Source organism: Eschrichtius robustus, chromosome 3 (assembly GCF_028021215.1).
Source record: "Eschrichtius robustus isolate mEscRob2 chromosome 3, mEscRob2.pri, whole genome shotgun sequence".
Classification (NCBI taxonomy): domain Eukaryota; kingdom Metazoa; phylum Chordata; class Mammalia; order Artiodactyla; family Eschrichtiidae; genus Eschrichtius; species Eschrichtius robustus.
In genome coordinates, this window is record NC_090826.1 from 32,907,526 (window position 1) to 32,966,492 (window position 58,967).

At 39.9% G+C, this 58,967-nt stretch overlaps 1 protein-coding gene and 1 non-coding gene across 2 annotated transcripts; both read left to right on the forward strand.

Moving 5' to 3' along the window:
• The first annotated feature begins 6,677 nt into the window (after positions 1–6,677).
• On the forward strand, positions 6,678–56,510 carry ZMPSTE24 (zinc metallopeptidase STE24). Its single transcript, XM_068539607.1, has 10 exons — positions 6,678–6,881; positions 8,869–9,015; positions 16,782–16,868; positions 27,866–27,982; positions 28,378–28,530; positions 29,890–30,031; positions 34,914–35,098; positions 49,016–49,120; positions 50,637–50,780; positions 53,562–56,510. The coding sequence occupies exons 1-10, from the start codon at positions 6,759–6,761 to the stop codon at positions 53,784–53,786; spliced, it is 1,428 nt and encodes a 475-aa protein (XP_068395708.1). The 5' UTR covers positions 6,678–6,758; the 3' UTR covers positions 53,787–56,510.
• Positions 36,893–36,965, forward strand: TRNAW-CCA (transfer RNA tryptophan (anticodon CCA)). The gene has a single exon. It is a non-coding gene; the product is annotated as a tRNA-Trp (tRNA).
• Positions 56,511–58,967: the final 2,457 nt, after the last annotated feature.

The window sequence follows — 58,967 nt, forward strand, 5'->3', positions numbered from 1 at the left end:
AAGAATAAAAACCATATGATCATCTCAATAGATGCAGAAAAAGCTTTTGACAAAATTCAACACCCATTTATGATAAAAACTCTCCAGAAAGTGGGCATAGAGGGAACCTACCTCAACATAATAAAGGCCATATATGACAAACCCACAGCAAACATCATTCTCAATGGTGAGAGACTGAAAGCATTTCCTCTAAGATCAGGAACGAGACAAGGATGTCCACTCTCACCACTATTATTCAACATAGTTTTGGAAGTCCTAGCCACGGCAATCAGAGAAGAAAAAGAAATAAAAGGCATACAAATTGGAAAAGAAGTAAAACTGTCACTGTTTGCAGATGACATGATGCTATACATAGAGAATCCTAAAGATGCCACCAGAAAACTACTAGAGCTAATCAATGAATTTGGTAAAGTTGCAGGATACAAAATTAATGCACAGAAATCTCTTGCATTCCTATACACTAATGATGAAAAATCTGAAAGAGAAATTATGGAAACACTCCCATTTACCATTGCAACAAAAAGAATAAAATACCTAGGAATAAACCTACCTAGGGAGACAAAAGACCTGTATGCAGAAAACTATAAGACACTGATGAAAGAAATTAAAGATGATACCACCATATGGAGAGATATACCATGTTCTTGGATTGGAAGAATGAATTTTGTGAAAATGACTATACTACCCAAAACAATCTACAGATTCAATGCAATCCCTATCAAATTACCAATGGAAATTTTTACGGAACTAGAACAAAAATTCTTAAAATTTGTATGGAGACAAAAAAGACCCCAAATAGCCAAAGCAGTCTTGACGGAAAAAAATGGAGCTGGAGGAATCAGACTCCCTGACTTCAGACTATACTACAAAGCCACAGTAATCAAGACAATATGGTACTGGCACAAAAACAGAAACACAGATCAATGGAACAAGATAGAAAGCCCAGAGATAAACCCACACACCTATGGTCAACTAATCTATGACAAAGGAGGCAAGGATATACAATGGAGAAAAGACAGTCTCTTCAATAAGTCGTGCTGGGAAAACTGGACAGCTACATGTAAACGAATGACATTAGAACATTCCCTAATACCACACACAAAAATAAACTCAAAATGGATTAGAGACCTAAATGTAAGATCAGACACTATAAAACTCTTATAGGAAAACATAGGAAGAACACTCTTTGACATAAATCACAGCAAGATCTTTTTTGATCCACCTCCTTGAGTAATGAAAATAAAAACAAAAATAAACAAATGGGGCCTAATGAAACTTCAAAGCTTTTGCAGAACAAAGGAAACCATAAACAAGATGAAAAGACAACCCTCAGATAGGAGAAAATATTTGCAAATGAATCAACGGACAAAGAATTAATCTCCAAAATATATAAACAGCTCATTCCGCTCAATATTAAAGAAACAAACAACCCAATCCAAAAATGGGCAGAAGACCTAAATACACATTTCTCCAAAGAAGACATACAGATGGCCAAGAAGCACATGAAAAGCTGCTCAACATCACTAATTATTAGAGAAATGCAAATCAAAACTACAATGAGGTATCGCCTCACACCAGTTAGAATGGGCATCATCAGAAAATCTACAGACAACAAATGCTGGAGAGCGTGTGGAGAAAAGGGAACCCTCTTGCACTGTTGGTGGGACTGTAAATTGATACAGCCACTATGGAGAACACTATGGAGGTTCCTTAAAAAACTAAAAATAGAATTACCATATGATCCAGCAAGCCCACTACTGGGCATATACCCAGAGAAAACCATAATTCAAAAAGACACATGCACCCCAATGTTCATTGCAGCACTATTTACAACAGCCAGGTCATGGAAGCAACCTAAATGCCCATCGACAGACGAATTGATAAAGAAGATGTGGTACATATATAAAATGGAATATTACTCAGCCATAAAAAGGAACGAAATTGAGTCATTTGTTGAGACATGGATGGATCTAGAGACTGTCATACAGAGTGAAGTAAGTCAGAAAGAGAAAAACAAATATCGTATATTAACGCATGTATGTGGAACCTAGAAAAATGGTACAGATGAACCAGTTTGCAGGGCAGAAGTTGAAACACAGATGTAGAGAACAAACGTATGGACACCAAAAGGGAAAACCGCGGTGGGGTGGGGATGGTGGTGTGCTGAATTGGGCAATTGGGATTGACATGTATACACTGATGTGTATAAAATTGATGACTGATAAGAACCTGCAGTACAAACAAACAAACAAACAAAAAAACAACTAATACTAAACTTTCCTTGGGTTATTTGTATGGAAATATGTTAATATAAATGTTTCAGACATTACATGAAATTTCTAAAAATCTTATATGTTCTGGTATAATGTTATAAGTCATAATTCTAGTTATTACTTTAAAATGTGTATCTCAGAAATTAAAAAAAAAAAAAAAAAAAGACCGTGGGTTCAAGTCCCAATCTGAGTTACACGGTTTTGGGGTCACCTTGTTCCTGGCCCTCAGTTCCCCAGAAAATATATGTGATTCTCACCACAATCATAAGAGATTGATACCAAGTATTCATTCCTAGTGGGGGGTCATTCTTTTCTTGAGATCAGATCACTTATGTCCAAGGCATCAATTAAGAGATCTTGGATGCTTTGCAAACAGAAAATCAAGGCAAAATAGGGAAAGGGTTTGAGAGCCATTTTATCATTCAGGTTAGATGGGGTAGATGAACTACCTTACACCAGTGGCCACCACTCTAGGGAGGATCATCCTTATCCTCTTCTTTGGCAAAACCCTGACAATAGCCTGTTTTGAGGCTCCCATGTCAGTCTCCACACGGACCAGCCCATCTATTAACACTCTCTTTCTGCAAAGGGGAACAAGTTATTACTCACTTTCCATGATTCCCTTCTCCCTCCACCCCTACCACCCTAATCCAAGCCACCAGCATGTCTCACCTGGATTTATGAATTGGCCTCCTAACTGGACTCCCTGCTTCCATCTGTGTCCCCTTTCAATTTATTCTCTACAGCGTAGCTGAAAAGATCCTATTACTTCTCTGTTCAAAACCTTTCAATGGCTTATTATTTCCCTCTGAGTAAAGGTCAAGTTCTTAACTAAAAGACTATGCATTACGGCATGATCTGCATACCCCTCCTTCTTATTTTTTCCACTCTTTCCCCACTCTCTTACTACTCCTCAAATATGCTAAGCATTGTCACACCTCAGGGCCTTTGCTCTTGCTGTTCACTGTGCATGGCACACTTTTCCCAGACCCACACGCCTTGGCTTCTTCTCTTACTTTCTTTGGGTCTGTACTCAAATGTCAGCTAACCTTGTAAGCAGATAGGGTAGGGGTCCCCAGAGAAAAAGAACCAGGCATGGCTTTCTTGATATAAGAGAAGCCATTTTAGGCCTAAGCCATTTTGTGATCTAAGCCTGGCCACAATGCTTGCCCTTGAACAGGTCTCAGTAATTAATGAGCTTAAGGGAACAAAAGAAGGCAGAAACAAAGGAAAAGCAGTCAAACAATAGTCCAAAATATCGTATATTAACGCATATTTGTGGAATCTAGAAAAATGGTACAGTTGAACTGGTTTGCAAGGCAGAAATAGAGACACAGACGTAGAGAACAAACGTATGGACACCAAGGGGGGAAAAGAGAGGTGGGATGAATTGGGAGACTGGGATTGACATATATACACTAATATGTATAAAACAGATAATTAATGAGAACCTGCTGTATAGCACAGGGAACTCCACTTCGCTGTCCAGTAGAAACTAACACAACATTGTAAAACAACTATACACCAGTAAAAAAAAAAAGAAAGAAAGAAAAGAAACAATAGTTCAGCACTAAAACAGAGTCCTATAGCAATCTGGTACATATCTTTGAGCTGTTCTTCAGGAACTCAAGTCCCCACCCAGGTGAAGGATGGTAACTACATGCAAAGATCCCAAACTGGGTGGAACCTAAAGAATGATGATGTTGACCTTTTCTGACCCTCATGACTTCAGTCAACTAGAGCTTGGGCTCTGGCAACCTTTGCCCCAATTCTATGCTGAATTCTCCTCTGTTCAAGCTCCTTCATGAATATGCTTAAACTTCCCCAATTTTGCTGTTCAGGGAGACACTGCTTTGGGAAAGATCCTTGGTGTTCTCCTTACTTGCTGCAAGTAGTAAATCCTTCCTCCTCCCACTCTTTGGCTAGGTTGTGTCTTTTGTTTTGTTTTTGTTTTTGTTTTTGGCTGTGCCACGCGGCTTGCAATATCTTAGTTCCCTGACTAGGGACTGAACCCAGGCCCTCGGCAGTGAAAGCACGGAGTCCTAACCAACCATTGGACCACCAGGGAATTCCCATTGGTTGTGTTTTTTGGCTCGATACCAACCAAGAGGTGACCCAGTCTTTGAGTAACAACCTGAGAGGTCTTCCTTGACCATCTTACAGTGCCCCTGCCAACACACTGCATCCCTCTTTCCCTTTTTCTTCATAGCACTTATCACCTCCTCTGCTTTTACTGTTACACATATGCTTCTTATCTGTCAACTCCTCATCCACCCCAGCCCACTAAGAATATTAAGTTTCACGAGAGGAAGGGGCTTTGGTTCACTGCTATATCCCCAGCAGTGACAGCACCCTGTCACAGTGAAGTACCCTGTCTGGTACTTAACAGACACACAGTATTTGTTGAATAAATGAGTGAATTCCAGTTTTGACTTTTAGAAAACTCATACCAGCTTCCTGATCCCTTATCTCCTCAGACACATGGTGACAGATCAACTATGGTGCAATTCTCCCACTTATGGTGAGCTAGTAGCTAATCTTTATTGGGCACTTATTCAGAGCCAGACACATGACTAAGAGTTTTATGTGATTTTTCTCATTTGATCCTCACAGTGTGAGGGGGTAAATACTATTATTCTCATTTTACTGATGAGGAAGTGATGCACAGAGGGGTCAAGCTGTTAATATGTGGTGCAGCTGTGACTAGAACGTAAACAATGACTCTAAACCTGTGCCCTTAGCCACACAGTTTGGGTGGCAGGGGCTTTGTGAGGATTTGGACTAACTGCAGCAGGCTGGATGGACCCAGACAGGAGAAGACAAGACTGAAGAGGACATAGCAGTGATAGTCCAAGTGAGCATTCTGAAAAAATGTTTATCCCCTCATATTTTTAAGTTGCTATCTAAAAGTTTTCATCATAAATTGAAATAGTTGCAATGGATGTAAATTCTGGCAAATTGTAAATAATGACAATTTAAGATAAAACTGTTAAATCATTCTTCATAGTGTGTCCAACAGAATCTACATAACAATTGAATAACCATCACCCATTTAAAAGTACATGAATGAGCTCTTTAACATTCGATAATTCTACACTGTTCCTTTATATTTATGTTCCACTTCTCCATAAAATGTTATCCAAATGTAACACTTTTTATGTTTGAAAAACATTTTATTGATTACATCTTTGCAATAAAAATATGTATGTATTAAAGTAAAATTTTTTCCTGTAATTGTATGGCTCTACATATTAGAAAGAATTCTTAACTGAGTAATTTTGCAATTACCTTTAACATGTAGCTGCTCTTTTGACACGATTACAAATTCGATAATACATAAACGTAAAAGGTAAAATTCTACTGGAAATGCATCTCTCAGTGAGATAGATGGGGCTTCTCCACCTATTAATTCATGTATCTGAATGACTATTTCTTACTATTAGATAAGCAGGGTTCACTTTCATTTCTTTTTTGTTTTAGTAGATACGGTGCCGAGAAATACTACTCACATTAATGTATGATAATACTGGTAGCTTTGTTAGAATATTAATCAATTCTTTGGTTTTGTGGACAAAAAAAAAAAATGCTGCCTGCCATTTCAGTAAACAAAAAATGTTGCCCATGGGACTTCCCTGGCGGTCCAGTGGTTAGGACTCTGGGCTTTCACTACCGTGGCCCCGGGTTCAATCCCTGGTGGGGGAACTAAGACCTGCAAGCTGCACGAGGGGTTCAAAACAAAACCAAAACTCATTACCCACTCTCTAATATGCCTGAATTCAGAACAGCCCAAGATAGGCCAAAACACACTTACAATGCCTAGTCCCGCTCTTAACTTTAGTCTTAAGGTATCCCAGGGATGAACACACCACAGTCTGAGTAGCACCAGTTCAGAGGAATGATTTCTAGAGCCTGGGAAGCCGGCTCCTCTGCTGTTCCTCCCAGCTACCTCAGGGCCGGAGCGGCGGCCCACTCTGTCCGTTCCCGCTTAGCCCGAAGACCAGTGGTCCTGACCGCGGAAAGAACGGCGCAGGCTGCAGCCCAGCCAGGGCAAGCCCCGGAACGAAGAGAAGAAACTGCCACTCGGGAGGCTAGAAAGCGGAGAGTCCGCGGCTCTGTCAGGCCCAGGAGGGAAGCCGGACCCTCGGCAGGAACACGCCATGGAGGGGAGGGGAAAGAATGTCGGTGCGACGCAGCTCAGGGTAGCGGGGGCTGGCGGAGGTCGGAACTCGGACTGTGGGCCGGAAGTGAGGAAGGCGGAGCTTATCCTGTTCCTACAGACACTAGGCGGCCCTAGGGAGCGTCAGCCGGGGGAAGAGTGTCTGTGTAACACTGCGGGCTGAGCCGAGGGAGTGGGATGGGACGGGTGTCGGTATAAGGGCTCTCGGGAGGGACGGATATCGCTGTGACACTGCGGGGATGCTCTGAGGGGACGGGTGTCGGTGTGGCACCAGCGCACGCTGAAGGAGCCGGCGGAACGGGGTGGTCATGGGGATGTGGGCGTCGCTGGACGCGATGTGGGAGATGTCGGCCGAGAAGCGTATCTTCGGGGCCGTGTTGCTCTTCTCCTGGACAGTGTATCTTTGGGAGACCTTCCTATCACGGCGGCAGGTGAGCCTAGACAGGGCCCACCTGACCCCGACACCCGGCCAGCTCTAGGCCAGCCTCGGTCTCGACTCCAAGTCCCTGGATGATTGCTGCGGCCCCAGCACCGGCCTCGACCTTATGGGTCCCTACTGAGCCTCCTAACTTGGCCCGATGATGGGGTAGGCCTTGAGGGGATCTGGTGCCTCAGGACGTTTTCTGCAACGTGATCATGGACCCCAGGCCATTTAGGGTCTGGTGAAAGGGAAGGCAGGGCTGCCGCCTTTTCAGGCCTGAGCTCTTGTACCTGCCGCACAGCTTCCTAAGGATTCTCGGGCACAGACTTACTTCCTTTATTTTTGGCAGCAACTCATAAACCTTCAGAAAGAAGGTGCTAAAATTTTAGAATCACAACTTCCCCATGATATTTGTGTCATGCTCAACCACAGCACTGGGAAGCCATTTTCTGAAAATGAAGATTTCTCAGTCCTTCCAAAGACCTGAACTCTTTTCCCTTTAAAAAAGAAAAAAGAAAAAAAAAGCGTATATGTTGTTTTTGCCCAAAGAACATTTTCTTAAAAGCTTCTTTATTGTTTTTATTCAAACAATTAAACAGTAAAGTAGAAAGTGAAAGTTACTTAATAACAGTTCCCTGGAGATAATCACAATTAACAGTTTGATGGATTAGAGATATGAACTTTATTTATTTATTTATTTATTTTTTGGCCGCACCATGTGGCCTGCGGAATCTTAGTTCTCCCACCCTGGCGGGCAGTAGAAGTGCGGGAGTCCTAAACACTGAACCACCAGGGAATTTCTGAGATCTGAACTTTTAAATGAGATAGATTTGAAGTTTAATTGACCACTTTATGGCAGTCTTTCACTGCTGGTTTTCTTCTGTGTTGGCACTGAATCAAGTCAACTGGAATGGTTAGGAAAACCTTTCTTTTTTTAACTGCTGGAACCTTTTCCTTGAGCACTACAACCTTTTTCCTCTGCAAATTTCTCCTCTCAGATTACATTCTGTATGAATCTTTAAATTGAAAATTAAAAAATTTTCTATATCTGTCATTGTCTGGGTTATATCTAGATTTCTTTCTTTAGTCCAGGATATTCAAAGAGGTGTTAAGCTGTATAACACTAGGTTCTCTGATTAGCTCTTAAGATAGCTTCGTTGGTACAGAATGCTGTAGGCCTAGAGAAGATCCTTTGCAGAAAGTAAGCACACAGTATGTACTGTCTAAATTGGAGATGGGGTATTGAACATCTACCTACTTGTCTTACCTTAATAATAAGCCTAGTTACAGAAACTACTTTTCAATAATGTCTTCTTTCTTCAGTTATGCTTTAATGTAATGCCCTTTATCAAGGGTTTGGTAAGATATCCAATAATAAATAGAGAATAGAGATTTATTGTAAAACCATTGTAGGAAATGCTGTCCATTATATTGTTTGGTATCTGTTCTCTGTATTATGTACCATGGGCTGAAATTACTTTCTAGAATTTGGTGTAATGAGAAAGTTTGTCTTTCTTGAAGACCTGATCTGTTTCTGTCATTCCTCAAATTTCCCTTAATTTGGCTTCTAGAATCAAATTTAATGACTAGCCACATTAACTGTTAAAACTCATGATTAGCATATTTACTTCCTTCTGTCCATGAATTTGTTTTCTATATTATAGGATGTATGCTATACCTGGAATGAGTAGTACTCTTTGTAATGTTACAATTTTGGTTTACCTGTGCAAACCAAAGTGTGTGACAGCTTTGATTTTAATTTCACCTAGTCAACTAGTTGCAGGTTTTCTCGTGCTTTTACTTTCCTGCACGAGTTGTTTTAGTGGTCAGTGTACTTCATCAAACGCAGTATTTGTGTATGTATAAAGCAAATTCAACAGGCTTAAGTGACAAGTTAATGTTATAAACCATTCAAAGTTTGATCGTAAATGACTATTGTAATAAGTAATGAGTTGGCTTGACTGTTTCCTTAAGGTGTTTTCTTCAAAATATTTCAGAGACGGATATATAAAACAACAACTCATGTACCACTGGAGTTAGGACAGATCATGGATTCAGAAACATTTGAGAAATCTCGACTGTATCAGCTGGATAAAAGTACTTTCAGCTTCTGGTCAGGACTCTATTCGGAGATTGAAGGCACTGTGAGTAATTTACTTCTTGGGGAGACAGTCTGTCAACTTGTTTAATACTTTGGAATGTTTATTTTCATTTTTGTATTTTTGTGACACAAAAGAGGGTACCACACCTACAAATCCCAGAATGCTTTCTTAACCTTTGTTATTGATGGTAATGAGTGTGGAGCAAAAGAGGCAGAAACATAACTGTTTAGGCAGTTGAAAACTGTAGAATATGGTAACTGTCACCCTGAGGCCAGGTATGAAAAAGAACCTTTTTTTTTTTTTTAATATTTATTTGGCTGCGTTGGGGCACGTGGGATCTTCATTGCTGCGTGCCGGATCTTCCTTGCAACGTGCGAGATCTTTCCGTTGCAGTATGCAAACTCTTAGTTGAGGCGTGTGGGATCTAGTTCCCTGACCAGGGATTGTACCTGGGCTCCCTGCATTGGGAGTGCAGAGTCTTACACATTGGACCACCAGGGAAGTCTCAGAAAAGAACCTTTTGTTGTAAGTTATTCTTGTAGCAATCCCAGCTCCTCTTCCTGCCTCTCAACTCTGTAACCTATCCTCTACATTGTAGCCCAAGGAATCCTGAAACACGATTCTGATCATGTTATTCTCCTACATAAAACCTTTTGCTGGCCCGCTGTTTCCTTCAGGGTAAAGTCCAAATTTCTTGGCACGCTTTATGAGGTCCTTTTGACCTGGCAGTTGCTTACTTGAGCTTCATCTTTTTATTCCTTCCCCCAAATTCTTTCCGCTTCTTTATTGTCCATCTCATACCCAGCTTGGTTTCTTATGACCTTGAGTCTTTTCACATGCTGGTATCTCTGTCTGGGGTGCCCTTTCTCTCCCCCTTCGTCTCCACTCTCTCACTGGGGCCTGATAAATCCCTACTGTTCCATTAGGATCCAGCTGAGACATCATCTCTTCTAAGAAACCGTTTGAAACTTCCCCATCCCTCAAGTCTGGATAAAGTAGCATCCCATCATTATTCCTATCAGAGTACTTAGCATATTGTATTGAATTTGCCTGTTTAGCTGACAGACTGGTTGGTAGTTCCCTAAAGATAGGGTACTTTAAAGTCTTGTTCATCATTTTATACCTAGTACCTGACATATAATAAGCACATAATTCATATGTATTGAATGAAATAATGAGTGACAGATAATTTTTACTTAGTAAAACAGGGCCAGTCTTCCCCCATGCTAAAAGAAGAGAGGCTGTAAAGTACAGAGCCATGTTTCTCAGTCTTCTTTTCATGATCTCCCCTGGCCCCTGACCCTGGTACCTTTTTAGCCAATTTTCCTAGTTGCCCCTCCATGAAATTTTAATACCAGAGATATACTGTATGTCTGTTTCTGTACTGTATGTATATATATATGCTTTACACATAAAATGAGTAAGATTCCCCCTGCCACCGCAGATCAGTTCTTGGTTTTCTACCCCTAAGAACAATTGAAAGTGCATGGCGTTGAGGTTGAGAGCTGACTCTGAACTCAGGTGGCTTGAGTTTGAGTCTCAGCTGTACCATACCAGCTATGAGACCTCAAGCAAGTCACTCAACATTTCTGTGCCTCGGTTTTCTGTTAAAATCGTATGGTAATAATAGTTCCTCATTCATAGTGTTGGTGAGAGGATTGAAAATTAGTTAATATATGTAGGATGCTTAGAATAGTGCTGGATCTGCTGTAAGTGCTCCAGAAGCATTGGCTTTTGTGTTTTTTATCATCATAAGCATGATTATCATCACTATTCCTCCAGAACTCTTTTACTTATTTATTTACTTTAAGTTTTGGGGTGGTTTACTAACAGCAATAAATAACTGGAACATGTAATAAACATTTAAAGACAGATCTAATACTCTTTATTCATTTATAAAACAGTTTAAAATTCAGCACCATTCTGTCATTCTGAAATGTAACTAATTCTACATATCTATCATATATTTAACTGAGCCAAACCACCATACTCTACTTATTTCATTAGGCAAAAAAAATAAGTTGTTATATTTTGTTGAATTTTTTTTTAAATTAATTAATTAATTAATTTATTTTTGGCTGCATTGGGTCTTCGTTGCTGCGCAGGCTTTCTCTAGTTGGGGCGAACGGGGGCTACTCTTCGTTGAGCTGCTCGGGCCTCTCATTGCAGTGGCTCCTCTTGCTGCGGAGCACAGGCTCTAGGCGCGCAGGCCTTCAGTAGTTGTGGTGCACGGGTTTAGTTGCTCCTTGGCACGTGGGATCTTCCTGGACCAGGGCTCGAACCCGTGTCCCCTGCATTGGCAGGTGGACTCCCAAAAACTGTGCCACCAGGGAAATCCCTTGTTGAAATTTTTAAGGGCTACAAAATAGTGCAGTATAAAGTGATATAAACATGAATAGAATCCAGAAGTTTATATTAATGAAAAATGGGTATATATTCTTTTTGAAAAATAAACTATTTTTTAGAGCAGTTTTAGGTTGACAGCAAATTTGAGCAGAAAGTACAGCGCGTTCCCATACACCCCATGCCCCCACATATGCGCAGAACTCTCCCACTGTCAGTGTCCCAAGTCACAGTGGTACATTTGTTAGAATGGATGAACCTACACTGACACATCATTATAACTCAAAATCCATAGTTTACATTACCATTGCCTTTGGCGTTTTCCATTCTATAGGTTTGGACAAAAATATAACGACTTGTATTCATCATTACAGTGCCGTACAGAATAGCTTCACTGTCCTAAAAATCCTCTGTGCTCTGCCTATTCATCTCTGCCTCCCCGCTAATCCTCGGCAACAACTCATCTTTTTATCATTCCCATAGTTTTGCCGTTTCCAAAATGTTATATAGTTGGAATCATATAGTTTATAGCCTTTTCAAATTGGCTTCTTTCACTTAGTAATATGCACTTAAGAGTCTCCCATGTCTTTGCATGGCTTGATTTTATATTCTTTTTGAAAAAATGCTCTGTCATAATTCCTCCAGAACTCTTTTAGTTCCCTCAGTACCACCAAGAGAAAGATTCCTAAATTGAAAATAAGGTTGTAGGTACTTTCACCGTAAGCATCTTTGCTATAGACAGCTTTGCTGCAAGCATTTTCACCACATAACCGATTGACTGTAAGGCAATTTTGCAGTAAAAGATAAAATAATGAAAAATAAAAGAGGGACATTAAAAAGGACATAAACACGTAAAATGAATAACAAAATTAAAAAGACTTTATTGCAAAATACAAAACATTTGAATACATTTAAAATGTGTGTGGGGCTTCCCTGGTGACGCAGTGGTTAAGAATCCGCCTGCCAATGCAAGGGACACAGGCTCGTACCCCGGTCCGGGAAGATCCCACATGCCGCGGAGCAACTAAGCCCGTGCACCACAGCTACTGAGCCTGCGCTCTAGAGCCTGTGCTCCGCAACGGGAGAGGCCGCAGCAGTGAGAGGCCCGCGCACCGCGATGAAGAGTGGCCCCCGCTCGCCGCAACTAGAGAAAGCCCTCGCACAGAAACGAAGACCCAACACAGCCAAAAATAAATAAATAAATAAATTTTAAAAAAAAATGTGTGTTGATTCATGACAGTGCTGCACAAATAACTGATTTTATTTTGTGAACTGTACCTAAGCACTTGTCTTCCAAGTCTTCTGTTCATAGTATTTTATACAATTTTTTTCTTGTTGATTTGTCTCATCGTTCAGCATTGCACTTTTTCTTTTTTGCTAAAACTTCTTCCTTTGTTAAGAGAAGTATCAGTTTTCAAATACTAGGAGGCATATTTGTAACTGAGCTCTGTATTGCATTGTGAAAGCCTCTATACCATAGTTCGTTCTTGGTATGTAGTCATATGTCCACTGATAGACGTTCCGAAGCTCTATGGGAAATGTGGGTTCAACTCTGCACCTTCGAGACCTCTTTCTCCTCCAAAGTAGTGTGTTTCAAAGTAAGAAACCAACTCTTGGGGCAAATCATCTGTCAGCTCAATAAAGCCATCAATAACATTGCTAACTGGAGGATATGCTAACCAGTTGAAACCAAACTGTCAACCGCGAAACTGTCAACCAGTTATTTTATCTTTCACAGCAGAATTTCCTTACAGCCATTTGATTATGCAGCGAAAATGTTTGCAGCAAGGTATTTAAGGCAAAGAAGCTTATGGCGAAGATACAGACATGTAAAAATAATTGAGATTGGCTACCATAATTGTTTCCTCACTTAAAGAGAAGAAACTGGCTGTTTGTAGCTTTGTTAAATGATTACAAAATTGTCTAGTTAGTCACAAAATTTGCATTGACAAATATTGAATACTAAGACTAGTGTGGTTAAAGCAAAGACTCTGAGAAATTAAATGGCTTGCCCATATAATGGCCAGGTGACACTCACTGCTAAATGGGAGAACTGAATTTCAAACTCTGCTCTTCTGAGTCTTTAAAATTACACAGAAGAAACCATTCTTGAAACTCTAGGGACTGCAACATGAATGTGCTAAATTTATCCTTGGGGAATTAGTAAACTACATTTGCCATTAGATAGGAAGTATTTTGTGTTACTTTGAAATCCTGTTCTGTTTGAAAACAAGTTCATTAATTCCTATTTTGTGTTGATTAAAATTAATTGGTTTGTAAGCTTTGGTCACAAAGAACAAGTGCAAAGATTAATTTAGACTTTTTTTTTTGCCATGGTACTTTCTACCTGAGGGAACATAAGAGGCCCTTGTGACGAATTACAGATGCCACTGTTCACACAAATGTGACAGAGCACCCAGAGATAAAATGTCCCCCCTTTCTGAGACAAACTTTCCTGATATCTCATAGGTGTCAATAAAGAGCCCTCTCAAGAAGTGGAATGGCTGGGGAGTAGAGTAGGGCAGACTAGAAAAGTTCAAATTGTAGCTTCTCCAATTTCTGCTTGTTTCTGACTCAGCAGTTTAGCCTCTTTGAGTCTCATTTTTTCTCCTCTTTAAGATGAGAAGAAGATAGATATTAAACCATATTTCATATGTTTTGTGGCAGGGACTGAGTAAGATAATGTAATGAAGCAATTAGTATAGTACTCAACACATAGCAATTACTTAGTCACTGGGTTTCTCTGGGCAAGTTACTTTAACATTTCTGAGTTTCAGTTGCCTTATCTGTAAAATCAAGATGACTATGCTCCCTGCCCTGCCTGCTTCTCAAGACTTTAGTGAAATAATATATGTGGAAGCACAGGACTTGTTTTTGTAGGCATCATTAGTTCTTTTTACAGGACATCCTGTCAATACAGAGAAACTTTACTGTTCACCGTGTTTTGTTTTTCATTCCCCAAAGCATGCTAAGCAAGCTTGCAATAGCAGTTTCCAAATGCATTCATAAATGCATTCAAAGTTCATATTAAAGGTACCCTTGATACTTACTTAAAAGCTGGACTTTTGGGACTTCCCTGGTGGCGCAGTGGTTAAGAATCCACCTGCCAATGCAGGGGACATGGGTTCAAGCCCTGGTCCAGGAAGATCCCACATGCTGCAGAGCAGCTAAGCCCGTGCATTACAACTACTGAGCCTGCACTCTAGAGCCCGCGAGCCACAACTACTGAAGCCCGAGTGCCTAGAGCCCGTGCTCTGCAACAAGAGAAGCCACCGCAATGAGAAGCCCGCGCACCACAACGAAGAGTAGCCCCCACTCGCTGCAACTAGAGAAAGCCAACGGGCAGCAAAGAAGACCCAATGCAGCCAAAAATAAATTTAAAAAAAAAAAAAAAAGCTGGACTTTTAATAGTAGGTGTTCCAGCCTTTCCCCCAAAGCATTATAAACCCTTAATTCTGCATTATTTATTAGTATTGAGAATAGGATGAAGGAAATGCCATCCCAAGTCAATTAGTTCAACAAGTGGAGCATATACCACATACAGTGGTGCCAAAGCATGTCTTCTGGGAAAACAGTTTATATCCAAGATTGAGTTAGTTAAAGTAGAGTGGAAATAGCTGGATGTAGAGTTAAGGGGCCTTTAAAAAGGCAGTCTATTAAAACAGTGATTTTCAAACTTTGGTGTACATCACATTTAACTGGAGACTGACTCTTGGGCCCCACTTCCAGTTTCTGATTCAGTAGTTCTGGGGTGGAGGCTGAGACTTTGCATTTCTAACATATTCCCAGCGATGCTGCTGCTGCTGTCCAGAGACCATATTTGAGACCCATGGTATTGCATCAATCCCCTGCATGCTGGTAAAAGTCTAAGAGATGGATAGCATCAAGTATGAGTGCGATTGTGGGGAAATGGGAATGCTCAAGTATGGCTAATGGGAGTGTAAGTTGATGTAAACACTTTAAAGAACAAGCTGATAATGCCAGATAAAGTTAAAACTCACCATATATTGGTCTAAAAAGATGTAGAGTGTAAAAAGTAAGCTGTAGAATGATAAATACAATATGATGTCATTTATATGTGTGTGTGTATATATATATATATATATATATATTCATTAAAAAATTTTTTTTTAAATAAATAAATTTATTTATTTATTTTTGGCTGCGTTGGGTCTTCGTTGCTGCGCGCGGGCTTTCTCTGGTTGCAGCGAGCAGGGGCTACTCTTCATTGTGGTGCGCAGGCTTCTCATTGCAGTGGCTTCTCTTGTTACGGAGCACGGGCTCTAGGTGCTCGGGCTTCAGTAGTTGTGGCTCGTGGGCTGAGAGCGTAGGCTCAGTAGTTGTGGCGCACGGGCTTAGTTTGCTCCACGGCATGTGGGATCTTCCCGGACCAGGGCTCAAACCCTCGTCCCCTGCATTGGCAGGCTGATTCTTAACCACTGTGCCACCAGGGAAGTCCCTGTGTGTGTGTGTGTGTGTGTGTGTGTGTGTGTGTGTGTATGTATATATTTATTTATATTTATATATTCTTAAAAAGCATATGTAAACCGCTTTATTATTTATGGATACATATATAAAAATGCAAAGTAGATTGGAAGGACACCTAAGAAATATATGATAGTGCCCAAAACCCTCAAAGCCACAAGGAACCATGTCTGAACGGATGGGAATATTGTACTTCTAACCAAGGAGTGTGATCATTGTGTTCCCGGGGCTCCACAGGTGAAGAAGCAGTACGTTGACTCCTCTGGGCAAAATGATTCCACGAACTTGGTATCTGTTGTGAGAAGTCGTGTTTTGTAAGCATGTATTCTTTTCACATTTTAAGAGCTGCTCCCTCATTCATATGTCTTGTTGGTTTGGTGAATATCTGTGTTCGCTTTATCTGCCCAAGACAAAGGGTGGTGCTGAGAAAGGGCCTTACTCCTATGATACCCTGACTCCTACCTCAGGATTTACTTTTTCCTGACCCAGAGAAGGCTCTGATAGCCCATTCTGTCCCCCAACATGGTAGGTGGACATGACTCTCTACTTATACCGATACTAATACTTTGTCCTAACCAAGAGGCTATTTCCTTTCAAGGAAAAGCCAGCTATGGAGCCGTAAAGCCTGGCTCAAATTCCATTTCTTTCACTTGTTAGCTGTGGGATTTTTGATACGTTGCTTAGCCTTTCTAAGCTTAGTTCCTGATTCTTAAGGTCTTTTGTGGTCTTTTGGCCAAAGTTTGTTTTTTTTTTTTTCTCTAAACAGCTTTATTGAGGTAAATTAGCAAATCATACAGTTCATCCATATAAAGTGTACGGGCAAAAACCTTTTAACAGTCTAAACTTAGTATCTCAATTGGTTTGTATCTGCCTAAATGCGTATTTTATCCTAAATAAGATCTCTCTTTTTTTTTAACATACTTTCATATGATAGTTTCTAGTACTGCTTCAATGTGACCAACATGTGCTTTGTTTTATAGCTTATTCTTCTCTTTGGAGGAATCCCTTATCTCTGGAGACTCTCTGGGCGGTTCTGTGGCCATGCTGGCTTTGGACCAGAATATGAGGTATGTCATTCATTAGCATATATTTGTCAGTCTTTCTTTTTCCTTGGCCAGCTTTCTACTAAAGTTAATTTTTTGGCTCCTACCGTTATTAGGCTTCTCTGTCTCTGCAGTCCTTGTTGACCTGTGTTAGCATAATGCAAGTTACTGTAGCAAACCCCAGAATTTCAATGGCTTATTACAATAGTTTATTTCTTAATCACATAATAGCCCAGTGTGAGTATTTTGGGTGTCAGCAGGTGACATCCTTTTATGTGGTAAGTCAGAGACCCAGTCTCTTGTTATATGGCTCTGCCATTCCCTAAGTGCCCCTAAGTTCTCTGCATCCAACAGGCAGATGGAACGAGAGGGTGTTGAAAGTACATCCTCTTCTTAACTCCCTTGGCTCCGAAGTGATACCTGTCCTCTGCATTCACATTTCATTGGTGAGCCAGTCATTTAGTCTCAGATGCAAGGGAGCTGGGTAATGTAGTCTCTGGTAGGCAGCTGCTTCTTGGGAACAACTCTATGAAAGGGGAAGCATGAACTATGTTGAACTCACGCTAAGTAGATACCCTGTGCCACACATGCTTAGCAGATACTTTCAACAGAGACAGAGAGTATACCTCTTAGAATCTCCACTGAGCTACTTGAGTTGACTGCCCACTCTTCCAAGAATACCAGTTATTGGAATCAAAGCCTTCGACCTGAGACTTTCTGCCTATAATGGATGCTGGGACACTGCTTTTGACTTTTTCTTGGGAATTGCCAAGTCTGTTCTCTCCTTCCTGATTGTTTATTTGAAATGATGGGTCTTATCTATACGTGTAGGTACCTTGGGCTTTAATTCAGCTCATCCTGTATCCCTTTTCTGTGTACCGTTTTCTAAAGGAGCCAAACTCTTTAAGACCTCTTCTTCCTGTGATATCTCTGTATCTTCATAGACTCTGTCCTGACCTGCTATATGCGCTGTTATAGTTTAATTGCATGTCCTCTGTATTGTTTCATAAACAATTTAAGGTGGTTTTGTATAAACATGACTGGCTCCTATTTTATTTCCCATCTTCAATGTCACTTTCTCAGAGAGGCCTTCTCTGACCACTCTCATCTAAAATAGCATCCCTCTGTCACTCTTTTTTTTTTTTTTTTCCCCTGGCCGAGCCACCTGGCTTGTGGGATCTTAGTTCCTCAACCAGGGATTGAACCCAGGCCCTTGGCAGTGATAGCACGGAGTCCTAACCACTGGACTGCTGGGGAATTCCCCCTCTGTCACTCTTTAGTGAAGCATATCACCTTATTTTATTTTCTTTATAGAGGCACTTACCACTATTTGCATTTATCTTATTGTTTATTCGTTTACTTTTTATCTGTCACCCTGACAAGACTTTTAAGCTCCAAGGGGACAGAGACCTTACATATTTTCTTCACTGCTATGACTTGTGCCTAGAACAATGCCAGTCACGGTGTAGATATTCCATAAGTATTTGTTGAACAAATAAACCCAATTTATATACATACATATAAAAATATTCCTTACGTTAATGGGACATATTTTATATAATGTTCTGAGACATTATTTTTGTATTTAACAATGCTTTAGAGATCTCTTCCTGTCTGTTTATATAGATCTTTGTTTTCTTTAATGGCTGCATGGTACTGGCAGTCCTCACTCTGCACAGTTCTGATATACACACATTTCACTTACCATGGTTTAGTTAATAACACCAGTCCCTCAGCAGTTTCAAATTTCAGTTACCACAGTATGTTACATGCATAACTGCATAAAGTACAAGTTCCCTGCTAGCTCTTCAGTCCACAAATCACCGTGCAAATAACAGATGCTCATGCAGTGACCAATCATGTCACTCTTTTCAAATTCTGCTGGTGACTGGTCACTGCACATCTGCTATTCAGTGAATCAGAGCGTGCAGTCGTCTTGCCTCCTGGTCTCCCAGCTATAAATCCACATGACATTTTACAAAGATGGATCACTGAAAGAGGGAATTGGCCAACAAAGATGAAAGCGTAGCAAAGAAATGGAAGATGATAACACTGGAATTGAAATTCAAATCTAGGAACTTCCCTGGCAGTCCAGTGGTTAAGACTCCACGCTTCCACTCAGGGGGCATGGGTTCAGTCCCTAGCTGATGTACTAAGATCCTGCATGCTGTGCGGCACGGCCAAAAAAAAGAAAAAGAAATTCAAATCTGATGTACATGGTACAGAGGAAACAGCTGACCAAATTCCCACCTGAAACAGCTTTTTTGGTTTTTGTTTTTTCATAATGTATGAAGCACTAAAATACCCTTTCCCTGGATCCTCACCAGTACTTATTATATACATGATTTTTAACTTTTGCCAGTCAGGGAAAAAATGTTATTGTGCTGTTATTTCATACAACTTATTGAATGGAACTTGTTGAATGGAAAAGTCACTTATGAAGCAACATAAGTAGGTAAAAGTGTGTGAATATCCATACAGATTTTTAATATAACTAGTGTCCTGGTGATGAACATTTAGATTGGTTCAATCTTCCTTCCTACCTCCCTCCCTCCCTCTCTGCCTTCCTTCCTTCCTTCCTTCCTCCCCCCGCCTCCCCCAGCTCCCTTCCTTCCTGCGTTGGGTCTTCGTTGCTGTGCATGGACTTTCTCTGGTTGTGGCGAGCGGGGGCTACTCTTTGTTGCAGTGCGCGGGCTTCTCATTGCAGTGGCTTCTCTTGTTGTGGAGCACAGGCTCTAGGTGCTTGGGCTTCAGTAGTTGTGGCACGCGGGCTCAGTAGTTGTAGCACACAGGCCTAGTTGCTCCGCAGCATGTGGGACCTTCCTGGACCAGGGATCGAACCCGTGTCCCCTGCATTGACAGGCGGACTCTTAACCACTGCGCCACCAGGGAAGTACGGTTCAATTTTTCTTAATTGCCTACACTCGTGCCCATCCTTGTACACATGTCGTTGTGCACATATTCCACATCTATAAGAAGTCTGAAATAGTATATACCAAAATTCCAAAAGTGGTTTTCTCGGGAGAGAATTTTGGCAATTTTTATTTCCTTATTTTTGCTTATCTCTTAAGAAAATTCAGCAATGAGCATCTACTTCTCATATAATTAAAACCAATTGCTTCACTAAAAAAAGAAGAAGAAAACTAAGTGGACCTCAGCTTGTCCTTAGGCATAGGCAGTGTGTCTTTTGGCAGGACTTTCTGCTTTCCAAACTACCAACAAGTGGTCTCATAATCAGTGTCCTTATTTTGACAGTGATATTTGGCCCAGCCTTTTTCAGCAGGTAATCGACGTAATGACTCAGGATGCTCCAGAGTTCTGTTGCCACATTATGCATATAAGATGGAATGAGTAGGTTCATCTCAGACAAGAGGTGAACTGTGCCATCAGGATGTTTTGGTCTGGATCACTCTGCCCTCACGGCGCAGCACTTTATAACGTTCTGTGTCCTGGAGTCTTCAAGTGTTCACTGATAGGTCTAGAGCCCAGATCTTGTTGCCTTTGAGAAGCTATGAGTCAAAACCTCTTCCCCTCACTGCCCAGTAGATCTTATTCCTAGGATATTTTCTCCTTCCTGAATTAGAATTAGAGATCTTCTGAGAAAAACTGCTGGAAGTTTGTGTATTCTCCAACTTCCCCAGTGTGACTGTCACAACTCCTTTTTTCAGCTAGAATATCTTCCTTAACGCAGTCACCTGTCTAAACTCCAGCTCACAGTTGTCTGTTAGGAGTAGAAGGATCTTAGAGAAGAGTAGTGAAAAGTAGCATTTTAGGGTTGGATTATGAAAATCTTTAAAAGCATAATGAGTTTACAGAGCAGTGGTCCCCAACCTTTTTGGCACCAGGGACTGGTTTCGTGGAAGACAATTTTTCCATGGATGGGGTGGGGCTACAGTGGGGAATGGTTTCAGGATGATTCAGGAGCATTACGTTTTTAAAAAAAAATAAATTTATTTATTCATTTATTTAGACTATGTTGGGTCTTAGTTGCTGCGCGTGGGCTTCCTCTAGTTCCGGCGAGCGGGGGCTACTCTTCGTTTCGGTGCGCGGGCTTCTCATTGCGGTGGCTTCTCTTGTTGTGGAGCACAGGCTCTAGGCACGTGGGCTCAGTAGTTGTGGCTTGCGGGCTCTAGAGCGCAGGCTCAGTAGTTATGGCACACGGGTTTAGTTGCTCCTTGGCATGTGGGATCTTCCTGGACCAGGGCTCGAACCCGTGTCCCCTGCATTGGCAGGCGGATTCTTAACCCCTGAGGCGCATTACGTTTATTGTGCACTTTATTTCTATTGTTATTACATTGTAAAATATAATGAAATAATTATACAAGTCACCATAATGCAGAAACAGTGGCAGCCCTGAGCATGTTTTCCTGCAACTAGATGGTCCCATCTGGGGGTGACGGGAGACAGTGGCACCCGAAGTGTGTTGCTTATGTCCATCTACTCCGTAATCTCGTTTTGGTTGCTGTCACCGCAGAAAACCCTGCTTCACAAAGACAGGATGTTGGAAATGGAAGCAGGCTTTTCAGTGCTTTTGTGGCAATCTCAGGATATTCCACCTTGACTTTCATCCAGAACGTATGGAGATTTGAAGTTGTCTTAAACATACTTTTAAGGCCACCGTCATTTACGATCTCAAGCAGTTAATCCTCTTCTAGCACAGACAAAGTTAGTTCACCTGGCTTATTCACAAATGGGTCGCAGATCCATTCCTTCCCAGTTCGGGGGTCTTTTGTGGTTGGGAAGTAATGCTCAGACTCTTTTGAAAGCTGAGATATGTGATCATGCACCAGCTGGGAGAAAGACGGCCCTGGCTCAGTCTCTTTCAAAATCTCTGCTAATGTTTGAAACACGTCAAAAATCCCAGTGTTCACTTGTCGACCCCATAATTCCAGTTTGGCTCTGAATGCAGCCACTTTATCTGCCGACTTGAGCACAGTTGTCGTTCTCCCCTGAGGTGACAGATCGAGTTCGTTGAGCAGGTTGAATATGTCACACAAGTAAGCAAGTTTTGTGACCCATTGTGTGTCACTGAAATGTGTGGCCAGTGGTGACTGTTTTTCTAAAAGAAATCTCTGGAGCGGCTCTCGTTAACTCAAAAACTCTGGCCAGTGATCTACCTTTAGAAAGTCATCTCACTTCTGTGTATGAGGGAAGGCGCGGGACTTCCCTGGTAGGCTAGTGGTTAAGAATCCACCTTCCAATGCAGGGGACGTGGGTTTGCTCCCCGGTCGGGGAACTAAGATCCCACATGCCGCGGGGCAACTGAGCCCTTGCGCTGTGGATCCCGTGTGCCACAACTAGAGAGAAGCCCGCGCACCGCGACTAAGACCTGACTCAGCCAAATAAATAAAGAAAAAAATATTTTTTTTTAAAAAAAATAGAAGATGTGTGTGCTCTGCATCCATCTCCTCAGAGCTGCACGAACAGATGTGAGTTAAGGGCATGTACTTTAATGTGGTTGATAATTTTAATCACATCCTGCAAAACGTTGTTAAGTTCAGGTGACATTTTTCGGCTAGCCAGCAGTTCCCTATGGATGACACAGTGCGTAGATTAACATTCAGAAGCGACCTCTTTGACCCGAGTAGTGAAACCAGAAAGCCATCCAGCCGTGGCAGCCACTCTGTCCATGCATATACCGACACAAAATGACCAATTCAGTTTTCCTGATATGTAATCATTCAAAGACTTGAATAGTTCCACAGCTGTGGTGCTGGTTGGCAACAAAAGTGCACATAACATATCCTCATGCACATCCTCCTGAAAAATATATCGCACAGAAAGATATCGCAAGGCAAACATCGCTGCCTTGTCAACATCGGTAGACTCATCAACCTGGATTGCGTACCATGGTGACTCATTAATCCTCTCTAACAATTGTGCCTCAATATCCTCTGCTATTTCATCAGTTCGTCTAGTTATGGTGCTAGCTGAAAGAGGAACACGTGCCACCGTTTGAACTGCAGCCTCTCCTAAAAGTTCATGACAAATGTCCTCAGCAGCAGGCAGGATCAACTCTTCACCGGTAGTAAAGGGCTTCTTAGCTTTAGCCATGCGGTTAGCCACTAAGAATGATGCTCTCAGTGCAGACACATTTGATGACGTGGTGGCCTTCAATAATTGCTTCTGTTCTTCGTGTTCATGGTTTTTTCCCTTTGAAAAACTCCAAAGGCTTGTCTTTCAATGCAGGTGCTTGGTCTCCATGTGGCGAAGCAGTTTTGAAGGTTTCATGGCTTTGTTGGATAGCCGGTGGCCACATATTATACAAAGCGGGCTTGGAGAATGTGAATCACCTGTTGCAATGAACCCGTAATTTAAGTAGGACTCTTGGTATTTTCTTTTAAATGTAGCTTTCTTTTTGTTGGCAGTCTTAGAGTCTTCTGCTGTCTCATCACTGGGTCTTTCTCCCTTTTCAAAGAAGCTCTCCAGTGATGTTTGTTTTTTTACTCATCCTGGCTAGGGTTAGCTTGTGGGCTTACCAAAACTGTGGCTGAGACAAGTGCGCAGTGTGGGAAAGAGGCGTGGATGGAAGTGGATAAAATAATGGGCGGGCCACGCGCAGACTAAAATGTGTCGGATTCTGACTTAAAGCCTGCCACCAGATGCAGCTGTACAATTGAAGTACATCAACTCACTTGCCACAATAAAGCCTGCCACCTGATGCTTAATTGTCGCTTGCCACTCACTGATAGGGTTTTGATATGAGTCTGCAAGCAATTGATTTATTATGGTCTCTGTGCAGTCAAACCTCTCTGCTAATGATAATCTATATTTGCAGTAGTTCCCCACCGCTAGCATCACTGCCTCAGCTCCACCTCAGATCATCAGGCATTAGATTCTCATAAGGAGTGCACAACCTAGAGCCCTCACACGCACAGTTCACAGTAGGGTTCGCGCTCCTATGAGAATCTAGTGCCGCAGCTGATCTGAACAGGAGGCGGAGCTCAGGTGGTAATGCGAGCAATGGGGAGCAGCTGTAAATACAGATGAAGCTTCGCTCGCTCCCCCACTGCTCACCTCCTGCTCTGTGGCCTGGTTCCTAACAGGCCACAGACCAGTACCGGTCTGTGGCCCGGGGGTTGGGGGCCCCTGTTATAGAGCCATTACGAGCTTTTAAAGTAGAGAAGTGGAGTTTTAGATTCATCTGGTGTGTATGTAGGATGGATCGAAAGGGGAGGGATTGATATTAGGCAGGGGGACCATTTAAGAGGCTGTTTTACTGTTTAAGGCAAAATAATTTACAACACTCTTGGAATCTTAGTGTTTTAAGGAGGGAATAAGCCTACTGATTGGGGAATTAGACTTACTGTTCATCTTCTTTAAGAAGAAAAATGGTTTATTGATAGAATTATTCGTTTAAAAATGGTATTTATGCATAAGGTAAGTGAGATTAAGAAGGAATCAAGTTGTCTTAAATTAATTCAAGGCTCCAGACGTAGATGATTTATATGGTAGCATGCAGAAGGAAATTGAATTTATGGCATATGTTGATAAACTAGGGAGAATGGAGAATGTTTCAGAAGACTACAGGTGAGCAAAATCTAGATTTTCAAAAGGAGAAAATGGTAGATTCTGTGCAGAATGCTAAACTTGATAATCAGTGCCTTATCACAATTCTTCAGTGAATTATTAAGGAAGAGATTTATGAACTTTAAAAAAAAGAGTAGAGGGACTTCCCTGGTGGTCCAGTGGTAAAGAATCCACCTTCCAGTGCAGGCGACGCAGGTTCAATCCCTGGTCAGGGAACTAAGATCCCACATCCTGCAGGGCAACTAAGCCCGGCACCACAACTACTGAGCCCCCGCACCTCATCTAGAGAGCCTGTGTGCCGTAAACTACAGAGCCCACGTGCTCTGGAGCCTGTGCCATAACTAGAGAGAGAAAACCCACACGCCACAACTACAGAGAAGCCTGCACACCGCAACTAGAGAGAAGCCCGCATGCTGCAACGAAGAGCCTGCGTGCCACAACTAAGACCCGATGCAGCCAAAAAAAAAAAAAAAAAAAAGAATAGAGCCCATTTATAATCCCAGAGCAGCTTGTGAAGGGCACATGATAAAACATTTTATAGTTAATCTGAACGACTAAAGACAGAGGAATAGCCAGAAAGATTCTGAATAAGTAAAATAATGAGTGGTAACTTTTAGATATTAAAATGTATCATAAATCTTAAATAGTGTATTGGTACCAGAAACAGGCCTAACTAAGTATATGTAATCTTGGTATATGATAAAGGTGGCATTTCAGATTGGTGAGGAATATATAGATTATAAATTTTCTTAGGACAACTGAGAAAAAAATAAATTCCAATTTTATATCCTCCAAGAAAAAGAAAGACTTAGATGAATTGAGTATTTAAATATAAACAAAGATACACTGACAATACTTAAACAAAAAAAAACTATAAATTTTTTTTTTACTTTTTATTTGATATTGGAGTATAGCCAATTAACAATGTTGGGATAGTTTCAGGTGCACAGAAAAGGGACTCAGCCATACATATGCATGTATCCATTCTCCCCTAAATTCCGCTCCCATCCAGGCTGCCACATAACATTGAGCAGAGTTCCCTGTGCTGTACAGTAGGTCCTGGTTATCCATTTTAAATATAGCAGTGTGTACATGTCAATCCCAAACTCCCTGACTATCCCTTCCCCCCTTCATTCCCCCTGGTAACCATAAGTTCGTTCTCTAAGTCTGTGAGTCTGAAGAAACTATAAATTTTAATATGATCTAGAGTTTTAAATTAATTAATTAATTAATTAATTAGGCTGCGTTGGGTCTTCGTTGCTGCGCACGGGCTTTCTCTAGTTGCGGTGAGCGGGGGCTACTCTTCATTGCAGTGCACGGGCTTCTCATTGTGGCGGCTTCTTTTGCTGTGGAGCACGGGCTCTAGGCACGCAGGCTTCAGTAGTTGTGGCTCGCGGCCTTTAGAGCGCAGGCTCAGTAGTTGTGGCGCACGGGCTTAGTTGCTCCATGGCATGTGGGATCTTCCCGGACCAGGGCTCGACCCCGTGTCCCCTGCATTGGCAGGCGGATTCTTAACCATTATGCCACCAGGGAAGTCCCGAAAGAACACTTTAGAAAAAATTGAGTACCTCAACAGAAAAATGGGCAAAGGCAGAAATTTGTATAATTATAAAATACATGAAAAATATAAATCCATACTGACAATCAAAGAACTGTGTTTTAATACAACAATGAAGAATCTAGGAGTTGTGCTTCTTTCTTTGTTTTGGCCTATCATATCATATTGGGGAAAAAACAGTTAAAAGAATCATAGGACAGAATTGTTGAGGGATAGGGAACTAGTCTCATGCTGCTGTCAGACTGAAAACTAGTATAGTTTTTCTAGAGGACACCTTGGCAGTGTGTATCAAAAATCTTTTAAAAGTTTGACACCAGACATTTCACTTTTACGAATTTATGGGGAATGAATGAAAGGGGTTCATTGTAGCATTGGAATGAATGCTATAATGGAAATATATGTAATGGAGCCATTAGCAATGAAGAAATAGATCTATATTTATTGATATAGAAAGATGTTCGTGATATGTTAAATGAGTGAAGCAGGTATTCAAACAATCTATACAATATGGTTGTATTTTTTGAAGATGGGATTCCGATTCAGTAGTTTTGAGGAAGGTCCTGGAATCTACTTTTTTTTTTTTTTTTTAAGGAGGCTTTTAGCCCTTCTCACGGGCTCTCTCCTTGCCTATGTTACTTTTTTATTTTTTATTTTATTATTTGTTTTATTTATTTATTTTTTTGGCTGTGTTGGGTCTTCGTTTCTGTGCGAGGGCTTTCTCTAGTTGTGGCAAGCGGGGGCCACTCTTCATCGCGGTGCGCGGGCCTCTCACTATCGCAGCCTCTCCTGTTGCGGAGCACAGGCTCCAGACGGCAGGCTCAGTAGTTGTGGCTCACTGGCCTAGTTGCTCCGCGGCATGTGGGATCCTCCCAGACCAGGGCTCGAACCCGTGTCCCCTGCATTAGCAGGCAGATTCTCAACCACTGCGCCAACAGGGAAGCCCCTGGAATCTACTTTTAAAAAATTTCTCATTTCCCATTTGGGGACAAATGCTGGCATAAACCACCCTGCATGTTGTAGCCAGACAAATCTCCTTTCTTCCTCTTCCCTTCTCCCTCTTCCTATGTTTAGAAACGTAGTGGCTGCGTCTTTACTACGAAGTCAAATATGCTTTGCTGGTGTACTCACACTTAAAAGAATTCAGTTTTACTCTGGGGAGTAAGAGGGAGAGTGATGGCGTGGTGGGAGGGAGAGCGAGGGTTTTGTTTGCTTCATTGCCTTCCCCTCCCCACAAGTTCCTTCATACCAATTAGCCCTCATCCTCCACTGTCATAGGAAAAGATATTTGTAAAGAAAAATGAGGCAGTTCTTGGCTTTTGATCTCCTAAGGACCTGTTGTTAAGGCAATTAAAGGAGTTCTAGAGGGTTATTTTCTCTCTTGAATTTTGGCTCTGGTAAAACTTTAGCACACTCTGCCCCACCTGCCCTGGCCCAGCTTTCCTGATGCTCTATTATGTTTCTCTGCCTGGTCCCAACTAGGCCCATCATCTTGTCATCTTTCACTTTTAAGGTGCTCTTTTCTTTCTCCTTGCTTTCGCAAATTGTGTGGAATTCCTCCTTGCCTCTTCTGTCCCTCTAATTTATCTCTTTCTTCAGAGTAGCATTCCATTTCTCATCAGCGTTGTAAGCCTTTCTTGAATTCACCAGCATGTGTGGCTCAATTTAAGTTCTTTTAACCATTTTGTCTCTATGACTTCAGTTAACTTTCATATGGTGCCGTGTAATAAAAGAAGAAGTGTTTTTTTGCCTCCCTATCTTGCAAATAAACTCTGAGGGTAGTGGTGATGTTTCAGGCCTTGTATGACCCGTAGAATCAAGCACATTGCTTGAGTTATAGTAAATACTCAGCAAATACTCGTTGATTTGTTCCCTAATAATTCATTTGAAGAACGAATTAATATTAAAAAACTGCCTCTTTTTTTCTTGTGTTTAGATCACTCAGTCCTTGGTGTTTCTGCTGTTGGCTACACTTTTCAGTGCATTGACTGGTTTGCCATGGAGTCTTTATAATACTTTTGTGATCGAAGAAAAACATGGTTTCAATCAGCAGGTAAAATAGAGAATGCACATGTTCTCTTTTGTGCTTTTGTCCTCTGCTGGGAATAATTAAAACATAATTTGCTATTTTAGAGCATGAATTAATCGAGGAAAAAGGAACTGCAGATACGGTAAAGATCATAGTTTAAAGTCTTGCCATAAACTCCTTTAAAGTCTAATGTCTAATGCACTAATGTCTAGTGTTTTTCAGCTAATAACATATAAATGAGTTTATTTTAAACTATAAAATGCAAGACATTGACTTATTGTCTTAGGCTACCTGTTGTCATATAGGCTCACTGCCTTTTAATTTTTAAAATTGCTTTAATAATGTATCCTTTCTATTCACTTATTTGTTATTTTAAAAGCAGTTTCTTAGTTTCTCATGATGACCTTTTATTTTTTCAGACTTTGGGGTTCTTCATGAAAGATGCAATCAAGAAATTTATTGTGACTCAGTGCATTTTATTACCTGTGTCTTCACTTCTACTTTACATTATTAAAATTGGGGGAGACTATTTTTTTATTTATGCCTGGCTGTTCACACTAGTTGTGTCTCTGGTAAGTGAAATCTTTGTTTCGATTTTCTTTTACAAAATGTTCCTTGGTGAGATAACTATCATTTAATCTTCATTAGCATCTAAATGGTTCTTAAGAAGCAGAAGAAATATATATAGGTGCTCATATAAATTCCTCTTCTGTTTTCTGCTTTTAGCTATAGAAATGGGAGAGTTGACTCTGACCATAGATTTTCTTCTCCTTATACTGGCTCTTATAGATTCTAGAAGCTAGTTGTTAGTTACCTTTAATGATCCGGTTGTCAAGCAGTTTGGGGCTGTGCGTTTGTGAGTTGCCACCAGAATGATGACTAAGTTTGACAATTTGATGACTCTTGACTGAGCTCCAGTGTCTAAAAACCATGGATATTTTGGAGAGAGAATAGATGTAAGCGGGATAAGAAAAAGAAAGCATAAACGTATCTGCTTTCTCCTGCCCTCCTTCCCCTACCTTTCCCTTCCTCCCCCTTCCTCCTCTCCCCTTTGCCCTCTACCCCTTCTTCTCTGTCCCTTGCCCCCTCCTCCTCCCCCTCCCCCTCCCCCTGCCTCTTCCCTTTTCCCCCCACAGCCCCCCCTTCTTCCCTCTCTTCCTTCTCCCTCCTTTTTCCTCTCTCCGCTTCCCCATTGTCCCTTCTTCACGTCTTCTTTTCCTCTTCTCTTTCCCATATTCCAAACTGCTTTACAGCACAAACACTACAACACGATCAAAATGGTCTGTTAACAGCCCCCAGAAAATACTTCCTATCAGCTCTTCAGCTGCACTGATGATGAGGTTTCTTTTAGTCTGAATTACCATGATGCTCATTGCTTCACCTCCTGCTGGTGGGATCATGACTGGAAAATGGGTGCTAGTTGGACTTACAAATATAAGTTGTATGGCAAATTGAAGTGACAGGAGAGAGAGCAGAGGAAATGCTCCCAAAATGCTTAAGGAAGTGCTGTTTCAACCAGTGTGTATAGTTATGAACTGCAGGTCAGTAATGTTAGCAGGCACACCAAATAATAGCACACAGTCAAGCTCTAGTAGTTCTTTTTTTAGCAAACACTTCAAGTCTATTATGATTACCTTGAAAGACAGAATTCCAAGTTATGATGGGCTTATGAAGTGTCAGAAATCCCCAAGATAGTTTTGAATGGACCATTTGGCTTTTCAGTTATTACCATATAGAGACTATTCATTTTGATTTAATTCATCAAACAGATATTGAATGCTGTACTGGTACTATTTCGGGAATACCAGAGCAAATAAGATAAGGTCCCTGTTCTCAGGGCTGGGATCACATAGTTTTAATATTGAATCTGTATAGTGAGTAGTTTCTCTTTAAGGACATATTCATAGGTTGTTCTCATATTTGCGTTTCAGGTGCTTGTCACCATCTATGCTGATTACATTGCCCCTTTATTTGACAAATTCACACCTCTTCCTGAGGGAAAGCTTAAACAAGAAATTGAAGTCATGGCAAAGAGTATTGACTTCCCTTTGACTAAGGTGTATGTTGTGGAAGGTAAGGCTCCCTGGGGTAAGAAGATTTTATTTGAGTGATTTGTTTTATTTGATTAGTTTATTCTTAAAACTTTAATAAAAGAACAAATCAGTTGGTTTGGGGGGTTTTTTGTTTGTTTGTTTTTGTTATTTAAAGATTAGGATTTACATTTTGGCTTTTGAAGATTTATAAGAATTGATGACATAGTCCAGGGATAGAAACTGGTGGCCTGATGCCAAGTCTTGCTCTTGCCTGCAGCTATGTTTGGTTGGCTTTATTGTTTTTAATTCTGCACCACGGCCTTTATCACTCCCTGCTATGTCATGATATTAGACTGATTTATTCACTTCTATTACCTGCCTGGCTCCTATATGTAATTGAGTTGGACTCTTGCTTAGTTAGATTCCATTTGGCACTTGGTTTGGGGGCTCAAAAACAAAACCAATGTTATTGGCTTTGTCTCCACCAAGAAAACTTCCAGTGTTCTGCAGGACTCTGATTTCACCTGCAGATTACCCAAGGTTGGTACCACTTGGTACTTTAGATTAGTTATACTCTGTTTTTCTGATGATTGCTTTTGAAAATTAAGCTGTCTATCTGTTAGCTTGTGTAAGACTACTAAAGTCTCAAGGAAACCTACAGAGATGCAAAGAAAAACTGTGTGGTACCATGACTTTCAGAATCTGTAAATTAAAATCCATGTAAATGAATGAGTGTAGTTCTGCCTCTGCCACTTACCAGCTGTGGGATCTTGGACAAGTCACTTTGCATCTCTGGGTTTCAGTTTTGCTTTCTCTGAACTATGGTCTGGCAAATGCTTTCTGTAAAGGGCTAGACAGTAATTATTTTAGGCTTTGCAGGTCACGTGGTCTCTGTTGCAACTATTCAACTCTGCCATGATAGTACAAAAGCAGCCATAGTAATACATAAAGAAACAAGCATGGCTGTTTTCTAATAAAACTTTATTTATAAAAATAAGCGGCAGGTTTGATTTGACCTGCAAGCCATAGTTTGCCCTTTCCTCCTCTAAAGTAAAAATCACCATTGAGAAGTAGCTATGGCGGATGAAGGAGTAGAAACTGAGAAGTAATTGCAGGGTCCGGGAGGACAGAGATGGTCACAACTGGAAAGAATGAATTAACAGCAACGAGAAGAGTATAGAAATCTCAGGCATTTGGTGGCCAACTAAAGGCACAATTAGAACATGTCTATGGGGAAATGGTAGAAGAAGAAGCCAATTCATAACTACTGCTTTGGCCTCTGAGATTACTAGTCTTTTAATAATATTAAACTAGTAGCACAATGATCAGTAGAGTAGAACAATCTCTGAGGCGCTTTTACTGAAGGGGCAACCTAAGTTGCCGATCACTTATAATCAGATAACATGAACGCTAATGCTATGACAATAGAGGTAGTTGACAAGATATGTGATATATACCATCAGTGCTATATGATTTTAGCTGAAATAGTCAGGGAAGGCTTTATGGAGGGTTATAACATGAGCTGGGACTTTGTGGAAAATCAAGATTTGAGTAGGTGGAGGGTAGCATTTCAGAGGTCAGGCTGTGGAGCCAATAGGCTTGCGTTTAAATTCTAGTTCTAGCACAGATTCCCCGTGTGACTTTGGGCAACTTACCTCTGCTAAACAGAAGTTACTCATCTGTAATGCATGCTTCTGTTGTTGTTAATAATGTTGTCAAAAATATTCTGAGTGAATGAATGTTGTTAATAACAATAACAACACACATGATGGATTTGTAAATTGAAAGGAAAAACCGAGTGAAAAACCAAGAGTCTTGCTCTCAGAAAATGTCAGATAGCAAGTACTGCACAGAGAATTAAACTGATGGGAAGTGATAAAGAATGGCTGAGTAGATACTTTTGATTAGGTCATCAGACAAGACATCTCTGAGCAAATGAATTTAAGCTGAGATCTGAAGGAAGGAGCCATCCATGCCAAGATCAATGGAGAGACCCTCCAGAGCTTTGTATCTTCAAGAAACAGAAAAAAGTCCAGTGTGGCTACCACATGGCAGGAAAGTGTTATGACATGAAATCTGAGACATAGGCGAGAGTCAGACCACATAGGCCTTTGTAAATCAGAGTAAGGAGCTTGGATTTTATTTTAAGTCTAGGGTTAAAGCTATTGAAGGTTTTAGGAAGGAAAGTGACATGGCCTAGTTTGTACTCTTTACCTATTTTAGGTTGCTTTATAGAGAATAGACGGTAGGGGAGGCAAGAGTAGAAGCAGGGAGAGCAGTTAGGAGGCCAGTGCTGTTCAGGAGGAGATAATGTGGCTTAGACTAGAATAGTAGTAATTGATGGAGAGAAGTGGATATACTGGGGATGTGTTTTAGAGGTAGAGTTGATGGAATTTGCCAGTAGATGACATGTAAAGGAATAAGAGAGAAAGAGACATCAAAGATAACCACCTAGATTTTTGGACTAAGCAGTTGGATAAATGGTAGGTTACTGAGATGGGGAAAACCTGGGAGAAGAGCAAGTCTGTGAGGGTTTAAGTTCTGATGGGTGTGTTACGTACCTATTGAACATTGTACTAGAGTTCTACAAGCAGTAGTTAGTTGCACGCCAGCCATAGAAACCAACTATGGCTGATTTAACCAGAGAATTCCTTATTGAAACAATATTTGATAACTCACAAAGTCACCAGGAAAGTTAAGTTTACCAAACTTGGGAAGTGGGCTCTCCATCGGGAGACTAGGAACTCAGAATCATCCTGCAGAACCAGTCTGGGGAGGACACTGCTAGTGGCTCCTGATGTTGGAGTCAGCAGTGTGTATCCCTAACATCCCTTCCACTAGCACCTGCAGAATTCATTCCTCACTGCCCTGCTTCTTTATGTAATTAGCTAACTGTTTCAGAGTCCCCAGTGGGTGCATCTGATTGACTGAGCGAGAGCACTGGGCTAGCTGCCAGGAGTGCTTGGGGAAGCAGATATCTAGCTTTTTAGATTTCTCAAATGAGAAGCAGTCTCTCACAAGACTTGCATGATGCGAAATTCCCTAAACTCTGCAAGGGAATTCTAATACTGGTCAGGGAAAAACCTATACTTGAGAATATAAACAACAGATAGGCACTTTAGCCATCCATGTGGAGATGTAGGCCTGTCAAATAAGCAGCTGGATATATAAATCCAGAGTCCTAGAGAGAGGTCAGGGCTAGAAATAGTGATATGGAAATATCTGTATCTGGCATGTAGATACCTCCTTGGATGAGGGCACTTAGAGAAGAGAAGGGGGCTCAAGTCAGAGTCAGCAGAGGAGGAAGAGCCAGCAAAGGAGGCTGAAGAGGAGAGACCATTGAGGTAGGAAGAAAACCAGGAGAAGATGGTGTTTCTCTTGAGATAGGAGAAGAAAGTGTTTCAAGGAGGGAGTGGTCAATGGTGTCAAATGCTGCCAAGAAGCTGATTAAGATAAGACATCATAAACGAAAGATGAAGAGACAGCTGGCCATGCCTTACAATTTCATAGAACGTTTTGGTTTTCAGAGTTCCCAAATACATTACTTCATACCTCAAGTGGTACGATAAATCCATTCAGTAAACAAGCATTATTGAATAAATAACTACATGCAAGGCATAGTGATGCAAAAAGCTTATGGTCTAGTGCAGGGACTCTTAAAACTTTAGTGTGTATAAGAATTCCCTGGAGAGTTTGTTAAAAGATTCCTCGGCTCCATTCCCAGATATTGGGTGTTTCTAGTATTTACGTCTAACAAGTACCCGTAGGTGATTTTGGTGTAGGCATTCTTTGGGCCACACTTTGAGATACTTAGACCAGTGGGAGATACTAAGACATTCATTTTGTTTTATTTATCTGCCTACTTCCATAGATAACTTCAGGTAGCTTCTAAGAAATATTTTTAAATTAATTTAAAAATTAGAATCAGAGAAGATAGAAATGAGATAGAAGTATAAGATCCAGATAACCAGCTTTCCGGATCCTAAGGTCCTATATTATTGATAAAATTGGACCACATGTTTGGCTCTTAACTTCCAGGCGACCAAACCAAAAAGTCCTGGCCTCATATCATAAACGGGAAAATAAAGCTTAAAGAAATTAAGAAAGTTTCTTACATTTACACAACTAATACATGGCAGAGCCAAGATTTGAACCTAAAGTCATTCTTAACCACTAAATTCACTGCACATACTAGAACATAAAATATAAAGAAAATAAAGTATAGAAAATAAAGAAAAATATAAAGAAGAAGATAAAAATCAACCATAGTTCAGCTACCGTTAGCCACTGTTAAAAATTTAGGGTTTTTTTTTTCAGTCTTTTTAAGATAGTTTTAATTTTTTCTGATTAAATAAGTATACTGACTTTAAAAGCCTTGGAACAGAGAAAAGTATAAGGGAGGGAACAAAAATCCATATTTCTAGAAGCCAGTGATAAACACTTCAATATTTTAATATATTTCTTAATAGGCTTGTGTTTCTGCTTTTCTATTTACATGTACATTTTTTCATGATAATAATGGAATTTTATATACATGAAATTTTACATCCTTTTCAGTTATGTTGGTGAGCTTTTTCCTATCTTGTTAAAATATTTCAAAAGTATACTTTTTTTCTGGCTGCTTAAAATTCCATTTCATAGCTTTACCATAATTTAATCATTCCATGACTGTTGGATATTTAGGCTTTATTTATTTACTTATTGCTATAAAGCTGCAATGAGCATAAATATTTGTTGTCAAGACTGCAAAGAAACAGACACTTTCCACTGCTGGTGGTGATTTATGTTGATATAATACTCTTCAGGTGTTAAACAATTTGAAAATGTTAACGTCCTTTCCAGTAATTCAGTTTCTAGGCGTCTCTCCAAAAAACCCCATACTTTTTAATTATTTTCCATGCTTTGAACTGTCTTTTCCTTAGGATCTAAACGCTCTTCCCACAGCAATGCTTATTTTTATGGCTTCTTCAAGAACAAGCGAATAGTTTTGTTTGACACTCTACTAGAAGAGTATTCTGTACTAAACAAAGACAACCAGGAGGAGTCTGGCATGGAACCCCGCAATGATGGAGAAGGGGACAGTGAAGAAATAAAAGCTAAAGTTAAAGTGAGTTCTTCTCTTCCTAAGAGACCCTGGCTTAGTTTTTATGAACAGTTCCTGTGACAACTCAAAATGACATTAATTTCTATGTAGTGAGTGTTGATTCAGGGAGACTATCAAATAAAAACACAGTGGCACCTTTATAACTGTGGTATTTGGGAGAGATTATCACTATCGTTACACGCTAACTACCTTGCAAGCTTTCACAGAATGTACACAAGTATAAGGTAGGAAAATTCTTATGATTATAAGCTGTCTTTAAAACAGGGACTTTATATATAATTCCTGACATGTTTATGATTGAAGAATTCCCACAGGCAAGATAAAAAGGCGATAAACATCTCATTTTTAGCTTAATTGAGATATAGTAACTATAGGCTTTGGCAATGGAGAGACTTGAATTTGAATCCTGGTTCTGTCATTTAGTAGCTGTGCATTCTTGGGTATACTATGTAACTTGGTCAGTTTTCTTTTGTTTGTTTAACAAATATTTATGAAATGTAAACTCTGTGCTGAGATACTTTCCTTGGCACTAGGAATACAAAAGTAAAGAGGCAAACCTTGCTCTTAAGGAGTTTATAGTCTAAAGGGGAGAAAGTCATACAAGCACAGTACAATATGGTAATTGATGCAGTGAAGCTATAAATACTGGATGCAGTGAGAGCACAAGATAAGACGTTTGTTAAATCTGACCTTTTAGTCTGAGAAAGCTTTTTCTGAATCTTCTCCTGGATGAGGTCAGCTAATGCTGATTAGCAAAATCTAAAGTATACCAAGACTAAATGGGGAGGGGAAACACTGATAAGAAAACAGTACATATTTCATCAGAAACAGTCTCCAGTAGTTGTGTGTGTGACAGAATGTGCCATTGGCTTTGGTGTCATTCAGAGATGATTTGGGATCTGTGTAACTCTGGGCAAGTAACTTAAGCTCTCTAAATCTTTGATTTCTTAACTGAAAGACAGTGCCATCAGGGTTTTCTCATCTTGGCACTATTGACATCTTGGACTGGACAATTTTTCATCATGGGAGGCTATCTTGTGCATCATGTTTAGCAGCATCTCTGGCCTCTCCCTTTAGATGCCAGTACCAGTCCCTCCTTTCCCAACAATTGTGACAATGAAAAATGTCACTAGACATTGCCAGATGTCCCTGGGGTTGGGGGGTGCTGGAGGGAGGGGGCAAGATCACTCCTAGTTGAAAAACACTGGGATAAAGATGCCTACCTTTTAGGGTAGTTAAGATTAAATTAAATAATATATGTGAATAACCTTGTACTCTATGTACTTTAAGTACCAGAAAATAACTATTATCACTGAGCATCTGTTTTGACTCTAAAGAGATGGTCTAATAGAGTGCCTAGCCTGTTTTAAATATGTAGATGGAACAAAATTCTGTGAAGGGGTTAAACAGCATTGGGTGAAGGTTAACTCCTTTGATTATATTTATTTTTTTTTTCTTTTTTTTTTTTTTAATAATTCTTTATTTTATTTATTTATTTTTGGCTGTGTTGGGTCTTCGTTTCTGTGCGAGGGCTTTCTCCAGTTGCGGCAAGCGGGTGCCACTCTTCATCGCGGTGCGCGGGCCTCTCACTATCGCGGCCTCTCTTGTTGCGGAGCACAGGCTCCAGATGCGCAGGCTCAGTAATTGTGGCTCACGGGCCTAGTTGCTCCACGGCATGTGGGATCTTCCCAGACCAGGGCTCGAACCCGTGTCCCCTGCATTGGCAGGCAGATTCTCAACCACTGCACCACCAGGGAAGCCCCAATTATATTTATTTTTAAGTGGGTTTATCAGGTTTCCCTAGTGGTCCAGTGGTTAAGACTCTGCACTCCAAATGCAGAGGGCACGGGTTCAATCCCTGGTTGGGGAGCTAAGACCTCACATGCCACGTGGCGGGGCCAAAAAAAAAAGGGGGGGGGGGAAACAAGTGGGTTTATCCTGTCCGGATATTGGAATAAAAGTCGTTTTGGTCTGACCAAGAGTCATAGGACTTTAAGCTAGGAAGAGCTCTTAAGGTCATCTTATAGACAGGAAAACTGAAGTCCAAAAAGAGTAACCAGGTGACAACAGTGGGGAATCATGCAAGTTCAGCAAGTCAACCTGCTGAAGAGGTATCCACATACAGGGTGGATTACTTTATAGCCAAACCTGGGTGTTAGATAGTGGTCTGCTGATTTCAGTAATGAAATAACTGACTGACCTTTAGTATCTGTGAGAACAGTATTCTTTGGCTTAAATCTTAGAAAAGATTAGTCTTTTGAACCCTGTTGAATGGAGTTTGGGTTATTTTGTTGGCTTCTTGAAGAGTAGCTGCAAATATTTTAGCATCTATGTATAAGTTACATAGTCCTACCCTAGAGAACCTGTAGTAGAGGAGAGTAGATATGTATACAAATAGCCCATAGTTTAAGGCAGAGGGTGGTAAATGAGTGGCTGAAATAGTGTGGCTTTTAGAAATTAAGAAATTAATGCAGATGCTAATGGTCAGACAGGTTTCTTAAAAGAGAGGATATTTGAACTAGGCAAAATTTTGACTTGGGGATGGAGCTTTTCAGGTTGAAGATATGGAATGAATAAAGCTATAAAGACAACTACACAATGGCTATTCTGAGACTAATGAATAAATGGATTCTTGTAGAAGGGGATAGAAAGGTAGGCCAGGACCAGTTTGTAAAGTACTTCTTCCTGAAGACATTGAGTGGTTGTTTTCAGTGGCCTGGAAAGTTTAGATTGATTTGGGTAGAGGCCAAAGCTTGTTTTAGGAAGTTTAAAATTTGGTGGCAACATATATGATAGAGCAAAGATTAGAGGCAAGGGGGACTTCTAGGGGCCTATTGCATCAAGATAAGCAAGATAAGCATGAAATAAGGGCCTACACTAGAGTGAGAGGTGAGAATAAGTGTGGAGTCATAATGAAAGATGGATTTAAAGTACTTGGGTGATTGCTATTATGGGGAGTAAAGGAGAAAGTCAAAGATTGACGTAGAATGCCAGTGCATGTACCACAGGTAAGGTGATTTTAGGTAGTATATCAATATTTAAAATTTGAATGGCTATATGTGTATTAATGTATATTAGGAAAAAGATAAAACTGGCTTATGATTTCATGAAAATTGTCATTTAGGATAAGGCTAAGTTTTAAAAAGTGAATTGATTTTTTTTAAGATATTAAATAATCACACAGAGAATACACAGGTGTGGCAGAAGTTTAGGAAATAGTGGTTTATTCAGCACCTGCTACTGAACACCTACTATGTACAACACAGTGGGGGATGCAAAAATGGTTTTAAGTCTGGATCACGTAGAAAGGATGAAGTGTTTCATTTTGAACAGACGTTTAAAGAAGAAAACTAAAGTTATCTGAAATCCCTCCTCTTAGAGATAACTACTATTAACATTTTGATGAATATCTCCATACTGGCTATTCACATTTTAAAAGATGTCTAGGAAACTTACTCTCTGCAGTTTTATCCTTCAGAAGACAAATTCGATCATTGGAACAACCTGTCTCAAAAGCAGTTTAAGTAAAAGGAAAAATTTTAATATATAAAAGCTGTATATAAAAGCTGCCCTTTTATAGAAGAAAACAAGTATTTCCCCAGCAAGTGCTAGGGTCATGTGAAAGTCTTCCCAGTTGACAAGTATAATAGAGGACAAGATCCAGAGATGTGGGTTTGGCTTTTACCCACTACTTATTAGCAAGATGATCTTAAGACATTTTAACTTCTCGGTGTCCTTTATCTCTAAAATGAAGATATTAATTCCCATCTTGCGCAGCTTGGTGTTGTGAGGATCAAATGAATCAGCATATGAATTTTATGAAAAGGAAAGTGTTATAGAAAAGTGAAAGATATGTGGTACTTATTTTTGTTCTTGTATGTGAAATTTGCATGGGAAGAAAAGAAAATCCAGTTTTGTCTAAGAATCTACCACCAATAAACAAGTCTCCTTTCTGCAGAAAGTGACCCTTATTTAAGCTCTTTTCATTCCATATCTTTGAATGTGACTCCATGCAGTTCTGAATAACTTCCTAAACCCAGACATCAAACCAAGAGACAAGAGCCTATGTTATCTAATAGAGACCTGCTTGTTTTATAAAAGAATTAATTCATAGCTCATACTGGGAAGCAGGTAACTAGTGAAAATAGAAGCCTAAAGACTGTGTTACTTTATATAAAATGAGGCTAATGATAGCTGCCTTCTAGTAGTGGAGATTAACAAACTGTATGTAAAATATCTAATAATACAGTGTCTAGTACATAGACCATTTAATGAGTGGGAACTGTTATCATTATTATTAAACAAAGCAGCCTATTTTGCTTATTATTAAACTAATAGACAAATTAGAAAACATGAAAAATCCAACTAACCATAAACATCTTACTATATATATTTCTAGTCTTTATAAACCATCATTTTTTAAAATCATTCTCCTCGGGACTTCCCTGATGGTGCAGTGGTTAGAATCCGCCTACCAATGCAGGGGACACGGGTTTGAGCCCTGGTCCTGGAAAGTCCCATATGCTGCGGAGCAACTAAGCCCATGCGCCACAACTGCGGAGCCTGTGCTCTAGAGCCCACGTACCACAACTACTGAAGCCTGCGCACCTAGAGCCTGTGCTCCGCAACAAGAGAAACCACCGCAATGAGAAACCCGCACACTGCAATGAAGAGTAGCCCCCGCTCGCCGCAACTAGAGAAAGCCCGCACGCAGCAACGAAGACCCAAAGCAGCCAAAAATAAATAAATAAATGAATAAATAAATTAATTAATTAATAAAATAAAATCATTCTCCTCTTATTGGGTATATGGGTTGTTTCCAGTGTTTTGCTGTTAAAAATATTCTTGCAATGAATATTTTTGTATATAAATCTTCAGCTGCACCTCTTAATTTCCCCCTTAGAATACATGTCTATTAATTGGTGCTTTGTTCGTTATTCCTTCTTGATGGCCATTCCCTGAAGGTACAGGTACACGTGTCTCTTAGCCATAATTTAAGAAACTAGGCTAGTTATCTCATTCTTTACTTTCTCTACCAAATGTATTCTGACCTAAATACTGATGTTTAAAAGGAAAAGAGATAATAAATGTAAATGCTATCTTGCCAGTCATTTTAATCTATCCCTCTTTTTCATGCATCTACCCAGCCTCATTTTTAAGTGGTCATTTTCCTTAAAAATGAGGAATTGGTGAAGGAGTGGAAAAGTGGTAGAATATCTAGATTCCAGTATCTTGCTGCCTGTGTTTCCATTAGGTTGCATTTTTCTAAGGTGTATAAAACAAGATAAATTCCCTTTTTGTCTCTTTTTTTTTGTACTTCACTCTTTTAAGTAGCTGGAGTTTATTTCAAAACTGTTAGCCTTCACTTTCTAGGGTATATATTGTGTAATTGTTGCGGGATAGATATGTGTCCCATAGATGAAGCTTTTTTATTATTTTGTTTATTTTTTTTAAAACAAGAATATTTTTTAAATATTTATTTTTAAATAGCAACATACTTTATTTTTTAAAGTAATTAATTAATTAATTTTTGGCTGCGTTGGGTCTTAGTTGCTGCGCACGGGCTTTCTCTAGTTGCAGTCAGCAGTGGCTACTCTTCGTTGCAGTGTGTGGGCTTCTCATTGCAGTGGCTTCTCTTGTTGCAGAGCACGGGCTCTAGGTGCACGGGCTTCAGTAGTTGTGGCTCACGGGCTCAGTAGTTGTGGCTCGCGGGCTCTAGGGCATAGGCTCAGCAGTCGTGGCGCACGGGCTTAGTTGCTCTGCGGCATGTGGGATCTTCCCGGACCAGGGCTCGAACCCGTGTCCCCTGCATTGGCAGGCAGATTCTTAACCACTGAGCCACCAGGGAAGTCCCGAAAAATATTTACTTTTTAATAAATTTTTTTTATTTTGGCTGCTCCAGGTCTTAGTTGCGTCACGCGGGCTTCTTAGTTGCGGCAGGCAAGCTCTTAGTTGTGGCATGCGTGTGGCATCTAGTTCCCTGACCAAGGATTGAACCCAGGCCCCCTGCATTGGGAGCCTGGAGTCTTATCCACTGCACTACCAGGGAAGTTCCTGATGTGGGCCATTTTTTAAAAGTCTTTATTGAATTTGTTACAATATTGCTTCTGTTTTATGTTTTGGTTAAGTGTACAGTTCAGTGGTTTTTAGTATATAATGTGCAACCATCACCATATCACACTCATCCTTTTACTTTTAACCTTACAGTTTTTATATTTTAGATGTCTCATACATAGACTTTGTTGTTATGGTTGCTTTTAAATCCAATCTAACACTCACTGTCTTTTTTTTTGACAAGCTTTATTCGTTCATGTATATTGTGATTACTGATATATTTGGAATTATTTTTACCATATTATTTTACGCCTTTTTTCCCCTCTATCCTTTTCATATCCTCCCCACCTCCACCCCAAACATATACACACACATCCTCCTGTTGCTTTATTTTTAGAACTTACTGAAGGTTTTTAAAAAATGATATTTGGGTTGTCATTAAGGTTTGAAGGTTCATATATGACTATTCTTTTAATGGTTGCTGTTAAAAATAAATCATGCCCATATAACCTAAAATCTTAAAATATACAGTATCTTCACTGCTTCCTGAACAATCCAGGAACCTTAAATAAACACTTTGATCTAGTTATACCCCCTTCATATTATGTTTTAGTTTTATCTTGTTTATTTTTTACCCCTAAAATTAGCATTATTATTATTTTATACAATCATTATTTAAGTTTACCTATGTGCTTACCTGTGTCTTTGCTTACTATTCCATATTCCTTTTAGAAATTACTTTGCTTCTTCCAGAGTATATGCTTTAGAAATTTCTTTGGAAAGTTGTTTTTGTTTTATTTATTTATTTATTTGTTTATTGGCTGCATTAGGTCTTTGTTGCTGCGCGCGGGCTTTCTCTAGCTGCGGCAAGCGGGGGCTACTCTTCGTTGTGGTATGCGGCCTTCTCATTGCAGTGGCTTCTCTTGTTCTGGAGCACAGGCTCTAGGTGCGTGGGCTTCAGTAGTTGTGGCACACCGGCTCAGTAGTTGTGGCTCGCAGGTCATAGAGCGCGGGCTCCGTATTTGTGACGCACTGGCTTAGTTGCTCTGCGGCATGTGGGATCTTCCCCGACCAGGGCTTGAACCTATGTCCCCTGCATTGGCAGGCGGATTCTTAACCACTGTGCCACCAGGTGAGTCCCTGTTTTAGTTTGTATATCACTCTCACTCTAGATATCAGTTCAAGATTGACAGCTATTTATCCTAGCATCCTAATATTTGTTTATTTATTTTTTCCTATTCTGTTCTGATTTCCTTTGTTCCTGTTGAAAAAGTCTGCTCTGTGAGAATTCCCTGGCAGTCCAGTGCTGAGACTCCACGCTTCCACTGCCGGGGCCATGGGTTCGATCCCTGGTTGGGGAACTAAGATCCTGCCTGCCACATGGCCAAAAAAAAAAGAAAAAAAAAGTCTGCTCTGAGCTTATTGTCTTTTTTTTTTTTTTTTTTTTTTTTAGTTTTCTCTGGTTATTCTTAAGATTTTTCTTTGATTTTCGTGTTGTGAAAGTACGGACTTCTTTATCCCAGTCCTGCTTGGGATATACTGTGGTTCCTAAATCTAAGGACTCATATCTTTCCTGAAGTTTTAAAAATTCTTTGCCATTATCTAAAGTTTTCCTTGTTTCCCGTTCTCCCTAGTCTATCTTTCTGGAGTTCCAGTTAGATGAATGTTATACCATCTCATTCTGTCTCCCATGGGTGCTAACCACTCTTCTATATTTGTCTCTTGGAGCTGCATTCTGTAATTTTTCAGCTCTACACTCCAGTTCATGGATTCTTTCTTTAGCTATATTTAATCTGTTCTTTAACCAGTCCATTGTGTTTTAAAGTTCTAATTGGTTCTTTTTCAAATCAGTCGTTTCTGGTAGTCTCTTATTCCTTCCTCATGTTTTTAGTTCCCTTGTTTGTATAAAACATGCTTATTTTTTATTCTGTATCTGATAATTCCAGTATCTGAAGTCTTAAGGAGCCAATGCAGCTCCATATTGTTTCTGCTAACTCTTACTCATTGTGGCTTGTTTTCTGAAGTATTTGGTAATTTTTATTGTGAGCTCATAATAGGTCAATGATCTTAATCTTCGGGAATCTTGAAGGGTCTGGGTTTAGGGTACATTCCTCAATAGAGGATTTGTATTTGCTTCTATCAGTTGGCCCCAGTGCTACCAAGCCAGAAGCACTTTAATATCTCATCTTGGGGTTTTCTGGACCATGCAGATAATGTTTTTGAATTTTAATGGAGACTTTTTTTTTTTTTCCACTTTAGATGAGCTTGACACAGTTGGGTTACTTTGCCAGCATTTTTTTTTTTTTTTTTTTCTGGCTCACTCTTTGACTCAGAGTATACCCCTTCATGGGATTATGCAAGGGATGTTAATTTCAACTCCTCACCTTTGGCTTTTTCTTACTTTAAAATAAACTAAACTGTATGTTTAAAGGATATTTGTTTTACCTTATTAAGCATTTTTAGATGTTTTTCAGAGTATGTGTGTGTTGGTGAGTGAATGTGGGTATGCACATGTGAGAGTGTGTGTATAAGATTAAATTGTTCATTGTGTCTTGGCACTATTTGAATTGAATCTGAAAAGTTTATAAACAGTGAGAATTTTATTTGGCTTTGTAAACATTATATTTTATCATTCATATGACCACCTACCATTTAGGTTTAGTTATTTTATTTATTTATTTATTTTTATGCAGCATGCGGGATCTTAGTTCCCAGACCAGGGATCGAACCTGTGCCCCCTGCAGTGGAAGCATGGAGTCCTAACCACTGGACCACCAGGGAATTCCCTATGTTTAGTTATTTTTAAAGCAGTACTATAATAATATGCAAATGATTACATATCTGTTAACTAAAAAATTGTTTATTTGATAAATGTTGAATAATTTACTTTTATATCTATAGTTGTGTGAAAGTTGAAAGCACAGGTCTCTGGCATCAGACTACTTGGCTTCACATCCCAGGTTTTCTATTTATTGGCTGTGTGGCCATAGGAAAATTAGTTAATTTCTCTGTACCTAGATTTTCTCTTTATTTTTTAAATTTTTTAATTTTTTAAATTAATTTTTATTAATTAATTGCTTTACAATGTTGTGTTAGCCACCACTGCACAAGAAAATGAATCAGCCATACACATACAGATATCCCCTCCCTTTTGGACCTCCCTCCCATTTAGGTTACCACAGTGCATTAGGTAGAGTTCCCTGTGCTATACAGTACGTTCCCATCAGTTGTCTAGATTTTCTCATCTTTGAAGGGCAGTAATAAGTGTACTTATCTCATATTGTGATTATGATGTATAAATGAGTTATAATACAGTATTTAGCACAGAGGACCTGGTACATAGTCACTGTTTAATAAATGTTAGCAACTTTGTTGTTACTTTTTTAATCTTTCCTGGACTATTCTTTACATGTGTTGAAGGAAGAAAAAATATGTATGCATTTGTGTGTGTATGTGTGTGTGTGTATGTGTGTATTTACATATATATTTGTAATGTTGGTTTGAGAGGCTATAATAAAGTTAGGGAAGCAGAGCTCCAATAAATTTTAACATTAAATTTTACTTTATTAAAGTAACACAAACATATTGTTTAAAAGTTCAGAGTACAAAAAAAGCATATAATAAAATATAGCAGTTTCATGTTTCTCGCTTCTCTGTGCTGCTCACGTCCTGCCAGGGCCCTTTCCCCACAGACTGCAACTCTTTTAGCTTCTTCTGACATTTACACATATCATTTTTCTATATTGTATGTGTACTATTATTTATTGACACTATCTCTCTTTTTTTTTTTTCTTCTGCACCGCACGGCATGTGACATCTTAGTTTCCCCAACCAGGGATCCACCCCGTGCCCCCTACAGTGGAAGTGCAGAGTCTTAACCACTGGACTGCCAGCGAAGTCCCTGACACTATATCTCTTGACTTTCACTTACGGTAGATGAGGATTTAGCTCTTGTCCTAACATCCGCTCTGCTCCTCCTTTCCCTCAATTCTTACAATATAGTCCCTGTTACAGTTCTTGGTTTAATCAGAATCAAAACATTTTTGTAAACATTATTGTAAAACAGCATTGTACCTACTCACTGCTGAGCATGCCTTAACTTTTTTCCCTCTTGCTTAATAATTGCTTTTTTTTTAAAGTGTGCTTAGTTTTCCTTTTATCTTTTTGCTAATTCTTCTCACGATGTCTGCTGTCTTTCAGTATAATTTCCTCAAGTTTAATTGCATCATTTACCTTATTAGTTTTAGTCCCCCTCACCCCTGCCACACCCCGAGAGAGATCTCTGTTTTCTTTCTTTGGGGTGGTTTCTCTGAAGCCCTGCTCTTCAGCTCTCATACTGGACTTCCCTTGTGCTCATCCTTGATTCCATGTTGATTTGCTGCGTTCTCTTGATAGTGTACGTCTTCTGCTAGTTTCTTCAGGTTAAAAAGATGGTGTGGTGACTGAGAGTGTGATCATGGCAGCCCTCAACTGATTTTCTTTCGAGCCACACTGTTCAAATCTGGATGGGTTACCCTCTCTAGCTGGTGTATAGATGTCATTCTGAGGTTGCCCTTTACCATTAGACATTTCCTTCACTTCTCTCCTGCATTGGGTCTCCTGTGTTCTGTATTCCATGACTTTTTTTTTTTTTTAATTTGTATCCTTTTCTTTTTTTTTTTTTAAAGATTTTATTGATTGATTGATTGATTGCTACGTTGGGTCTTCGTTTCTGTGCGAGGGCTTTCTCTAGTTGCGGCAAGCGGGGGCCACTCTTCATAATGGTGTGCGGGCCTCTCACTATTGTGGCCTCTCTTGTTGCGGAGCACAGGCTCCAGACGCGCAGGCTCAGTAGTTGTGGCTCACGGGCCCAGCTGCTCCGCAGCATGTGGGATCTTCCCAGACCAGGGCTGGAACCCGTGTCCCCTGCATTAGCAGGCAGATTCTCAACCACTGTGCCACCAGGGAAGCCCTCCATGACTTTTTGTTCCTTAATTTACTCCTTCATTTTGGTAAAGAACATCCTCAATCCAGTACCTTCCTGAGAAAGACTGCATAGTAAAGTTTTTGAGTTCTTGCATCAAAATGCCTTCACTTTTCTGTCACATTTTTTTCTGTCACTTTGACTGGGGTTTAGATTTCTAGATTGGAAATACTTTTTCTTCAAGATCGTGAAGGCATTGTTCCATCATCTTTTTTTTTTTAATTGCTTTATTTTTATTTTTAAAAATTAATTAATTACTTTTTTTGGATGCGCCACACAGCTTGTGGGATCTCAGTTCCCCTACCAGGGATTGAACTTGGGCTGCAACAGTGAAAGCCCGGAATCCTAACCACTAGGCCACCAGGGAACTCTCTCCATCGTCTTCTTGATTTCAACATTGCTGGTGAGGTGTCTGAAACCATTCAGTTTACTTATCCTTAGTATGTTACCTTAATTTTTACGCTTCTAGAAAATTGTTGGATCCTTTCTCTGTGTTCTGAAATTTCACATGCCTTGTTGTGAGCCTTTTTTTAAAATTGAAGTATAGTTGATTTGCAATATTATATTAGTTTCAAATGTACAACATAGTGGGTCTGTTTTTACCCATTGTGCTGGGTATGCATTGGGCCCTTTTAATTTGGAAATTGAGGTTCTTTGGTTCTAGGAAACTTTCTGGAATTGTTTTGTTGATGATTTTCTCCTCTCCATTTTTTTATTCTCTCTTTTCAGAGTTCCTATTATTTGAATGTTGGCTTCCTTATACTGAACTTTCTTAGCTTTTCTCCCCTGCTTTTCCATTTCTTTATTCCTTCTATTTTCTGGGAGATTCCATCATCTCCCAATGTTTTTTTTTTTTAAATAAATTTATTTATTTATTTTTGGTTGCATTGGGTCTTCCTTGCTGTGCGCGGGCTTCTTATTGTGGTGGCTTCTCTTGTTGCGGAGCACAGGCTCTAGGCACGTGGGCTTCAGTAGTTGTGGCTCGCGGGCTCTAGAGTGCAGGCTCATTAGTTGTGGTGCACAGGCTTAGTTGCTCCGCAGCATGTGGGATCTTCCCAGACTAGGGCTCGAATCCGTGCCCCCTGCATTGGCAGACGGATTCTTAACCACTGTGCCACCAGGGAAGTCCTTCCAATCATTCTATTAAGCTTTAATTTTCAAGATTTATTTTTCTCTGAATTTCCCATTTTTACAGTATCCTCTGTTTTTCCACGAATGTAATATCTTATCTCTGAATTTTCTCCTTCTATAATTTCTGTTTCTTCCATACTGCATTTTTTCTGTATCTGGTCTTCCATCTTAACAGCTTACCTTGTATACCTGATAATCCTTGTTCCTGTACTCCTTAGTAAAGGAATGGAACTGAAAACCTGATTGGAATCTCTGAGCCTATAGATAAGGCTTATCAACTTTGAGCTTCACTGTAGCTTGGCTTGGGTGTGCTTGTAGTTGAGGAATACCTGCTCTTAGTATCTTCAGGTCTTTCCTGGTAGAATGGTCAGTTCCCAGGGAGTACTCTTCTAATCTTTTGCCTGGTGGGTAGTTATCTGGGAGCCAGGTATGGGGAGAGGACTAGTTTGGGAGAGGGAGTTCTCAGTGTTCAGTGTACCATACCATTAGGTAAGCAAATACATGGTCTGTTGCTAGTGTACCCAGGCCCTCAACTATGTCGAACTCCCAGTTGAAGTGTCCTTTTCTTTTGCCCTATCCAGGGAGAATGAGCTTTCAGGCTTTTGCCAGAACGAGGGAGGAGCAATTGACTTTTGGTGTGGAGTTGGAGAAGGAATCTGGAGCTTTAACCATTTCTCAAACAGCTCTCAATTCTTATTTCAGCCACCACCTCCTGTTCCCCAGTTCCAGAATTACCTGGTACTGTTTGTTCTCGGGCCCTTTAAAGACTCTCAGTGTTAATCAGTGTTCTCAGCCAGTGTAAATCAGGCTGGTTCTCTTTTCTCCACTGCTAGCTTATGATGTAACTTTCTTTGGCCTGCCTAGTCCATTATCATTTGTCTGCTTTCCTGCTTCCAAAATGTTGCTATTGCCACGTCACCTGTTTTCCCTATCCTTGTGGGTTTATATCTTAAAAAAAACAACTCTTGATTGTAGTTTTACTGGAGTTTTTAGAGGGAATAAAATTAGATGTGAATGTTCCCTCTGCCATCTTAGCTTGGAAGTCTCAGTTTTTTAGATAGCATTTCCTGGTGTTTTTGGAGGTCATAAGTGATATGTGCTTATTAGTAGATAATTTGGAAAATAGGAAAGATATAAAATAAACATCACTGTAATTCTACCATATAGAAAAACTATTGTTGACATTTTGATATACTTTCAGTCTGTTTTCTATATTTGTGTACTTTTACATACACATTTGCATTTTTTCATAATTGGAATCATACTATATATTTTTAGTTTTGTTTCCTGCTTTCTTCACCTAATGAACCATTTTCCCATGTCAGAACATAATCTTTGAAAACATCTAGTGGATATACATCTAGTGGATGTATAACATAAATGTTATTTGGCACTATCATGAGCAGTTTCCCATGTTGCAACATAATCTTTGAAAGCAAAATTTCTAATGGGTTTATAATATGGCTGTCACATGACTGTGTCATGATTTATTTAACTATTGTCCTATTGATAAAGATTTATATTTTTTCTAATCTAAAGTAGACTCATGAAGTCAGAATATGTCTGTCTTGTTCATGATTCTGTGTTCAAGCTTAACCCGGTGTTTAATGTGGAGTGGTTCAGGGAATGTTTTGTTAAGTGAATGAACAGTTCTGCACAAAAGTCCGATTGTTTTCTTAAGTTAGAATCTAAGAAAGGCTCTTTCTGGGTTAAAAGGTATAAACTTTTTGACGTTTGTTGATAATTTATTTTCAATTTGTTCTTCAATTCAGAATAAGAAACAAGGATGTAAAAATGAGGAAGTGCTTGCTGTGCTAGGCCATGAACTGGGGCACTGGAAGTTGGGACACACAGTCAAAAATATCATTATTAGCCAGGTAAGTTTGGAGTGACAATTCTCTTTTTATGGCAGGATAGTCAAAGTATAAATATAGCAGGCATGAGAGTTCATATAGTAGAGAGGTTAAGACAGACTCTGTAGCCAGGCTTCACATCACGGCTCCCTGACTTACTACCTGTGTGACCTCAGGCAAGTTCCTGAGCCTCTCTCTGCCTCCATTCCCTTATTGAGTGATGATATCTCATAGGACTGATGTAAGAATTAAATGAGTTAATACATGTAAAGAGTTTGGAGTAGTACCTGGAATATGGTAAGTACTATATAAGTATTTATTGTTGCTATCATCATCATCATCATCGCCACCTCCTGAGTCGCTAAGCTAAGGAGCTGTGAAGATCAAAAGGAGTGAGCCCAGATAACTCGGGCCTTAAAATACTGTTTAAAGGACATTTTTTCTCTTTTAAAAAGGTCATTATATACCCATCGAAAAAAAATTGGAAAAGGTAGTAAATATAAAGAAGATAATAATTTCTGTAATACTCCTCTTCTGGGTATTGATACCACTAAACCAACAGAGTGACCACAGTTTTAAGGCTCTAAGTGAAGTAGCACTGTGTTTTGTTGACTGATTCTGAGCATATATGGCCGCAACTGAGTCTTAAATGGGTCTTTGTACCTTTCTAAAAGGCCAGCTGGTTCTGGGTGATGGATTATATGGGAAGACTTGTGTACCCCTGTACGTACCTTCCTGTTGCCTTACATCTATAGGTATAAAAATGAATTCCTTGGCTGGGAGCTATGTTGTACGGATACATGGCAGTGAGTAAGACATTAAATAAGTCCAAATCCAAGTTTAATGTAAGTTATTCAGTTTAATAAGGAAAATCACTGCTCCTTTCATGAAGGAAGGGGTCCAATAGAATCAGCCTACCATGAGGGTGGTGGGCTGGTCCCTGAGGTACCTCATCAGGGCTGGGGTTGATTGCCTCTTCTGAAAAATTGGACGCTCAGCAAGAGCCAGTGGGGGGATGTCTGTGTTGTTGATTAATGCATTGACTCCATCCGTATCACCATGGCCACTCTGTTCATGAGCCCTTGACCAAGTCCTAGAGTGGCTAGGGAAAGAAGCTGGCTAACATCCACAGAGCAGGTATCTTCTCCACCTGATCACTGAGAGGGCCTCCTCTACCGTGGAACGCTTTTGGTGAACATTGACGTTAGACCTGAGTATTATCATACTCTGGGCTAATTTTGGAAGTTTTACCACATACCTCTTTCCAGATCTTCTTGTTAGCCATCCACTAGTTTGCTCCAAGGCCCTAATCATCCAGCTAAACCATTATTTGTCCACTAACAATGAATTAGTATATATATCCTCAACTCAGGCCCTCTCTCCTTCTAGAATAAAAGTAAAACTATAAAACTACCTAAATAACTTTTTCTGCAATTACACTAACATCATTCTTAAAATCACATCATGATGTCTTGTTCTACTGATCCCACAGTGAAATCAGCTTAGAAATAACTTAGAAATTTTGTATCCTTTTTTCTAGATGAATTCTTTCCTGTGTTTTTTCTTGTTTGCTGTATTAATTGGTCGAAAGGAGCTTTTTGTTGCATTTGGTTTTTATGACAGCCAACCCACTCTAATTGGACTATTGATCATCTTCCAGTTTATTTTTTCACCTTATAATGAGGTAACGTATACTCTTTAAAATTATCTCACATATGCCCTTGTCTATTTCAAATCTAGAACCTTTAGGGTAGTGAAAAAACAAAACAAAACTATAGTTTTAACAAGCAGATGAAACAAAGTTTTAGTCCCTTGATATACTAGCTAGTATAAGAAAGTAGCAGAAAAACCCAATCCCAGATAATAAGTGCTTGCATACTGTTAGGGAAAAAAAAAAAGTGAAGAATTAGACTTTAGTGGTGAAAACCTTGATATAACAGGTACCTAGAGACTTGGTAGATGGAGATTAACTATTGGAATGCTATGTCCTAGACCACATTTTCACCAGTGCTTGGGTGAAAATCTTCTGTGTGTGAGGGGACAAAGCAAATAATAATTGAGTGTAAGTATGACTGGATAAGGGAGGCTGTATGACAGTGTTCCTCTGATTGCATTCCCTGACCACCTGATTCATAATAGCCTTAGCATCCCACCCCAGACCCTCTGAATCAGAATTGGGTGTTTTATGATAAGTGTAGTTTAAGAACCACTCAGTAGGGGGACTCCATATATGTGATAAGACATAGATTAATGAGACTGTATATGAATAAATCCAGTGATGGCAACATGTCCTGATACTAATTGATTAGGCTTCCACATTAAGCCAAGAAATAGTATCGGGGATCTTGAGATGTCTCCATTCAGAAGAATTCTTTCTTGGGACAGGTTGTAGAGTTAAGGTTTTAACTTTCTCCGTAAAAGGTGGGGGTGGGCTGGGGTGTAAGGCACCAGCAAAGAAAAATGGAGAGGAATAGATCATGTTTGTATAGTGCTGTCCACAGAATCTACATTCATTTTCCAGAGAACTGAGATTTATTATCTTTAAACTCTAAATGTTTTAATTTTTTATTTTACCTTTTGCTGAGAATATTTATAAAATGCTGTATACAGACTGTTGCTTCTTAAAGAGGTTATAGAACACCTTATAGTGGTAATTGTCATTTCTGTCTTCAGTCACAATTCAGGAATGCCTTAAGGACACTGAGCTATGTGTATGAAATGCCCCAGACTGCTTTGCTCTTTAAGCAGTTATGCTCTTTGTTTGTTTATTTATTTGTTTAACTTATTTTCTTATCTCTTCGCTCACTGTCAGGCTGATAATCCTTGATAATATCAGTGTAACTTTCTGTTATGGTCATTATCTGTTTATAATTTTCTTCTTCAACCAATCATAGACTGGGAAATCAGATAATCAAACTCATTAAGTAAAAGTTACTAGATTCTGACTGAGTATAAGTGTCCTCTTATAAGTAAGGCACCAGTAACGTTAGTGGTTCTCCTTTGGGCATCTAATTTGGCCTCTCAATTTTTGTCTTTGTCTCCTTATATTGAGTAGTTGAGTTCACTTCAAAAAATGTCTAAGTAAATGTGGGGTATTAGAGTAATTTGAAATGTGAGATATTAGCAACCGTTTTAAAAACCTTGGTAAGCCCAGGAGATTCATTTCAAAAAGACTAAATATTTAAACAGAAAATCTTATGTTTAATGTCAGCATTTAAGAGGTCATGATAGGAAAGACATTTTCCTGGAAAATGGGGAAATTGCCCCATCAAGAAGAGCTTGGAAACCTACAGCAGAGTAGGTAGGTATAGGTTAGTATCTGCTTATGTTTCTATTTATGTCTTACAGTGAGATTCAAGGAACAGTTAGCCTGGGACACTTGAAATCAGGAGATAGATAGATAGATAGATAGATAGATAGATAGATAGATAGATAGATAGATAGATACTAGTTAATGATTCTGTCCCAAAAAGTACATTCAAGATTTGGAAAGAAATTTCAGGTAGAATTCAGATATTAGCTTTGAACATATCTAAGAAGGTATCAGGAACTCCCAGAATTTATGTTGAAACTCTTTATCTGCTAGTGGCAATAAGAGGTACAGAGGAGAGACTTTTTAAACTTTTTTTTTTGTTTTTTGGCTGACATATTTTAAGGTAAGAAATAGACATCATGTCATTCAACCTGTAATACTTCAATATGCAAATAAATTACTTTTCCCTCAAAATTTATATTTTCAAATTTTATATGTCCTCTTCATAGTTGTCACCTTCAGGGACTGAACATTTATTCTGATGAAGCTACCATAGCTCAGAACACTTTAGAAAATTCTATTTTGAGATTGTCATTAGTGGCTATAGTATATATATATATGTGTGTGCGTGTACACACACATATATATATTAGAATGTTCTCAGTTATCATTTAAAGGTGGATAAGTGAGCAAGAATTTTTTTAAAAAAGGAAAAAAAGAGTCTGAATATAAATCACCACATCTTACTTGTATCTGAGGAAGGTAGTGTCCATGGGCTTTGGAATCATCAAGAATTTCAGCACTGCCACCTTCTAGCAGTGTGACTACAAGCAAGTTATCTCACCTCTCTGAGTTACACCTTCCTCATCTGTAAAACAGGGGTAAGAGTAATTACCTTGTAGGATTGTTGGAGAATATGTAAAGTGTCAATTCAGTGCCCAGCACGTGGCAGGTTCTCAAATATTAGTATTTCTTTGTTAAGACTGACATTCCTTTGGATATATATCTGTTTCTGGTCTGTTGGCTTGGGGGGAAAAGGCGCAATTTTTAATAATTCCCCCACCCTAGGTCCCCTAAATATGAGTGATCTTTCTTTTGGCCTGCTGTTTCTCTTATCCTGAGCCAAACTTCCTCTACAGTTTTGGCTCATGAAACCTTTAGTGACAACAAAGAGGGGAGCAGTGGTTAAAACACTTTTATTTACTTTTTCAGGTTCTTTCTTTTTGCCTAACAGTCCTAAGCCGCAGATTTGAATTTCAAGCTGATGCATTTGCCAAGAAACTTGGGAAGGCTAAAGACTTATATTCTGCTTTAATCAAACTAAACAAAGATAACTTGGGTTTCCCTGTTTCTGACTGGTTGTTTTCTATGTGGCATTATTCTCATCCTCCACTACTAGAGAGACTTCAGGCTTTGAAAAATTCAAAACAAGACTGAGTTGCCCAAGGTCTGCAACTGAAGACATTTCTGATTATTTCTGTCCTGGCAGCATGTTCTGGCTCTTGATGTTTTTAAACATTTTTTTTTTTAAGAAAAATTATTAAGTACGGAAAAGCCAAGATTTAAATACATTTAATATCTCATTTCAAAAATGATTTTAATAATCCATTTCTTACAGAAAACACTGGATGAAATTTTGAGGCTTAATGTTTTTAAAGGCATAGTTTTATCTTTAAAATCTAGTTTACCATCAACTTGTAAAATTAGTTGAGAAAATACAGAACTTGTTTTATTTACATGCTTATATGGAACCTGCATATAAGGGGTTTGGGGGCATATGTTTAAAAGGGAACACCACCTCTGAATCCTCTCTGTAAGGCAGAAACAGTGGTCCTGAATCACTGTGCTCATACCTAAGTTGAGACTTATTTTTACTTTCATGCTGTTATGATTTAAGCTGGCCAATCAGTGTTTTAAATAAGGAAGAAAGATAATAATTGGTAAGGCTGATGTTTTGTAAATGAAAGTAGTTCGAAATATGCTCTCTCCTGTTCTATCAAATTTCTCTGTTCCCTCTCTTGCTATACACTGATCAGGAGTTTCTAATAATGCTTTGAAATTAGAAATTATGTGCAGAATGTTTTAAATCACTGGGTTTTGGTTTTGTTTTTAAGAAAGTCTTTCTCTTTCTTTCCACCTGGTGGGTATGATCCCATTAGGGGTAAACGAGTATTTTTCTAAACATTCAGCTTTTTCTCATTCATACTCTTGTATTCAATAAACAGTGCATCCTTTTACTTAGCAGAAATTGCCATGTTGAACAGGCTTTGCTATTTTAAAAGTGGGAGAATGTGGAAAGAAGAAGAAATGACATTTTAAGAGATATAAGATTGAAATACTGATGATTCTTTTATGATGTTACAGGAAAAAATATAATTTTCTATCTCTTTCAAGGATAGAAGAGTTTCCGTTTTTATTTTTCTAATTTTTATCAGTCGGTCATAAGTGCTATTTAATCAGGCCTGATTCCATTTTAGAAAATTATAGTTCTTGATATGCAGACAATTTTTATTTTCAAAATAAATGTCATGAAAGATTTCCAGTTTTTGAAGCTGCATGTTTGACTGATTCAAATCTCTGTCCACTTTCTGAATGAGACCCAACTTTGTGCCTAGAGCTCCCACCCACTGGTGATGTGTATCTTCTGGGCATTTATTCCAAAGTGGGATCAACTGTGTGTGCTTGGTATCTGGCCAGAAAGTCTTTTGCTCAGCTGATATTTGGGTGATGTCTTTACATGGAAATACAATAAAAATAAACATCTAGTTTAGTACCGCATTATTTATTTTCCTAAGGCTAAAGAGGAACAGTGCTATGATTTGATCCAGCATCTTTCATCTGTGAATTCATGCTGTGATAACTGCCTTTCCTTCCTTCCGTGCCTTTAAATACAAATTTCAGCTCTGCACAAGTGAAACATTAAAAATTGCCAATGCATATTGATGTTCTTTGTCTTTAATTTGACAAAATTTGTCTGTTATTTGTTACTTAGTAGATATATGTTTATTACCCTAGAGGAACCAAGTGATAGTACTGGGTTGGCCAAAAAGTGCCTTCGGTTTTTAAGTAAAAATAAAAGACACATTTTTCACTTTCACCAAGAACTTTATTGAACACTGTATTCGCCCTTTTGTTCCACTACCTTCTGCCATTTTTCAGGTAACTTCATAATTCCATCTTCCCAAAACGTTTTATCTTTTTGAGCAAGGAACTGTTCCAGGTGCCTTTTATAGTCTTCCAGGGAATTAAAATTTTTTCCATTAAGAGAATTTTGTAAAGACCAAAATAAATGGAAATCTGAAGGTGCAATGTCTGGTGAATACGGTGGATGAATCAGAACTTCCCATCCAAGCTATAACAGTTTTGCCTGGTCATCAAGGAAACACGCGGCCTTGCATTATCCTGATGGAAGACTATGCGTTTTCTGTTGACTAATTCTGGGCACTTTTCTCATTGAGTGCTGCTTTCAGTTGGTCTAATTGGGAGCAGTACTTGTTGGAATTAATCGTTTGGTTTTCTGAAAGGAGCTCATAATAGAGGACTCCCTTCCAATCCCACCATAGACACAACATCACCTTCTTTGGCCGAAGACCGGCCTTTGGTGTGGTTGGTGGTGGTTCATTTCGCTCGCTCTTCCATTCCACACTGTTGTACAGTATCCACTTTTCATCGCCGGTCACAATTTGTTTTAAAAATGGAACTTTTCATTACATTTAAGTAGAGAATCGCATGTGGAAATATGGTCAAGAAGTTTTATTTCGCTTAACTTATATGGAGCCCAAATATCAAAGCGATTAACATAACCAAGCTGGTGCAAATGATTTTCAGTGCTTGATTTGGGTATTTTGAGTATGTCGGCTATCTCCCGCGTGGTATAACGTTGATTGTTCTCAATTAACGTCTTGATTTGATCGCTGTCAACTTCAACTGGTCTACCCGGCCGTGGAGCATCGTCCACCGAGAAATCTCCAGCACGAAACCTCGCAAACCACTTTTGACACGTTCGATCAGTCACAGCACCTTCTCCATACACTGCACAAATCTTTTTTTTTTGCATTTCGGTTGCGTTTTTACCGTTCTTGAAATAATAAAGCATAATATGCTGAAAATGTTGCTGTTTTTCTTCCATCTTCAATATTAAAATGGCTACATAAAAATTCACCAACTTTGATAAGTCTTTTTTTAAATGCACGCTGATATGACAGGGCTGCAGCCCTGTCACATACAATCTAACAAAATTGTTTTGAAAGAAGTTAAAGACAACTCAGCGCTACTAGAGCCATCTTACGGAAAAGACAGAATGAACCTTTTGGCCAACCCACTACGTGAAGAGTAGTGTGAAGGAACGGCCTGAGTGCCGAGTGGCAGCAGGACCATCACTGCACCTCACTCGGAGTCCTCTTCAGTGCCTTTCTCCTGCTCCACCCCAGAGTGTCACTGGTTCTTGCTGATGTTTCCTCAGAAGTGTCATTCAGAATCATTCCTTCCCCATTCCCATAACCTCTCATTGTCTTGGGCCTGTTTGGTCTGCTCCAGCTGCCTCTTTGGTCTTCCTTTCGTGTGGCAGCAGTAACTAGCTTTTTTTTTGGGGGGGGGTGGTGCCATAACCCGTGCCATGCAGAATCTTAGTTCCCTGACCAGGAATCGAACCCGCGCCCCTTGCAGTGGAAGCGCAGAGTTTTAACCACTGGATCACCAGGGAAGTCCCAGTAACTAGCTTTTTAATATGTGATTGTTTTGACCTGGTCACCTACAGTTTATGGGAGGCGTAGGGATGGCCAGAGGACACTGGTAGGTTCCTGAGGTATTGACCAATCAGGGGAAGGAGGAAAGAGGTCAGCCAAGGAGGGAAAGAGGTGGCACTCTGCACCCTAATATTTGGTGGATGTGCACGGGGCAGAATGAAGTAGATCAAGGCCTCAGATAAAATGGCATGACCTCAGCAGGGTTTATCTCTGAATCTAAGGCGGAGTCCTTGTTGTGTGTACATACTGCCTTTATCTGACTTGGCTCTTTGCTGAAGTCTGAGAGCTACTAGTAAATGCTACCTCTGTTTAGGATAGGAGCTGGGATTAAATCAACGACTTTAGTATCAATGATGGTTCCAGCTTGCCCTTTACCTGTATATTCTCACGCTCACCCCTAATCCTTTATGTGGTATTTCCCCTCCCTGAGGACTCCTTCTTCCACTTGGTCTTTGTCATCAATCTTTTGGATTCGTTTGTACATATATACTTTATGTAGCTTTGACTGTTTTGAGTTTTCTATTGTCATTTGCAGAAAAGCTTTACCTTAGCAGAAAGCTTGCCTTGAGGGCCTTCAGTTCTGTCATAGATGCTATACAAAGAAAAGTACAGAGAACTTCTTTCCAGAAACTCCTGATTCAAGATCATGATGATGTGAGCAAGTAACTCTTGTGTCAGGCTATGTACAGTTTGGTGGAAAAGCAGGAATAATCCATAGTGGGATGGTATAGCCCTATTCAGACAATATGGATAGGGAAACCTCTGGCTCTTCTCTTATTATCCAGGGTAGTTTTCAGGGAGGAGGGTTTCCCAAACAATATGACCAGAGACAGATAGGAAAATACCTCCATGTGTTCTAAAAACCTGTGAAACCAGGACTGTTCTTACCCAGCGAGCAGGATGAAGCTGGCATCTCAGTTAACAAATAACCTGTGCCTTCAGGTCAGAGACCCTCTCTGGCTCTCTGCCTGATGATTAACAAGCAGGGAAGCATAACTGAGGGTTAAGATCCGGGGCAGGGCTCTAGAATGCAACACACCACTTACTATGAAGACCTCGGGTAAGGAACTTGACTGAGCCTTTATTTCTCCATCTGTCATTTAGTCAGCAAATACTGTGCCCACACGCTGTACCAAGCTCTGCTCCAGGTGCTGGGGAACACGTTAGTAAGTAAACGATAGAAAATCCCCACCTCGTGGAGTTTACATTCTAGTGTGGGAAATAGACAGTCAGAATACACAAAACAGATATCAAATGGTGATACATGTCTTAGAGAAAAAGGAGGGCCTGAGGTGTTTGTGGGGTTGGGGGAGGAGGGGAGTTGATAAAAGGTGTCACTGAAGGTAATGTTTGAACAAAGACCTGGAGAAAGTGAGTGGGTGATCTCTGCAGGTGTTTGGGGAAAGAGCATTCCAGGAAGAGCGAACAGCAAGTGTAAAGGTCTTGATGTGGGAGCAGGCCTGCTGTTTGAGAAACACCAGAAGGCCAGAGAGGCTGGGGTGGGGTGTTCTAGGAAGAAATGGTGGGAGATAAAGTCTGAGGGGTAGGGATGCAGCAGATTTACAGGGTCTTGTAGGCCATTGGAGGGACTCAGGCTTTTATTAGACTACAGTGGAAGTCATTGGAGGGTTTTGGGCCAGGGAGTGACATGGTCTAAGTTTTAACAGGATCACTGGCTGCTATGTTGAGGAGCAAGGGTACAAGCAGGGGACTAGTTGGGAGGCTCTTGCAATACTTCCACAAGGGACTTCCCTGGTGTCACACTGGATAAGACTCTGCGCTCCCAAGGGCAGGAGGCCCAAGTTCGATCCCTGGTCAGGGAACTAGATCCCACGTGCATCCCACAACTAAGAGTTCACGTGCCACAACTAAG

Bases quoted from the DNA above. Each gene is read 5' to 3' on its own strand.
- ZMPSTE24 (XM_068539607.1), top strand. From the start codon at position 6,759: ATGGGGATGTGGGCGTCGCTGGACGCGATGTGGGAGATGTCGGCCGAG. The intron at 30,032-34,913 runs GTAAGGCTCCCT...TCTTTTCCTTAG, and splicing joins TAAGGTGTATGTTGTGGAAG to GATCTAAACGCTCTTCCCAC. The intron at 50,781-53,561 runs GTAACGTATACT...TTACTTTTTCAG, and splicing joins TTTTTTCACCTTATAATGAG to GTTCTTTCTTTTTGCCTAAC.